At 34.9% G+C, this 71,468-nt stretch overlaps 7 protein-coding genes across 10 annotated transcripts in view; 5 read left to right on the top strand and 2 right to left on the bottom strand.

The window, feature by feature from the left end:
- LOC18435329 (protein CLAVATA3 INSENSITIVE RECEPTOR KINASE 5) overlaps window positions 1-5,234 on the top strand; it is a 7,624-nt gene extending 2,390 nt beyond the window's left edge. For both annotated transcript variants that reach the window (XM_006845375.4, XM_020668068.2), the window contains exons 9-11: window positions 161-505; window positions 3,569-3,948; window positions 4,666-5,234. In XM_006845375.4, coding sequence (XP_006845438.2) covers window positions 161-505; window positions 3,569-3,948; window positions 4,666-5,043 — 1,103 coding nt within the window. In that variant the 3' untranslated portion in view covers window positions 5,044-5,234. The remainder of the gene's footprint in view (window positions 1-160; window positions 506-3,568; window positions 3,949-4,665) is intronic.
- Window positions 5,235-13,279: 8,045 nt separating this feature from the next.
- LOC110007367 (uncharacterized) lies at window positions 13,280-16,163 on the bottom strand. Its single transcript, XM_088853851.1, has one exon. The coding sequence runs from the start codon at window positions 14,993-14,995 to the stop codon at window positions 13,925-13,927; it is 1,071 nt and encodes a 356-aa protein (XP_088709977.1). The 5' UTR covers window positions 14,996-16,163; the 3' UTR covers window positions 13,280-13,924.
- Window positions 16,164-20,747: 4,584 nt separating this feature from the next.
- Window positions 20,748-26,364, top strand: LOC18435327 (F-box protein At5g49610). The gene is made up of 2 exons (XM_006845373.4): window positions 20,748-20,852; window positions 24,389-26,364. Exon 2 carries the CDS (start codon window positions 24,394-24,396, stop codon window positions 25,486-25,488), a length of 1,095 nt encoding a protein of 364 aa, XP_006845436.2. The 5' UTR covers window positions 20,748-20,852; window positions 24,389-24,393; the 3' UTR covers window positions 25,489-26,364.
- Window positions 26,365-28,873: 2,509 nt separating this feature from the next.
- Window positions 28,874-33,922, top strand: LOC18448138 (F-box protein At5g49610). The gene is made up of 2 exons (XM_088853850.1): window positions 28,874-29,071; window positions 32,644-33,922. Exon 2 carries the CDS (start codon window positions 32,715-32,717, stop codon window positions 33,855-33,857), a length of 1,143 nt encoding a protein of 380 aa, XP_088709976.1. The 5' UTR covers window positions 28,874-29,071; window positions 32,644-32,714; the 3' UTR covers window positions 33,858-33,922.
- A 7,689-nt stretch (window positions 33,923-41,611) lies between these two features.
- On the top strand, window positions 41,612-44,981 carry LOC18435326 (UDP-glycosyltransferase 90A1). Its single transcript, XM_006845372.3, has 2 exons — window positions 41,612-42,496; window positions 44,296-44,981. The coding sequence occupies exons 1-2, from the start codon at window positions 41,671-41,673 to the stop codon at window positions 44,907-44,909; spliced, it is 1,440 nt and encodes a 479-aa protein (XP_006845435.3). The 5' UTR covers window positions 41,612-41,670; the 3' UTR covers window positions 44,910-44,981.
- Window positions 44,982-51,720: 6,739 nt separating this feature from the next.
- ATG18B (autophagy 18 B-like protein) lies at window positions 51,721-59,200 on the top strand. Of its 2 annotated transcripts, XM_006845370.4 has the most exons (11): window positions 51,721-52,059; window positions 52,349-52,422; window positions 53,140-53,213; window positions 53,401-53,510; window positions 55,164-55,255; window positions 56,120-56,232; window positions 56,472-56,591; window positions 56,737-56,882; window positions 57,001-57,114; window positions 58,293-58,343; window positions 58,792-59,200. In XM_006845370.4, exons 1-11 carry the CDS (start codon window positions 52,001-52,003, stop codon window positions 58,913-58,915), a joined length of 1,077 nt encoding a protein of 358 aa, XP_006845433.1. In that variant the 5' UTR covers window positions 51,721-52,000; the 3' UTR covers window positions 58,916-59,200. The 2 variants fall into 2 exon arrangements, with proteins under 2 accessions (XP_006845433.1, XP_020523738.1); XM_020668079.2 differs by lacking the exons at window positions 51,721-52,059; window positions 52,349-52,422 and adding an exon at window positions 52,608-52,877.
- A 1,885-nt stretch (window positions 59,201-61,085) lies between these two features.
- LOC18435323 (uncharacterized) lies at window positions 61,086-68,317 on the bottom strand. 2 transcript variants are annotated; one of them, XM_006845369.4, is made up of 5 exons: window positions 68,087-68,317; window positions 66,558-66,751; window positions 61,980-62,064; window positions 61,677-61,742; window positions 61,086-61,599 (listed from the first exon to the last, which is right to left on the bottom strand). In XM_006845369.4, the coding sequence occupies exons 1-5, from the start codon at window positions 68,168-68,170 to the stop codon at window positions 61,507-61,509; spliced, it is 522 nt and encodes a 173-aa protein (XP_006845432.2). In that variant the 5' UTR covers window positions 68,171-68,317; the 3' UTR covers window positions 61,086-61,506. The 2 variants fall into 2 exon arrangements, with proteins under 2 accessions (XP_006845432.2, XP_088709975.1); XM_088853849.1 differs by lacking the exon at window positions 61,980-62,064 and having other exon boundaries at window positions 68,087-68,294.
- Between the last annotated feature and the right edge of the window lie 3,151 nt (window positions 68,318-71,468).

The following is a 71,468-nucleotide window of genomic DNA, read 5'->3' as shown; positions in this document are numbered from 1 at the left end:
CTCTTCAATGAAAAACTACGAACCCACAACACACATTCTCTCTCTCTCATCAATGAAAACTCTTTCTCTCTCATCAATGAAAAGATCTCTACTCTCTTTGGAGAGAGAGCTTGCATTGCAAAACTAAGTGTATTGTGATTTTGCTTTTCTCTCTCTCTAGACCACTCCGAAGGCGAAGAAATATGTCTGGGAAACCTGAAAAGATTCAGTTTCAGAGAACTGCAAACTGCCACTGGTTACTTCAATCCAAATAACATCTTAGGCAAAGGAGGGTTCGGCAACGTCTACAAGGGGTACTTATCGGACGGCCGAGTCGTGGCCGTGAAACGCCTGAAAGACGGTAGCGCCGCCGGCGGGGAGGCGCAGTTCCAGACGGAGTTGGAAATGATCAGCCTCGCCGTGCACAGGAACCTGTTGCGGCTTTTGGGTTTCTGTGCCACTTCGAGTGAGAGGCTTCTTGTTTACCCTTTCATGGCTAATGGGAGCGTGGCTTCTCGTCTCAGAGGTAAGAATTACCAAAATGCCCTTTATTTTTTTTTATTATTTGTTTTTAAGGAGATTTATTGAAATATGCATGAGAGATTAACTATTTTAACATTTTACACGATTTGGAATAGCTAAAAAAAGGTTAAATTGTTAAATTATAGAAATTTATGTGTATTTGGTAATTTCCCTTTATATTTTTAAGAACTTGTTTTTTAGAAAGATATTTTTAAGAACTTGTTCATGTTTTGCTTTGATTACGGTCCTAAGTATTGCTCAATTTCAATCGAATTTCAATTTTGCCCCTTCCATTTGGCATAAATTGGTGAATTTGTTTCTTAAAACTTGGCGATCTGGATGGGAATCGATGATCTAGATTGAGAATTAGCCAGGACTGAATCGGCTGGTTCCCCACCTAAAATTCCACCTTTTAATTTTTTTTTTTCTTTTTAAGCTTATTTTATACTTTCTTATGTCCCCCTAAATCTCTACCCCATAATTTTTTTTAAAATTTTACTATTATTAATCTTTTAATTGTAAATTTTTTCCAGATCACTGATTTAGATGGATCATGATAGTCAATCTAGTGATCTGATACAGATATGTGGGATGTACGATCCAACCCACTGACCCGTGTTTGCATAATTGATCAAAATTGATCCAATTCAACTATAAAAACTTTTAGCCTGAAATGATTCGGCAAAAGTATCCTTGAGGTCAGAAATTTTTGTCATTTGTAAAGTTCAGGATATATGAAAGTTAACTGTTTCTCAAAAAATAAATAAAAAGGATATATGAATAAATTTAGAGAAACTTAAACTCAATTTCTTTTAAACAGAAAAATAAAATAAAATTTTGGAGAAAAATCCTGCCAGTTTATCTTGGCTGAGAGGGACATAACAAAGGTTGGTTGTGAAAGAGATTGGATGTCCTGGTCAAATAGTATCAGAGTGCTTTTGTCATCATCCTTTTAGACAGTCCTTGGAGTACACTGTGATGCTGACCCAACCATGAAAATGCCTTCTAAGAGAAACCTATTTTAGCCAAATGCCAAAGCACATCTTAGGATATATTTTATCTAAAATCTTAACTCTTCCAAATTTAGCTAGCAAATATCCAGCTTAAATAGTACTAAAGCCCACCTAGTTTCAAAAGAAAATAAATGGAATATCTATTGTATATCTATATATATAAAGATATGTTATGTTTATATTATACATGTTATTAATATATATTTATATTATATTACATTCTGTTATATTATATATAAAATATTGGAAAATAAAATCCTGAGATAATAAATAATTATTTTGAGTAAGAAATAAAAAGATATTAAGAAAGAAATCCCCAAGGTGACACCTGATGTAGATGTTTTAGATGAAGCCTCATTTATAGGTGCATGGGAGGTGCGTAAATCTTGAAAAAATTGAGCATATTAGGAAAATACTAACTATTTTTAAACTCTAGGATCAAGGATTGGCCCTCCCCTTCTAGATCGGTGATAATTGATCTGGATTGGTTGATTCTTTGGGTCAAAACCAAAAAATAGAATATTAAGAAATGAAAATACTAAATAAAAAAGAATCAAATTTAATGATTCACTGATTTGAGTCAGTGATTCCCAATTTGAGTCGCCTGGTTCATTGACACGGCCAGGCGATTATGTTCAAATTGAGATGATTTCTTATTCACAGAGATAATTGTCGTTGGTTCCTATCTATCATGATTGGTGATTCTTTATCTGGATCAATAATTTTTAAAACCCATCATCATCTATTATGGTGTTAAGCCGAGGGAAAATTGTAAGCAAGTTAAGTGGATTAGCTATGGTTTTCTTTTTGAGCCCTGCAAGGTGCGTAATACATGGACCCATTAGCTAATGCGAAGAATCATTAGAAAACCATGCGCATGAGTAAAATCATCCTATGGTCATGAGTGATCATCCCCTACTTGTGTTGACAATCGTTGACTATTGCAAAACCATGTCTGAATTATGGGAGAGTGAGGCTAACCAGCAAGATTTGCACAGTGATAAAATCAGAATTTTGAGAAAAAATTAGGAGTTTGTTATATCTTTTTTGGTCATTCGTTTCATCTATTATTTAAAAAATCTGCGAATTGCTAATGGGTTGCGAATCGCTAATCCAAATCAGGATTCAGTCCGGTTCTCTTGGAAATTCCTAGTTCTATTTGGAAATTGGGCAATTTCATCAGTGAACCGAGGGATCTGGATTGTCCTTATCGCCTAGTTCCTCCACATATATTTTTTATTTTATTTTTTTATTTGACTGTTTTTTGGGACCGATTCACAAATTAGACAATTTGTTCGATTTTCGGGGATTTGAAACGGATTTTGGGATGATCGGTTCTTGGGCTGACCTGGATTCATCACTCCCGTGAACCTAGCGATCATTGTGTCAGTCATTCTCGACCATCCGATTCTTCACCCAAAAGACATCAGGGAGATATGGGGCAAAGTGTAATCAAGGGACAAAATCAAATTGAAGGGCATGTGTATGGTATCATGACCAACAAATTGGTATTTTTCTGCTTTTTGTACGTGCACATGACCAGGCTTTGGAAAAGAGAACTGCCTCTAAAATGCCCTTTGTTTTCACAAAATTTCTATACTACCGCCATCTCTCTAAATACTAGCGTTTTAAAAACGGCGAACTGGAACCGGCAATTTGGATCGGGAAGTGGTGGGAATGGTCTGATTCCATTAAAATATCAGGAACCGGTTCCACTTTTTTATTTTTTTTCAATTTTATTTGTTCTCAAATTTTTTTTTTAATTTTTTTATTGGCCGAATCCAGATGGGTGATCCAGCTCACCAATTCCATGTTTTTAAACTCTGCTAAATACTACATAGCTTGATGTCGTGGTATTCTTCCTTAGATTATTATGCACAAGACACACATGGAAGGTATGGAGTTATATATCAAAAAAGAACAAAAAAACTGCATATTGCTTGAACACTATGACCCATATGACTGATACTAAAGAAATTAACACAATGACATACAATACCATTGATACGATTAATACAAAAGAATCAAGTGACATTGGTTGAATTTTGTTGTAGGGAAACCAGCATTAGACTGGAATACAAGGAAGAGGATAGCTCTTGGGGCAGCTAGAGGACTTCTATATTTGCATGAACAATGTGACCCTAAAATAATCCATAGAGATGTGAAGGCAGCAAACATTCTTTTGGATGAGTATTGTGAAGCAGTTGTTGGTGATTTTGGGCTTGCAAAGCTTCTAGATCACCAGGATTCTCATGTAACAACTGCAGTGAGAGGGACTGTCGGTCACATTGCACCCGAGTATTTATCGACTGGTCAATCTTCGGAAAAAACTGATGTTTTCGGGTTTGGGATCTTGCTCTTGGAGCTTATTACTGGACAGAGGGCACTGGATTTTGGGAAGGCGGCGAATCAGAAAGGCGCCATGCTTGATTGGGTATGCATGCATTGCTTTCATTTCGAATTATCTGAGAGAGAGGGAGATTTGTGCATAGAGAATGATTCCTCCTTTTACCTTGAGATAGAGAGAGGTAGAAAGGATATGTATGCCATTCATGAGTTTGAGTGTTGTGTGTGTGTGTGTGTGTGAGAGAGAGAGAGAGGGGGAGGGTGGATAGATTCATGAAGAATGATTCCTGCTGTGGCCATGTTGGGGGAAAGGCTTTGGTGGAGAAAGAATGATTCCTCCTATTTGCCAATTTGCGTAATAGCTTTTCCCATTCTTTAACAAAAAAAATAACTTTTCCTTTATGGAGTTATAACGTGGTTTTTTGGGGACCATTCTCCTTTTGGTGGCCTTCTCTTTCAGGGGAGAGAGAGATGTAAAATTAAAGTTGAATATTTTGGTTAGCTACATGATGGTAGTCCTCCTTATTGATGGGAAAGAAATTTTATATGCTAGTCCTCTTATCTTAAATAACCATGTAATATAGAGCTGCCATGTATTATGGAGTAGCTATTATAGAGCTACTCCATAGAGTACAACTTTATATAGTAAATTTTTATGCTAGTCCTCTTATCTCATATAACCATGTATTATGGAGAAGTTATTATAGTGCTACTCCATAGAGTACAATACAAGAAGTTTGTGCTCATAGTGCTCATGCTATTTTTATGTTGAGACCATAATGCCCCTGGACCATGGAATTTGCAGGTGAAGAAAGTACACCAAGAAAAGAAGCTTGATCTTTTAGTTGATAAGGAGCTTAGAGTTGGTGGCTATGACCATATAGAGGTGGGTGAGATGGTCAAAGTGGCCCTTTTATGTACTCAGTTTTTGCCCACACATCGCCCTAAAATGGCCGAAGTGGTCCGCATGCTACAAGGTGATGGCTTAGCTGATAAGTGGGAGCCTGGAAAACTCAACAGCAACAACCATGGCATGCATCATGACCATAATTCCATGCCTATAGTGGTGACAATTCACCATGGCTGTGACCATGATGATGATGATTATGGTGGTGGTGGTGATGGTGATGGCGATTCTTCATCACTCGATGTGGAGAACATGGAGCTCTCGGGTCCCAGATGAACTTGGTTTGGGACTGAGAGAGAGGAAGTGGTAGAATAATTCTTGCTAACCGGTGATTCTTTCTTTTTTGATGATTTTTGTTTACCTTTCTTCTCCTTCAATTGGGAGGTGTAGTGTATAAAAACTAATATCCGGTTTGTTATGTTCTAATCTGTATAGTTTTGATGAGAATTTTCTGAATTTTGATGTTATTTGAGAGGCTTTTTATCTAGTTTAAAACAGTGGCGAGCTGGTTGGGCATTGCCTGAGCCGGCTCAGAACATGGCCCCATCCAGGTCCCATTCTGGATGGCTCTAAACCAACGAGTCACTCAGGTTGCCCAAAACCACGTGTTTTTTTTTGGGTATTTCATAGGGATGGGATGGGATGACTGGCCCCCACTCATATTTAAATAAATTAGTGGTTTTTGAAGCTGTCAGTTAGGGTGGAAGCCACAAAAGCCTCCATGTTAGCTCCATCCCTGAATTTCAGGCCATTTTTCTTGTGATTTTTCTTTTCTTTCACCAGGTGACTCCTAAGGGCCGAAATTCGCAAGCCCACTCAAGAGTGGGCAATCTCAATCGGATCACCAGGTTCCGACATGGAACCTGATTCTTCTTTTTTTGTTTTTGGGAATTTCTTGATGGGATAGAAGGGAAAAGACCTAACGCCTAGTTGGTTTTAGCGGTGTGGAGATCCAATATGATGTTTTGGGTTCTATTCCTATCTTATTAGTTAGGGTAGTGGGCTGGGCCTCGGCCAAGTTAGCTTGAGCATGACCTTAAGAAACAAGATCAGGCTTAGCCCAAACCTGGCCAAGTCCTCAGGCCATAATTTGGGCCCAAGCTCTAATTTTATAGGCCCAACGGTACATTGCCTGCCCTCCTGATAACATTCATGGAGATCTAGTTTTATAAACAAATGGTTGATCTCTACCATCAATTGTTTGGATGGACAGTGGACATGATTGTTACCTTTGCACACTATACGCATTTTTTTTTGTATGGTTCCACTCCCATTTGGCAAGAGCGAATTTGAAGTCAACCTCAGCGAAGATCTCCACGATCAAACCTCCGATCCAGAACATCGCAGCCGTTCATTCCCAAGCTTCCAAAGCTGATATTCTATATTAAATGCGCAGATTTAATAATACCAAATTAAATACCCCTGAAGATGCAGAGGTTTACAAAAAATCAGTTAAAGACTTCCCAAAATGGATAATTTTTCCTGTATAAATAAGCAGCATTGATGAGGAGGTGAAGGTTCTTAATTTCTTATGAGGTTTGCTTTTTGCGCTGAAACATATACAGGTTTACTTCATGGAAGAGAAAGCTTCCATTAATGAGACACTTTTTCTTTAATGGATCACCTTCCATTTTTGGCAATCATAAGCTTTAATGGCACTTCTCATTTGAAGAAAGGTGCCTGGTCAAAGGCACAGCACGCTCCATCGTTTTCACTTGTTGCAGAGAAAGACGTGAGCCCTGCCTGCAAGCAGAGGGTTGCACTCTTGCCATCGCTTTCTCTCTCTATCTCTTTTCTCTCTCCTCTTTTTCTCTCTCTCCCCTTTTTCTCTCCTATCTCTCTCTTCTGTTTTCTCTCTCTCCTCTCCCTCTTTTTATGCGTGACCACGGTTAGTGCTACTCAATGGACAATGGTTTTCAGAAAGGGAAAGCCTTCTGGGTACTGCTGGATATAGGAAATTTGTATATACCACCCTTATGCTTTTTGTTGATTTAAGTGGACGGCTGAGATGACTTCACATATCTAAAAATTATTTTATTTATAATTTTTTTACAAATTATATTGACATCAAATTTGGGCGTCCAATCCTCTCAGAATCCCTCTACAATAAATATTAAAAAATACTTTTGAGAAAATAAAATGATAAAAATGCCTCCGTAAATTTTAAAGGCAGTTTTGTTATTTTATTTTCATGAAAACATTTTTTAAAGCTGCACCCTCATTGAGATGATCACGCTCACTAAATTTCATATTTATTTGATTTGTAGAAAAAATTAAAATTAAAATACTTTGAGCTGTCAGATCTAGATCAAAAGGTCAAGGCTCACTTGTGACATTACGGCTGAAGGTGTCCCAACCATTCATTCATATCCAACGATTTGGTATACAAATTTCCTATGCAAGAAAGGGATGATACAATAAAGCCCCCCTTTTTGAAGTAGTATACTCGCGAGCAGCTTTTTTTTTTTTAAGGCCCACCTCTAAAATTTGCTTAGAAATAGTAAATAAAAAAGTAATTGAAAATCTCGAAAATAGATGGTCCAAATGACTTGTTATGAGATGCACTATTTTTTAGACTTGAATTTTTTTTTTTTTTCTCTATATCCATATATCTCGAGATCGAGATAATCAAGAGATCTCCAATACCATAACCAGACATTCTCTTGCTTTTAGAAATAATGTGAGAATGCCCCAATCTTCACATTTTTATGTTGCAAGGTTAGAGTGCAAGCCATCAAATTAGTGAGGGTTTTCGTCTAGTCAGAACCGGTGTAATTATTTGTTGAAATATTAGATTAAATTTAAAATTTAAAAATATGAATAATAGTTTAAAAATATAAAAGATATTAGAAAAAAAATTACCCAATTTTATTTGGAAGTTAAATTGAGTAGTTGGACCAGCCAAAATTAGCTAAACATTTGTTTTGACTTGTGTTTTTTTTATCAAAATATGATTTCTACTTTGGATCAGTCTAACCATGACACCAATCGACAAAGTAACCAGACAATCCAATCCAATCTTGATAACATGCTTGTATGTGGACTAGTATAGAAATGCCACTTGGTTTTAGAGGTATAACATGAATGTACTCTTTTATCTTTGTACAAAGACAACACGATTACTGGTACTGATTAAATGTCAATTCTGACAGCTGGGTTGTGGCATCAATGGGCCGAAAGTCCTCATAAAATTTTATTGGACTTTATTTAACACTCTCATGCTATTGGATTTCAAATCTGATGGCTAAAAGTGATTGTATACAGTAAAATGGAATATGGTTTTGTTGAATGTGAGATCAGATCTAATTCCACATGTTTAAATTGGTTAGTGCGGACAACATTTATAGTGCGGACTCACAGGAGGAAGTTGAGGGCCTAACAGTACAAATAGATCCCTTAGGTAATGCTTGGGTGAAAGACCTATGAAAAAAAAAAAGCCAAAAATATGTGAAATAATGGCAATGTATATTTTGTTAAAAACATTTTCAATAGGTGAATATAATATCCTGCTTAATACTGTATAATCCTTGGGTGAGAGATGCACCGTCCAATAATTGGGGACATGGATGATCTTGCTTAATGAAGGAATGATATTTATTTATATTGTGTTCAAGGTGCCCTTGATCATAAGAGGAGCATAATACTTGGGAGGCTAATGTGAAATGTAAATTTCTTTGTGTATGAAGACTGTCTTCAATTCTATTGAGACTCTCGAGAGATCGGGACCAAAGAATTAGAATATAGACTTGTTGTTGAGCATATTGATGATTTGTAAATTGCCTTATAAGAGTAAAGTTAATGGTCATAAATGAGAAAAACAATGTCAAGTAAAAATTATATACACAGTTACGCACCAAGCAAGTCCAACAGCTAAAGATTACAAGCAAAACAAAAGATTGTTGATTCAGTTTCTCTTTTTATTTTAGTTTTATAATTTCCTATTTGAATTCTAATGTTCATATTTGCGAACGGGGAATCTGAATTGCAAGATTCACTTCATAGGTGAACAATTAAGTGAAGCGAACTAGCTGAACATATAATTGAAGGAATCTTTGTGTGGCTTAAAATGTCCTTTAGGCATATCTAAAATTTTACAGTTGACCAAATTTTGGACTACAAAGTGAATTGGATGCATTCTATGTGCATGTTTTGAACAGTTGACTGGGAATGTGTTTGACCCATGAAACAAAAGTGGATTCAATTATAGATTCATTAGGAAATGATTAGCTAGTTATTCTTGGAGACTAATTAGATTTGAATGCTCACTAAATTGTAATACCCATTTGACCAGAGTTGCAATAAGACTAATACGGAGTTGATTATAGACTTACCCATTTGACCAGAGTTGCAATAAGAAAGATTAATACAGAGTTGATTATAGACTACAGAGAGACTAATACCGAGTTGATTGTAGACAAATTCTCACTGCATGTGTGTGCGTGTGTGTGTGCACGCGCATGCTCGCACGAGTATGCACTTGCATGTGTGTGTTTTCAGGCTTTAAATTTACAAGCTGAATTTGGATCAGGTTAGGGCCAAAGGCATAAAAGCCCTTAGTTTCACGAAGATCTAATCATGAAGATACTAACCATGTTGCCTATTAAGTCCCTTCTCTGATTTGGGTGTGTATGCAAGTCTTGGCACAGTTTCACTTTGGAACATATTTCATATAAGAATACGATCATGGGCATTTCTCGAAATCTTGCTTTTTACCTAATAACCGTGCACTTCGAACATATATGCTGTCAAATTTCTGTCTTGGAAGAACATGTTTGAAAGCCTTTAATTTTCAACCACCTAGCTAATCATCCATGAATCCTTGGCTGGTCTCTTGTGCTTCTTAAGCTTGAAAGAAGGTGCACAATGCATTTTTTAACCCCTCATGGTTCAGCTCCCAATAGCCACCCCCTGCTACTTAATTTGTGAATTGTTGCTTGAACCATTGCTTTATGATTTCAAATCGAAGAGCCTCTCTGGCATGCTGCTTTGTCACTGGTATGGAAATGTGTGGTCCTCGACTCACACACCTTAGTGTGGTCATCTAGTGATGTTCCTCTAAGCTGTGATTTTGTGCTTCATGTGTGCAACTTATCTGTCAATGGATACTTTCACTGGACAGCTAGACTCATACATGAGTTGATCTCTACATCTTAGGCTTCCATGTTGATATCTATAGGTTTATAATGAGAAAAAAATGCATCACAATTATGAGATCTTTCTGTTGCATAGTGTGGATGCTATTTGTGTTCAGTCGCTGGCTTGAATGCTGCAGTTGAAGTACAGATTACTGGTGATTATGTCAGAAGAATGGCATAAGGAAAATAGATTTGTGAGTTTTGGAGTACTGATGGTTGATCCCAATATGGTCTGCAGAGTGGCTCTACTTGATGAAATCATGCTGATAACGAAATTGGTGAGATTTGTGTGTATTACGTAAAAGTGACAAGAATGTGAAGGTTGAGTAGAGCATGCTCCAATGGTGGGACAAACAGATGGTATTTTCCCTTATGATTATGCAGTGCTTCCTCCCAAGAGTATTGTTGGGGCGAGTTAGTTTTGCAATTTTAGCTCATGTTAGAGAAATGACAGGGCAAACTAACCTTACAATAATACCCAGTTTTCATGCCTCACATTTCTTGGATGAAGGAGATTGGTTGAGCCTAAGAGTTGAGGTGGGAGATGATATTCATCAGCATTTATTTGTTCTATTTCTTCTTTTATTTTTACTTGTGTTTTCTTTTCGCCAACTGACAATATTTATTAAAAAATAAAAAAAAAAAGTGGAAAGTTTTGAAAGGTATAAGTTTGCAGGTTAGTGTTTAATGGGTTTTGAGGTGGAGAATAAAGGACCCAAAGTAGGGGCACTGGAGTGGAAACTGAGGATTGCCAATAAGGCTTAACCATTTTCATGGCCCTTGGCAATTACCATTAGAACAATCTGTTTTCTGTTTTTAAAACCAGGCTTAGTCAAAAATAAAGATAACAGTGTTCTGTTATTATAACAACCCTGGCGGTGTCAGTCGCCATTAGATACATCCCATCTCTCTGAGAGGGGGGGAATTGCATAGCAAATGGATGAGGTATAGATTCTGAATAACTAAGTCCTGTTAATATGAACTTGAGATGTCTTTACTCTCTAGACTACCATGTAATACATTTTTTTTCAGCTAAGTTACTACATATTAATGTACTTTTTGAAGAGAAGAATTATCAACACAGAAGTATATATTGTGTAGTTTTTAACTAGTGCAATATTTATTATAGGTCCTTGCCTGTCTTCTTATCTGAACTTAATATTTACATGAGAAATTCTAAAATTGGGCATGCATCATTTCTCATGTTTGAGATTAGATGAGCGTAAAAATATATTTTCTTTAATTACTCATCAACCAGACTCTTTCCGTTGGTGAGTCTAAATATGTAAAGCCTTGCTGTTGTTCTTTCCAACACTAAGTTTGCTCCCCCCATCACAGCCCTGCTGAACCTGTTAAAACCACGACAATGGTTCCATTCAGGCTTCTACTAAACACTTTTTTGTATATTTACATGTACTTTGAACTGGTTTGGTACAAGGTTCCACAAATCACGTTCTTGGATTAAGAGCCTGGCAAACGCCTTTCTTATAAATTTTCAATTTAATAGTTGATGTAATGGTTGGGAACTTGGAAAATCATTGATTGATGGTTTGGTTAAATTGACCTGTTAAAAATAAATAAAGAAATCCAATTAAATTAAAGAGACCTCGGAACTAAAGGTTTCACCAGATAATTGATCTAACAGATGATGCTCGTTTCTACATCTTTGCCTGCTATGTTGAAGTTGATGAGTTTACAGAGATGATCAGTTTTCCATCGCATGGGTTAGCTCTTCTACAGTCGAGAGTGAAGTTCACTGATTTTTATGTTGGGTTTTCAAAGGAACCTGTTTTTGTAAGGTGTGAGAGAATTACATATACAAATCATTTGCAATCTCAATATACACAGGTCTTTAGATAATGGACGAACCCATTTTTCTATGGTCACGTGATGAGCCAACATCCACATGATTTTCGCCCTCCTTTCATAATGCAAAGCTGGTTTCCAAACTTACATATATATTCTGTCTTTTTAACATAGATGAGTTCCTAAACAATGAGTGCAAGTAAATGATTTGCAGAAAATTCACATTACAAGGGATGATAGACGTGTGTCGTACCACTACTCAAAGGCACTTTAATGTTTTTAATGGATATTGAGCAGGCGAACATAAATTTGGTGGATTCTGTATGGAGGAATGACGTGTCTCAGGCACTCAAAAAGTTGTCCATTGTTGCTATTTGAAGGCTGGCGCGTCGTGAATATTTCTACAGGTCATTTACTGCACTCATTTAACACATTTCCTTTGTAAATAGTATGGTCATGGCTTCAACCATATAGCCTTAGCCTCTTGAATCAAGCAACCACAGAATCACAAGAGCACTAAATTACATTATTAGAGCATCAACGGAAAAGTCATAGTTCAAAGAGACTGATTTGGATCAGGACTCAGCATAGCCCCATTATGAGTCAATTTTTAGATATGACTGAGTCTAATGATAATCGGCAGAACTCATTGAAACTTGTGGACTTGGTAGGAACATAAGGCAACTTGGATTGGGTGCGTCCCAAGTCAACTCGCTGCTATTTAAACTGTGGGAAAAATAAGTCCTACATTAATGTTAAATGGCCATTTTGGATGGAGCATTCAAAAACCACTAACGATTTGAAAAAACGGGTAGGGGCTCGTCATTCCATCTGAATTACCCACAAAAAAAATTCATGTACTCTTCCTCATCCATTATTGAGTGAAAAATGAACGTTGTGCAGCCACTTGTTATTCATGGGTTAGCGCCAATTCTTCACCCCTAAGTTGTGAAAATTCTGCAAATACTCCTCACAAATTAAAAAGTAAAACATAAGTGCCCTTAATCCCGAATAAACCCATTTGTTGGAAGAAATACAGGACTGTCCAAATGGGACCAAAGGTTGTGGGGATAAGAAAGAAATCTTCTTACCGACTGCTATGTCACAGGTCCTCCATTCCTGAAATGCAAGTCTGTAATTTTGGGTTTGATTTGCATCTTATATAAATGCCATTTACGACTTATCATTAATAAATCAGCACAAGAATACCACACCCTTCTCTTTTTCGACTGTAAATTGTGATGGATCAACAACTAAGATGATGCATAGTATATTTCAAATTGTGTGCCACAACATTTAATTCAAATTGTAAATAAAATGGAAAAAAAATAGTGTTCTTGAACTGGAAAAATGGATCCGAGGTAAATGTTCTTTTGTATCTAGTAGATATAGTAAGTAATCTATAACTCCACAGACTAGGTCATCACCATATACCATATGTGCAAAGAATCCAAGCTATAGTTCAATGGATGAATGAACTGTAGTTTTTACCATTGCCTCAGGAGTATAGTGTTGATTCCCTTGGCTACCATGGATAGGGTGAATACGAAAGGTCTAGATTTGTGAGGGTAGATGAATCAGAAGTCTAAATTAGTGAGTACAGATGAAATCAACAGGAACACATTCTTTCCATGAATTACAAAATGAGGGGTTTGGTTTCCAGCATTCAAGTAAAATAAGGCGAGATGCAGCTCAAATATCTTTTATCAATAAAAAGAGCTAAATTTTGGGTGAAATTTCCTCCCCTGTTGTATAGATGATTCCTGATTCCTATGCAAAAACACCCATAATCATAGTACACGATAAATGCAGATGCATTGTCTGCCTTCTTTTCCCTCTTCTTCTTCTCCTTATAGCTCAATTGTTATGCTTTTTGCCTTTCGAACTCTGAATAAACCCCCTCTTCAATATCCCTGCAGCAAAACCTTGCTTGCCGATTTTTTCCAATTCCATTCTCAATTCGAGAGGAGAACCTGTTTCTCCTCATGCATTAATGCCAAATTTGTTTCTAACTTCATCTCTTGTCTCACTTGCTCATCATGAATCTTCTTGAAATTTAGCCCAATTTCTTGGTTACCTTTCTCCTAGCCTGAACCAGCACTTTCCAGCGCTGAAGCTTCCACCTTTCTCATTTGACGTATATCCTGGTTAAACGCTTCTTCAACTCGGTTGAACCTGTTCCACATTTGAGAGTATTCCTCTTCAATATCCTCCAATTACTTTTGTATTTCAAATTTTGTGAACATGAGCCAAAGCATCTCTTCCTGCAGTTCTTCAATATTTGCCCTTTGGTATGTTTCTCTCTCCTTCATCTCTCTTAGCATTTGGTTGTGATTCTCAGTCATGTCTTTGATCTTCTGATTCATTTTCGCATTGCACATCTCCAGATTAGATACTTTTATCACATATTGAGCCGTAATCATCTCACTTTCTTCATTTTGTTTCTCAAGTTCTTGAATCTTGGAGTAGGATTGAGAGAGAGAAGATTCAAGTTGTTTCTGATGAGAGAGAGAAGATTGAAGCCGTTTCCGAAGAGAAGCCTTCACTCCTGATAGAAACTTGAAGTATCCCTCTCCGTGATATAAATGTTGTTCCAGTTCGTTGCGCGCCCAACATGTCGCATTAAGCGTCTGCTTCATGTCAGCATTGAGCCTCTCCTTCTCCTTAATAACTCCTTTTAGGTTTTCTTCTCTTCTCTTTTGCATATCAAATGATCTCTGATAGTCTTCATTCTCTGCAACAATTTTATCAGTAAAGTAAGCTTCCAGCTGGGAATTAGCTTCTTTGAGATCTTGGCAAGACTTTTGCAAATCAAACTCGGAGGCCCTGAGTTGAACCACCACTTTCTCCAACTTGCCAATCTTTGCCCTGTGCTTTGCCCTCGTGCTGTCCATGACTTTATTTTTTCTCTCGGGCTCTTTCAGCGAACTTTGTAACCCAGATTCAATGGCCTTAAGTTGAAGAACCTCTTTGTTGAACTCTCTCATCTTAGCCTCCTGGTTCACCCTTGTATGATTGATCGATTCATTTTCTTTCTTGAGTTCCTGAATCGAACTATGCAAATGAGACTCGGTCACCCTAAGTTTAACCACCTCTTTCTTCATTTCAGCAGTCATAGTCTCCTGCTTAGCCCTTATGTGATCAATGGCTTCATTTTTTCCTTGGAGTTCTTGCATCGTGTTATGTAAATGATACTCAGTAACCAAGAGTTGAGCCACCTGTTTCACGAAGGGTTGAGCCACCTGTTTCTTCAACTCTATGACCTTAGCCTCCGCATTTGCTCTCATATAATTGATGCCTTCATTTTTAGCCTTGAGTTCTTGGATCGATTTCTTTAAACGAGACTCAGTGGACCTGAGTTCAGCCACCTCTTTCTTCAACTCGAGGATCTTGGTTTTCTGGTCAGCTCACTTCTTTAAACTGGTTCTATAGTGTTCTCTGAGTTCATTCATATCTGCCTCCTAAAAGCATGATGCTGCTCAAGCAACCTTTCATGTTTCCTCTTCATTGCAGCATTACACATCTCAGCTTCTGAGTATGAGGTATCGTGCACCTTACTCTCTTCTTTAGCTTTAGAAGTGCTCGTCTATAGATTTCTCTCTCGAAGACAACTCGATTGTCAAATCGATTGCGCTCCTCTTTGTCCAGCATCAGTGGGTCTCTCTCTTTGTTGCATTTCTTCGAACTCTTCTCGTGCTCTGAGAGCTGGGAAGAGAGGACAAGAGTGACTATGCTTAAGGAGAGCTCAGATTCAAATTTGGTTCGATCGATATGCTCTTCCATGGATTGCTCAAAGGCGGCACTCATCCTCTCCATCTCTGCATCTACCTGTTCCATCTTGGAGAGAACAATGTGGTCCTTTGAGCACTGGAGAGAAGCTACCTGTTCTCTGAGCTCCATTATCTGTTTCATGAGGTAGCTGTTGAGAAACTGTAGACTCTCCATTTTTTGCCTGATAATGGTTTTCTTCAGGGTTGGGTTTTGGGGTTTAGAGAGAGAGACGGGAATAAGTAGTCGTTAAGGGGAGGGTGCACAATCCCGCCAAGGCCAAGGCCACGGCCACGGCCACGGCCACGGCCACGGCCACGGCCACTCTCATTTCAATTCAAATTTTGAAACTTTTTCCAGAGAGCTGCTTCTTCCCCCGATGTTTACGTCCGGGATTTAGGCTTAAGTGTGCTCCCTAAAAAATAATATGAAAATAATAATTTTAAATGAATAAAATGACTAAATAGATAAAATACCCCTAAAATTTGTATAGATATTTTGGTAATTTAATTTTTTAATTATTTTATATTTTTTTATGAAAAAAAAAGTTTATATAAGGTTCCAACTTTAAAATGTAAAAATAAAGATGCACCTCAAAAATCCACCGGAAAATGTTGTTTTAATGTTTAAAAGCCTCCTAATGAAGCATCTCACCATCGAGATATATGAAAATGAAAAAAAAAAAAAAAAAATTCTCATAAATAGTACATCTTGCAACACATTATCTAGACCGTCCATTTTCCAGAATTTCATATATAATTAGAGATGAAAATAGATTTTAAGATAATCGTAAGAATTTTTACACCAAAATTACATGTTATGATAAAATTATTTGTTGTTGATTAGAACTTTTGAAAAATTACATGTGGAGCTCCTTTCTACCCAATGATTTCATGCTCCTGCGAGCATAATGTCGATTTACTCCCTTGGAGAATCCCAATCAAAGTATGTATGCTCTTTGACCCATATGGGTTGAGAAAAATAATTTCTCAGCATGATGCGGCCCCTAAAGCACTATGCAGTTGCATTTCAAAATAGTAGGTTCGACACATCTTCCAACATAGTAATTTACGGAAAAAATTTATATAAAGTCGACACCTCATATATTTTAACACCATTTTAGTTGACATACTTTGTTACGATTGTGTCTGAGCAATTGACACATGTCTCTAGATTAGGTTTGCTGCTAAATTGTGAGTTATATTTTATTAGGGGTGTGATATCACGGCACCATGTAATATAATAAAACTGCACTTCTAGAAAATCAAGATTGTAGCATTTATATGACCATAAATTTTACACGTGCCTCTCTTCATCTCAATAATTAATCCTAAAGAACAAAGTTTAAATTGCACTTTAAATATGCTCAAAATGAGTCCCCTCCACCAATGAATCTAATCTATTCATTTGATGAATTTCAAGGTCTAAGCTTTTATGAATTCATATTCAATTTTTTTTCCTTTTTTTGTTCTTGTTTGTCTTTAACATAGATAAATTGATTATAATAATACCATCTAAAAATTTTTGAAAAGGGAAAAAAATTCTTTTAAGACTTAAATCTAAATATCTAACTAAAATGGATGACCCATATCAATTGAGCTAAAAAAACACTTTTTAAGATGTGTTTTTTAATTTTACCTTTCTGTGATTGATCGTTAGAATGAAATAATATATTTTTTAAAAAAATAAAATAAAACAAATGGCTTTAACATGGTTTTACGAAGATTGCTTCATTATATTAGTATAGAACCATAGCTTGAAATCACACCCTTTTATCTTATTTTCTTTTATGTCTTGATGGTTATAAAAAAGGGGACCTATGTGCAGCGAGGTAGTTTTGATTGCAATTTGCCAAGAAAGTTGAAAGCGGTTGGAGAGAAGCCTTGGCCATTTCGATTGCAAATAGCTCAAGTGTACGGACTTGTTCCTAGGACCTGTGAAGCTCGCCTCGAACAAGCCCTAATGGAGACGCGGTGCCCTTATATCCTTTCAATAAAACTTCATCTGTATTCGAGGGCATTTTTGCCTAAAAAAACCAGTAAGTTCTGAACTTTAATTTTAACAAATAAAGGCAAGAACTTACTGTTTCAAACCGGATCTTTAACAAAAACTGTCAGTAGGAACTCCAAGTTCCAAACCGTAATTTTAACCAATAAATGGATTGGAACTTCATGTGTCGAGAGAATAACCAGGCTAAAATGAAAAAAACTGGTTTGGGAGTTGTACTTTTTGAATTAAGGGATTTTGAGGAAAAATAAAAAATAGAAAAAAGGGAGCATATACTTAAAAATTGAGAGACATTTTTTAGTATCGCAAGAGCAACGAGATATTTATATTAGGAAAGCTCTATGCGATGCCTATAGGTGAAAATGAACAATATTTTTGCTTATAGGCTTGCTGTCATCCAATTTTTTTGGATGGCGGGGAAAAATCGACCCCCACATACATACTTGATCTATTGTTATCAATTTTTCACACTAAACCTCAATGACTCTACAATAGTTCTTGCAGGGTGAAAGTACTATTCACTTTGCTTATAGGCGTTGGAAAGAGTTTTTCCTTTATATTAATTTCACTTAAATAAATTTTAGATATTGCAAAAGAGGGGAGAGGTAGTTGAGATGGTGCATAAGCACATAGAAAAATGTAAAAATTAAGATTGGAAGGGAACAAAGCAGACGATCGATATTGTATTTGGTATTTTAATTATGTTTTGTTATATATTAGATTTACCTGAAAGTTTGTAGGCATATGCACCACACTTAGGCACACTTAAGAAAAATATAAAAACTAATTTGAGAAAAACAAATAGGTCAACATACGCTTGAATGTTTTAGGGCTATTGTGGCCAATACATTTTTTATAATTTATTTATTTATTTTTTAGGCATTTATGAGGGAAAAAAAATGTGATAATGAAATTTGGTGGTGGATTGATGAGGTTTAGAAGACTATTAAATGATATGTTATAAGCTTTGGTATTGTAATAGACATAATAAAAACTTAGAATAATATAAATGCTAAGAAAAGTGTTAAATAAATCGTAAATAAAGCTAAACTCAGGGCATGTGATAATCTATTCAATAAATTGGGAACAATAAATGGTGAAAAATATGTCTTCAAAATAGCAAAAATGAGAGAGAGAAAAGTGTAGAGATCCGGACCATGTTAAATGCATTAAGAGTGAGGATCAAAAGATCTTGGTGAAAGATGAAGTGGTTAACAGATGGTTGAGAGTTTATTTTAAAAAATTATTAAATGATGAATACATTGGGAATATAGCATTTGAAGAAACCGTTGGCATGAATGAGGGCATAGGTGATTGATACATTCGTAGGATTAATGTATCGGAAGTGAAAGAAGCTTTAAAGATGATGAAGATAAGAAAGGCTTTAGGACCATATAGTATCCTGATAGAAATTTGGAAGTGCATGGCGGAGATCGGCATTGAGTGGCTAACCAGGCTGCTCAACAAGGTATTAAGAACAAAGAAAATGATCAGCTGAATGGAAAAAATTTATTGTGGTATATACTTAAAAAAATAAAGGAGACAGAATTATTCGTACTATCGAGAGATCAAACTTATGAACCAAATTACGAAGCTGTGGGAGAGAGTGGTTGAACAACGAATAAGGCATGAAACAATTGTATTAAAAATCAATTTGGTTTTATGCCAAGAACCCTGACCCAGGGACACCAACTGAGGTTGTTTTTCTACTTAGGCAACTGATTGAAAAATTTAGGGTAAAGAAAAAGATTTCTATGTGGTTTAATTTGTACCTGAAGATTTAATTTAGTTGGTGTTGGAAAAGAAATGAGTATCTAGATACTACATTGACTTGGTGAGAGATATGAATGAAGGGAGCGCTAACTAGTATGCAAACAACTAGTGGAGAGGCAAGTAAGTTCTCATAGATAATAAGTCTATATCATGGGTCAACATTGAGCCCATACTATTTTGTCTTAGTTATGGATGACTTAGTTAGGCACCTACACGATGAGGTATTGTGGTGTATGTTATTCGTGGTAACATAGTTTTGATTGATAAGACCTGAAACAACAACATTAACCTAAAGTTCGAACTTTGGAGAGATGCTATAGAATCTAAATGTTTTAAAATTGGCTGAATTAAGACAGAGTATATGAAATGCAAGTTTAGTAAAAATAGGAGTAGAGATGATGTAGCAGTTAATATTGATGACCAAGAAATAAAAACAACAACGCATTTCGATATCTTGAGTCGATAATCTAATAAAATAGAGAGATTGAGAAAGATGTCACACATACAATTAGATCTGGATGGGCGAAATAGACATGTACAACTAGAATTCTATGTGACCGCAACATACCAATGAAGCTAAAAGGTGAACTATATAGCATAGTTGTGAGACCAACTTTATTTTTATGGGACGAAATGTTGAGTTGTCAAGAGGTAACATAACCATTGGACGAGTGTAGTCGAGATCATGATGTTGAGATGGGTGAGTGGAAAAACAAGAATGGATAAAATTCAAAACGAATACATACGGGAGAACTTAGGTGTGATACCAATGGATGATAAGATGAGAGAAAATTGATTGAGATGAGCTGACCATATACATCACATACCCAATACAACACCTGTTAGGCAGTACAAGTTAGTTTAAGAAGAAGGGGCAGGCTCGAAATGATACGGTTGGAGTTGGGACCAAATTTGTCTTAGTATATGTCGGTCCTTGTCGAGTTCCTGTCTAAATCTCCCTTTTTATATTCTTTTTGTTTTAAGCTTATTTAATATTTTTAGATCTTGCCTGGAGCCCCACTTTGCAAATCTATATTTTAATTTTAATTTTTTTAAGATCACCTATTCGATAAACTGGAAAATGGGCCAAGACCCGACCGGGGACCTGAGGGGTCGACCCATCTAGATTCGGGCATGGATCTAAAAATTGGAACCGACGGATCGAGTCCGGTTTCAAATCTTGGACCCAAACACTATTCGGATTCGAGTCTGACAATATTTTTGAGTCCCAATATCTTAAATATATAGATATTTTAATTTTAATTGAGTCCGGATCCAGGTCCGGATTCGATGCGGTCGGGATCCCATATCGTTTTTTAGGCACTGATAAGTTTGTAACATACTTTTCCCCACGCAGGGTGACATTGTAAAAGTCAATACTTCTCTCCTCGTGCTTAGTTTTTCAACTGCCTTCGACACTTTCCTGTCCCTAGGAAACGTCCCTGAGACTCTTTGATTCTTTACAAGAAGCGTCTTTGAGGCTCTTCGTCTCTCTTAAAAGGGGCCGTTCTCTCCCCTCTCTCTGTGAAAGCCCCATCGCCACTACTACTCCCTCTGCCTCGGTTAGCCCTCTGGTGTTGCGCGACCCAAAATCTGGTCAGTTTTCTCTTCACTTTAGAGAGAGATATATATATATTTTTCTTGTCAAAAGTGAAATTGGGAATTTTTTTGACATGCTTAATTCGATGGAATTGAAGAAATCCTGCTTCTATCAGTTGGGGTGAAAGATTCGATTGCACCCATACTGGAATGTTACTTTGTTTTGTTTAAAATCCCCTAGATTTTTAATTGATACTGGAATGTTACTTTGTTTTGTTTAAAATCCTCTAGATTTCTAATTGATTGCAAGGAATTACTGCTGTTTTTTTAAAGGAAAGTCTATTTTACTACATGAATTTAAATTGGCTTGACAGTTAGAATGGTTTTAAAACTCGGCCGAGTAACTTAGCATCGCTCTATTGGCGAGGCGAGTTTATGACTCGTTGGTTGTACAACAATTTTAATAACTATATTTATATTTATACATCACATTTAAATCACATAAGCCATCAAGTCTCGCTTGCTCCAAATTTCTAATGGTTAGGGTTCGAATCCTTCCATTTTGTCACTTTTTTAATAGAAGCTTTAAAAGTCAGTTAACCTGTAAGATTCTCCAAATTTCGAACCATTTTGTCACGTTTTTTATAGAAGCTTGAGAACAAAAACTAATATAAACTGAATAACATTGCTTTGGTTCCAAATGGGCCTGCGGTTTGTCGGATTTCATTCTCAGTAGCTCTCTCTATCTCACAATTTGTCTTTTGTTAATCTTTTTTTCTCTCTCTAGTATACCCTAGAATTTCCTTTTTATTTTTCTTTTTATTTTTTATTTTTTTTATTTTTTTTTTTATTTTTTTTATTTCTTTTATTACAGTGGTTTCTGGTTTCTCCATATTTTTGTGATTCTTGGGAGGTTGTTTCTCTCTCTAATCTCTATCCATGCTATATCCAATTGGCCAATGTTATATTATGTGGTTTTTTCCTCTCTCATCCTTCTTGTTCTGCTGTAACCACGTTAAAAGAAATTCATTTGACAATTTCATATGAGGTAGTTCTGGTAACTCCAGCATGGCTGGTCTGGACACGGTCATTCTGGTCCTTAACACGGATAACGGAGGAGGGTTGTATTAGGTAGGTCATTCCAGTTTCGAACATGGATAAAGGAGGAGGGTTGTGTTGGGTAGGGTAGCCGGTGTAAAACTTTGCCGTATCTTTTTATAGCTGACTGGGATAAGGCTCGCATGATGATGATATGAGGTAGTTTTGATGGAAATTTTTTATTTTTATGTTGTTGAAATTTTTCCTGGAAATTTTGTTTTTTTTTTTTTTTTTGACTTTTTGGCCCTTTTCCATGGCTCTGGCTTGGCATAGGGGAGTCCAAGTAGCTCGGCAGGGGCTAGAGGCCGAGCTGTGTTTTCAGACATTGACTTTTTGGCCCTTTTCCATGGCTCTGGCTTGACATAGGCGAGTCCAAGTAGCTCGGCAGGGGCTAGACTAGTACCTTGGCCGAGCTGTGTTTTCAGACATTGAATGCATATGTTAAGGTGGAGGGGATGTACTATGCGCACTTGTGAAGGGAACTTTTCGACTTTACGAAGTTAGTGGGGTTTCATGGCCAATTTTCCTTCTCATGAGGGTGAAATTGGGGTGTGATTCTGTGTGCGGAGAAAATCATTGTTGGGTTTGGTTTGTTGCAGTATGCAATTTTGGGCTAAAAAACCGGACGGTTTGGCCTTGAACCGGCGAAATTTTGACAAAACCGGCCGGTTCTGTGAAAACCGGTCCGGTCTGGCGTTATATCGAGCGATATAACGAAATAACGGTGCACAACAAATAACAGCCGTTATTTGTAACAGTGCCTGTTATTTGAGCAGAACCCGTGATCCGCGATTTTTTTCAACTTTTTGATGTTTTTTCTATCGTATTTTTGTTTTTTTTGGCCCAATAATTGAACTATACCTTCAAATCTTCTATAAATCTATCAATATTGAATCAAAAACTCCAAGATTAGATCGATTTTGGCGATTTTTGGTGCTTTTTTTTGGTGTTCTTAAGTTTTTTATGAAAAATCCGCCATTCTTTTGATTTTGGCCTGGTTTTTCAGTTTTTTTCAATAAAAAGTTGGGGATTTTAATGATCAGAGAGATACATATACTTCAAGACTCCTGATTTCATTGAAATGGAGAGATTTGTGGCTCGATTTTGAGATTGAAGCAGATAAGGTAAGCCCGAACCCAAATTTTTTTCTTAATTTTGCAGCTTTTTTAGGATTTTTCAGACAATATTTGACTAGTATTATTTATTGCAATAAATAAAAGAATGATTTTTGAACAACAAAAATTAAATTTGGAGCTCGATTTTAGGAATTTAGGGTTTTTTTGTTTTTAATGTTATATAATATATATTTATAAAAATATGTTTTTTGTGATGAATATGAAAATATATATACACAATATTTGTGTGGGATTATTGATTGCATAAAATAAATGAGCGAATTTTATAACAAAAACAAAAATTTGGAGGTCAATTTTGGGGATTTTTGGGTTTATTGAATGAAAAATAAAATTGATATTGTTTTTGTGAGGATTGTTTTTAATGTTATATAATAAATATATTTATAAAAATATGTTTTTGTGATGAATATGAGAATATATATAAACAATATTTGTGTGAGATTATTGATTGCATAAAATAAATGAACGAATTTTAGAACCAAAACAAAAATTTGGAGGTCGATTTTGGGGATTTTAGGGTTTATTGAATGAAAAAAAAAATTGATATTTTTTTGTGAGGATTGTTTTTAATGTTATATAATATATATATATATATATATATGTTTTTTGTGATGAATAAGAGAATATATTTATCTATATATATATATATATACAATAAAAAAAATTAAATATTCCAAGTATTCTTTAAATTTTAGGGAGACATTTTTTATGAATGATTTGATTTTGTGGAGTAATTTTGTTTCAAAAAACATTCAGTATTCTTTAAGTGTCGGACTACCTGTTGGCTATACTTCATTATGCAATTGTGTCATAAAGCCTTAAGATTTTATATCTTTATGTATGCAGCAATTAAGATTTTATGTCTTTATGTATGCAGCAATGTTATGAAAAATGGATATATTTAGTTGTTCAACTTTAATTGTGTTTAAAGCCCATTTTTATAGAGGTTTCAATTTTGGCAGCTTATCTTATCATATCTTCAGTTTTGGCAGCATATCTTAATTTATATGAAAAGTTGTTTCAATTTTTTTTGTAAGATAAATATATGTAATATAATAGTATACACTTAATCTAAGTTTTTCTATTTTTTTCAACTTTTTTTTTAATTTTTTTGGACTTTTTTTACTCTTTTTTTTTTAAAAAAAACTACTTGACCGGTTAAAACGGTTAACCGCCCCGGTTAGTCCGGTTCCGGTTCAAATCGCTCCCAGCCTCAAAACCGGTTAACCGTTCCGGTTAGATTTGGCGAACATTGGTTTAGCCTACATTAAAGATGGGTCTTCTTCCGTTATTATTCAGCTCCCATTTCTGTTTGTGTGTGGCATGGGCTTTAATTTCACTAGGGCCAATTTGGACCAGGTTTTATGACAAGAGGCATGGATCATAATAGCCGAGAAAAACTCATGAAAATGCCATTTTTAGCTCAAGATCTCATTGTGAAGATACTAGTCAGATTGCCTATCAACTCCCTTCTTCGATTCAGATGTGTATGCAAGTCTTGGCGCAACCTCACCTTCAACCCAAATTTCATCCAAGAATACCACCTTCTACATTTGTCAAAGTATAGCTTTTTCCTGCGAGATTATGACTTCTCACAGAATTGCTATCGAAATTTTTTCGCATGGGATGATCACCCTTCCCAAATGATGCTGGAAACCTTGGATTTTCCTCCGCGAGACCTGTCTATCAAAGCCGCCTCAGCTGGTCTTTTGTGCTGCGAACTTGAGGATGAAAATCCGCAATGGTTTGTTTGCAACCCCGCAACTCGAGAAATAGTCGAGCTTCCAAGTGCTGACACTGAGTATGAAACATATACCATGGTAATGTTTGCACAACTTTCTAAGCCTTGCAATTTCAAAGTCATGCGCTTGTGTCCACATGTCCCTACTTATCCAGACTGGAATTGCCAAGTATTTGACTCTCGCTGTTGGGCTTGGACAGCGCTTAAGGATATAATCCTCGACCCTGGCTTCGTTATAGAGGATAAGTGTAGTGCTTTTGTTAATGGGGCCTTTCACTGGACAGTTTGGCATGCTGTTGAGCCAAACTTTTTTATCTTGGCCATCCATATTAATGATGACAATTCTATCGAGTTAACCGAATTACCACAACCAGTTGCTGCTGCGGCTACCATTGCAGAGAGTGAAGGTTGTCTTTCTTTAGTCAACCACTCAGTTGATACAGTCGATGTATGGGTTTTGAATGATTATCATAGCAGGGTTTGGGCCAAGAAATATGTGGTGAACTTGGGAGAATTTATAGAGGCTCCTCTGGATCAGGTCCATATAATGGCTTTCCTTGGTGAGATCTTGGTAATCGAGAAATCAGGGGAACTTTTCATGTATTATGTCAAAAGTGGAAGATTGTCAAAGGTTGCAGTTGAGAATGCCGTGGAGCATACAGGAATCAAAGTTTTCCAATATGAGAGTACTTTACTCCCTTGTAAGAATATTGTTTGATCAAATTAGTTTGGCAATTATATTATGTTTTCATGTCTGGAAAACGTTGGATTAAGTCTTAACTGCCCCTGTTACTGGTACACTATATTGAATTGCTAACCAGGATTTCCTCTCCGGTTTCTGCTGATCCCTGGGCTGCTAATCAAGAGTGAAGTTGAAGAAGTCAACCCTAACGACTTTCTGAGACTGTGAACAGTGTGGGTATGTACAGATATCTACATTGTAATTCAACTGTTGACGGTGTTTCTGCGATGATGGGGGTTCCTTGATTGACACTGGGAGAACAAAATGTTGGTTCTGTTGTTGAGTTGGTTGAGCCTCGTGACTGATTGTGGTGTCTGTCTCTTTAAGAGTGCGAGATGTATCATTATAGGTATAAATGTGTTTGGCTTCACATGGATCTGTGGATGTAAAAGTTCTTCATGTTCCTTCATGGGTCAATAGTAATGTATTTGATGGGCATTAGTTGCTGTTAAAAATTGAAAATAACGGATGGGTCAAGTTTTACAAAAAAAAATATCAATCCTCACGGTTCACGGTTGTACTGATGGGTCTAACACAACAATGTGACTTAGCCCAATAAATAATAAATAAATAAATGAAAAGGCTAAAGCAATAGTGAGACTTAGCTGAAGCAAAGTAGGGCCATAGTGTGGTTTTCTGTTGAAGGAGGCCACTGTGAGCGCTTGCTTATTTGGGAGGGTTGACTCAGAATAGAGAGACTTGAAATCGAGTTGGAAGATAATTCTCCTCTCAGATTCTCGTCCCATCTCTTTGTATCTTATTTCTTTTATGCCCGTTGCTTTTGTTGCTTGTGGTATTTACAGTATTGTTAGAAGAATTTATTCTCTTTAATGATGTTCAGTTCTTGAAAAATAACTGGTGGGGTTTTGTTGGCAACTATCATTGAGAAAACCAACTTCATTCTCTTTCTATTTTATCTATCATTCTGAATTCGTTTCAAGGAACAGAGGTATATTTGTGATATTTAGGAAGCTTCATTAAGCAGTGAGTTCTAAGAGAAACCTCAACTTGTTCACCGAATCTTGGCTTGGATGGAACTACAGACGAGTAAGGTTGATTCATTCTTTGCAGAGATCAGGCGACTAATGAATAAGTTGACTGCTTGAATTTTTGAATCATATATAAATGACGTCCAAACACCACAAAATTCGGACATTGGGTTTCCAGGTACCATTGAAGCAAGATTCCAAGTTCAGATCACTTGGTTGAATTAGGTTTTTTCAGATTTGCTTGGGTCAAGCAGTTGAGCCAACAGATCACTTGGTTGAAATAGGATTTTTCAGATTTGCTTGGGTCAAGCAGTTGAGCCATGTTCAACTGCAGCGAGCGAGCTTTACCAAATGGTATAAAATTTGTAAATTAACTTATTGTGCCTTCATTATTCATCCCTCCAAGTTTCATCTTAGACAAAAGAACATCGGTCTTTAAGATCTACACTGGAAAACTCATCTAAACGTCTTCAGTTGAGTCCTCTACTCAATTCGTGGTGACGTAAATTCATATGGCTTAGAATCAGGACATTTTGACTCGTGAGAAACATCTAGCTTGCCATTTTTCGGCTATACTTTCCTGTGAGCTTCTTCAATGCCGAAAGGGCAGCATGTCTCTGTTCTTGAACATGCTCTGACAAAAGCTTGTTTTGTCCTGCATTTGTTTTTCCTTTGAAGCTCTTCGGAATGCTTTATCGCCTTTCAGAATGCTTTGTCGTCTTTCTCACAATTCCCAAATCCAATTTCAGAGAAAGAAGGGAGCAAAATCAATCGAAAATATAAAAGATCAAACGGTCTCTATCATCTTTCTCTCTCTAAAATCTGGTCTTTGCAAATTGTCGTCTCTCAAAAAGAAAGAACTCTATTGCCATGTATTGTCCAGTTATGATTTTAAGAAGGTTTGATGAGCATGGGTCAGGGTCAGGGTCAGGGTTAGGGTTAGGGTTAGGGTTGGGAAAGATGTGACGGTGAGACTTGGTTTAGATAAGTCGTTTAGAGAGAGAAATCCCAAAGGGTTTGCGGGGAGGTAATGGGGAGCACTTGAAAATCGGAGAACCAAATCCCGCAAAATTTAAGTCGGCCCGGTCTTATCTTAAGTAGGTAGAATTGAGATAAGTATGTGTCTTATCTATTTAAAGGATACTATTTTGGTAAATCAAACAAGTCAAGACTTTTATCACATCCTTTAATTTCAAGTAAGTATGTTTTATCTAAAGGACAAGCTTTCTATGCTTATATAAGCATAGAACTTATATAGTTTGCCTTATCCAACCCTCCATTCTGAATGGAGGAGGGTTAAGATTGCTCCAATCACTATTTTATTTTAAATTTTTTTTCTATAAACTATTTTGACACTAAATTTTGGACATCCAATCCTCTATTAAACTCGCACTAGCGACAAATATAAAAAAAATATTTTCAATAAAATAAAATGACCAAAATACCCTTAAAAGCTTCAAGAGGTATTTTGCTCAGTCTAGTTTTTTTTAAAATTATTGTTAATATTTTTTATAAGTGCGCCCCAATGAGAAGATGACACGTACTAAATTTTATATTCATATAATTTGTATAAAAAAAAACTAAAAATAAAATTCTTTGAGACGTCAGATCTAAGATCAAACGGTGAGTGGCTTTCTTGATCAAAATTGAACGGCTGGATGATTGGGGAAGCATAGAACTTCTATACTATAGGGGTAGTACAGAAACCTTTCTCTTATCTAAATATTAGAGGATACTATTTTGGTAAATCAAACTAGTCAAAGACTCTTATCACATCCTTTAATATTAGGTTACAATTGAAAATTATACGATAGTTATAATTTTGAAAATTATACCATTGAAAAATTTGAAAATTATTCGAGAATCTTAATATTATACGATTGAAAATTATACGATTCAAAATTGTATAGTTGTAATTGTACAATTGAAAGATAGTTATAATTTTGAAAATTATAGGATAGTTGTAATTTTGAAAATAAAATTATTAAGTTATATTGCAATTTATTTTCAGTTATTACATCTATTTTCAATATTGAAATTACAATTAATTGTGAATATATCATAATTTATCAAATATATTTAAATAATTATAAACATATAATTATACATAATAAATTACTATAATAAAAATTATAAATTTATTTATAATATAAATTATATTCTTTATATCAACTACAAATAGAATTATAATTAATTACACTTAGATTTGGTAAAGGCTACAAAATCAATGGTGGTAAGTTTATCATCTAAAACTACACTTATCACATGCTTTCCTCTTTGGCAAAGTTTAAGTGGTCGATAACGTGACTCCTCATTCTCTTTGGGTCCTCCTCTTTCTCTTATGTTTCTTTGGGTCCTCTTTCTCACTTTAGGTGAAGAAAACGACTTTAGGTGAGAAAACGGAATCACAATAAACTCATATTGCTGTATCTCATCAAAGAATACTACCTCTCTTATCCTCTCCTCATGTGACTCCTCTTTCTCTTATGTTTCCTACGGGGGTGAAGAAAACGAAATTACAGTGAACTGCTCTTTCTCATCTTGCCTTGGAAAGGCAAAGCAATACTACCGTATGTTTGTTTTACCCTTTTTTTCCTTTTTTTGGGTTTTTAGATACATTATGTTGAATCACTTCCATCAGAGATTATTGAATTGTGCTTCTTTGCTATTTTTTATATCGTGTATGCTGCAATATTGCGTAGAGGAATTTTTGGCTACTTTCACAAAAATCATCTCTTGAATCTCAAAATTTCCATGAATTCAAAACTTATTTGTGTTGATGTTTAGTTTGATGAATTTTTATTATTTAGATTACTGAAATATGCATATTTTATTTTTTACATATTTTTCTTTTCGGTTTTGCTTTACTTAGCCTTGCTGCATCACCCCAATTATTATTATTATTTTTTAAATTTTGGAACTTACTCTAGAACTTAAATACCTTGCAAATTTACAAATATGTATTAATTCTTTTCAAGGGATGTGATATATACTATTTAAAAGATCGCTTATTTCATTTGTGCATGCAACACATATAATCCAACTGGCATCTTTTGCATAAGGGAGAGAGCAATTCATTTATACTACTAAATTTGATAAGAAAATTAAAAAAAGAAAGACATAATCTATAATTTTATTGAAAATGGAAATAATGAAAATCAATATTAATAAGATAACTTACCTTACTTATTTTGTTGTGTAATAATAAGTTTTTTTTTATATTTCTTAAAAGGAAAATAATCTAGAATCTCCAATTTTGATGTTTATAGTTGGTTAAAAGCATTACATTGGTCTAATTTATGAGTTTACTAAGATAAATAATTTTCTAAAAGATTCCTTAATGTCAAACGTAGGTATCTTCAAATTAAAAATACCATACAGATGAGTCATGTTCTCATTTTAATCTTTAAAGATGACACACCATAATACCCTTTACCACAGTTAATCATTCAAACCCATGGACGCTCAGGCACACAACTGAGAGAAAGACATTTGAAAGTGAAATAGTTATTGTGATAATAATTCCATGTTTTAGAAGCAAATTTGATTAGAAAGTCCATGTATTTATCTCTATGATTGATGTGCTTATCGTGAAAAGCTAAATTGCAATAAATTGTATTATATATTTAACCTTCAAAACTTATCTAGAAAGGAATTTCTTTTAAGGAAAATGTTTAGATAGGCTGCAGCCCTATCAAAGTAAATAAATCCTCACTTGTAACTCATCGAAAATTGCAATTCAAGTATTGAAAAACCTGTTATATCGATCATCTTGGCTTGAGTATTATGGTTGTAACAAAATTAGGATCGAAAAAGAGTTACATCGATCATCTCGCCTTGAATATTATGATTGTGAAAAATTAGCATTGGAAAAGAGTTACATCGATCATCTTGGCTTGAATATTATGGTCCTGAAAAATTGGGATTGAAAAAGACTTACATTGACCATCTTGGCTTAAATATTATGGTTGTTAAAGAATTTGGATTTCAAGCTCTAAAAATATTGTATATTATACTAAATTATTTATACTGTCCATTTTGCCCTACAAATAAATGTTGATACATTTTTTTGAGTTTCAAAATTTATTGTTGGTGTTGCAAATTGAGTTTATAGCCATCATGTTGCCGAAAGTGCTATTCGGACAAGAATTTGACGTGAGGCATTTTGTTTTCATAAAACCTAGGCTTTATAGAAACTTCATTTTTCATTTAAACTAGGAAAAATTACCTAAATATCCCTTATATTTTTTGTTATTACAAAAATATTTGTTATTATGTCGATGTTTGTTTCTTCAACTTCATAACACTTTTTTTAAAAAAAAGATAAAATTGCCCATATTTGGTTTTTGAAAAACCAAAATTTTTTAATTCTTCAGTTTTAAAAACCAAATCATATATATAACCCATATATATATAGAAAAAGCTAATAATAGCTGGCCAACTATAATGAATAGCAATATAGGTGGAATGAGAGCCGTCAGATTTTCATCATGCGGTTTAGAATGCATATTATTATTTTAATTTTAATTATTTTTTTATAAATCGGATAATAATGAAATTTTAGACATGTGTACTAAAAATAGGGCGCACCAATATATAAAAAATATTTTCCAAAATATAAAATGATCGAAATACCCCTGAAAAATGATGGGGGTATTTTGGTCGTTTTAAATTATTGAAAATATTGTTTTTAGATTTTAATATGGTGTGCAATAGTGTTAGGTATATACACCCAAAATTTCATATTAATCAGATTTATATTAAAAAAAATTAAAATTAAAATAGTGATGTGCATTTTGAACCGCATGATAAAGAGATAACGGTTTCTATTCCATTTATATACTATTCATTATAGCTGGCCAGCTTTGTAAGATTTTCCCATATATATATATATATATATATATAACCGTTGTATAGTAATATGATGCAACAACATTTAAAAAACCATCTTTTGACTATTTGTTTGATCCAAATTTTGAAGTGCATTGATTTCATGACACCGTTGTATAGTAGTATGATGCAACAATCTTAAAAACCATCTTATGGCCATTTGTTTGATCCAAATTTTGATTTATACACTCTTTTCATTCTAATGAATAATCACAAAAAATAAAAAAATTGAAAACACAACCTAGAAAGTGTTTTTTAGCCCAATTAACATAGGCCGTTCATTTTGGTAAGATACTTAGAAATGGGCTTTAGAATGATTTTTTCATTTCCAATTTATTTGGAGGGGACACATTTTGACTATATCTAGGGTTCAAATTGAACTTTTTATTGGGGGGATTGATTATTGAGATGAAGAGAGTGTGTGTACAAAATATGAGGTCACACAAATACCACAAAGATGGTTTTATAGAAGTATTGTTGCATTGAATCATTGCTTATATATATATATATATATATATAGGAAAAGTCTTCCCAACACCTATAGGTGAAAATGAACAGTGATTTTGCCTACTCTCATCATCGTCCAAAGTTCATCGTACGGTCACGATTGTCCGGTAGTATTTTTCTTTTCATTTTTTTTTTTCTAAAAATCGAAATGACTTGAAATTTGAAGTATGTGTACATCTTAGTGAGGCGCACCTAATAAAAATATAAAAGCAATGCCAAAATGTCTCCAAAATATTTTAGGGGTATTTTGGTCAATATTTTTCATGTAAAATATTTTTTTGATATTTTTCATAGATTCGTCTATTTTTTAGGAACACACGCTCTAAATTTATGGTCATTCCGATTTGTAAATAAAAAATAGAAAATAAAATATTATCCGACAATTGTGACCATGCGATGAACTTTGAACGGTGATGAGAGTAAGCGAAATCACTGTTCATTTTTGCCTATAGACGTTTTGTAGTATCTTCCATATATATATATATATATATATATATATATATATATATATATATATATATATATATATATATATATATATATATATATGGAGAAGCCTAAAAAATACCTATAGACGAAGTGCTACAGTGTTTCGCCATCGCTACGGACTTGCTAGGTCTAAATGCAATGGTCTGTATATTTGTATAGTCTTACAAAGTACAATCTCATTCTAGTTGTGACTCGTGATGTTACTTCTTCACGAAACTATGTTCTAACCCTATTTCTTTCATTCTTATCCTTTAAGAATTGTTGCCGGCTCTTTTCCGTCTTATTGTCACATTTTTCTCCCTAAAACTCCATGCAAGTTCGGCAAACATGTCGCCCATCAATGGCATAGATCATGATATTGAAGAGAGCGACATTGTGCATTATCTACCAGATCACATCATTGGTAAGATATTGATCAACTTGCCAGTTAAGTCTCTTCTGCGAGTTAGGTGTGTATGCAAGTCTTGGCGCAACATCACCGTGCACTCGAATTTCATTCAACAATACAATGTCAGAGGCAGAGTCAGACACAGATTGAAGAATTCCTTTTTGCTGCAACAACTCATAAACCCTTCATGTCATCGTTGTTTAGTTGCTCGCGAAGATCAATTCTTTCAAGTATTTATACAACACTGGGACATCCAATTAGGCGAGACGATAGTCCATTCCGCCTCCGCTGGCCTCCTGTGTTGCGAAAGCTGGGCACAAGTGGGACTGTTCTTCGTTTGCAATCCCACAACGAGAGAGTTCATTGAGCTCCCAAGAGCCAACTCGGACATTGGAACTTGTTGCATAGCGATGGTTGCTCAAACTTCTGAGCCTTACGATTACCCAGTAGTGCGCCTCTCCAATTATGAGCATTCGGATTCGATTTTGAAATGTGAGGTCTTCAATTCACATTCTTGGATGTGGAGATTAATTAGAATTGTACATCTACATCATGGTTACGAATTGGACACGAGTTCTAGTGTATTAGTTAATGGAGTATTCCATTGGATAGTTCATATTAACATTGAGGATGAGGATGAAGATGAAGATGAAGATGAGGATGAGAATGGCAGTCCCTACATATTGGCACTACATATAGATGGCACTGGCTTCGGCGAGATAATCGGCCCACGACTAGAGTGGGCCTCTCGTATTGCAGAGAGTGAAGGAAATCTATGCGTAGTTTATGACTTGGATATTCAGTTTGAGGTGTGGGTTTTAAGAGATTTTGTCAAAAGGGATTGGTTTAGAAAATATGTAGTAAACTTGGAAACAATTGCAGTGGCATCCAATTGGCACTGCTTGGGTTTACTAGAAGAAATCATGTTTATAGAGAAAGATAAAAAGGACCTATATTTTTATTATGTCAAAAGTGGAAGGTTTATGGAGGTTGAGCCTGGTTGCCCAGTGACAGAAATTGATGAATTTTTGCCTATTGAGTATAGTCTCTTGCCATGTAAGAGGATTGTTAGGTCCAGTTAATCAAGATATGATGTTAGATAATTGATGGGTTAAATTCTGATAAATATAATTAACTTCTTTTGGTATATCTTGCTTATAGTTTTTTAATGGATGGAATAATTTGAAGATTCATGGACAAGTTATTTTTTGTGTCTTCTGCTCCCAATGCTTGACATGGTAGGGCCAATTAATTCGTCTTTTTTAATATAAGAGACTCCATGTCTAGATTTACCTAACATAAAAGAACTGAGAAGTAAGCTATTTAATTTTTTTACTAGAATATTTGGAAATGGTCTATGAAGGGTGAGGAACTTAAACTTTCCCTTAACCCGTCTCATGCCTAGGTAAAAGGGTTGGGTTGCATTTAGGTAGACAACCAATATAAAATTTTGTCAAAACTCATCATGAATCTTGAGCTGATCCCAATTAATTGAGAAAAAACTATCATGATGATGATTAGAGGATTTGGTAATGGGCATCATCCTACTCTCTCAAATAATTAAATTATTTTGATTTTTTTATTTGAAGATTTGGATAAATGGATATCATTCAGCTTTCTAAGATACCATTAGCCAAATCTCTCTCTCTCTCTCCCTCTCCTTGGTTTGGTCTTCTATAATCCATTCTTCCTCTTATGGCCTTGTGGATTGGGAAAACTTTTAACTCCTAGCCTTTAGATGTTAAATTTGATGGCATGGGGTATGTTACGCCTTTTGATGTTAAATTGGATGGCTTGAGGTATGTCATGTCCTTAGATGTTAAATTGGATAGCTTGAGGTATGTCTCACTCTTAAATGTTAAATTCGACGACTTGGGGTATGTCACAGAGCATGAGACATTTTTTTTTAACTTTGTTTCTAGATTTGTTTCTAGTCAATGATAATACGAACAACAATCCGATTCAAAACTTGACGGACAATATTGATCATTACCTCATTTAAAACTTGACGGACAATCTTGATAATTACCACCTTATTCTAAAAATAAATAGTCACTTTATATACTTTTCTAAAGTAATATTTGGATTTTTCCTTTGTATTTGTTGCTTTGTTTTCTTGCCTTCCCTTCTGATGACGGGATGGGTGTGCCTCCTCTCGTAGGATGAAGAAGGCTCTACTTCTAAGTTTATTAGGCCAACGACACGAGCTCAAATTTCACTCCTTCCTTTACAGAAATGAAGACATGTGTTGGATCATTGGATCTACGATTTAGGTTGGGTCTAGATCGGTTTGAATCTGTGATCCAAAAAATATTTAAAACTAAATGAAATAAAATAAATATTAAAATAGGGATTTATGAGGTGTGGATTTAGATAAGATTAAAAAAAAAATATGAGAAAAATATATACATGAGGGTTTTATGCAAAAATTGGGTTGGGACCCGTATTATCCTGGAACTAGTTAAGTCCCGACTGATTCCTATCTATATAAAAAATACTAGGTTTTAAGCATGGACCCGGTTTCTATTCGGCCAAGCCTGCATATGTAGAAATGCAAACCTCTTAATAAATCTATTTTTTAGATAGATTTTAAGACTTAATTTTTAATATAATCTCGAACTTAGAAATAATAATTCTAGTAAGAAAACATTTGGACCGCCATTGTTTTTAGATGGAACACCTACCTGCATTTATCTTTAAAATAGATGTTTTATACTTTCTGGACCGCATATATAGAAATGCGGTCTAGCTCGCATGAAACAATTTTCCTTTAAGCATTGATACACACTTTTGAGGAGTTTTCTATACTCTAGCTACAAGGTTCAAACCCATGTTTGAGGAGTTTTCTATACTCTAGCTACAAGGTTCAAACCAATGTTTGAGGAGTTTTTTATACTCTAGCTACAAGGTTCAAACCAATGTTTTAAAAATCTGTGACTCGATCCGGAATTGGGTGATCTGGATCGAGTATCGGCTAGACTGTTCCGGATCCAATAATAAAACGGGATCAGGCCATTTTCTCGTTTGATGACATCACAAGATCAGTACATGATGTCACAGATCGGACGCGTCACCGGTTATGATGTCATGAAACGGTTATATCGCCATGTGAATTTCCAAATTTGTTTAATATCGCCACGTGAATTTTCAAATTTGTTTAATAATAATCGAGGCTGACCCACTTGCTGCCAGAAAGGAAAATTTTCAAATTTGAGTCACCAATTTTTAAATTTATTTAATAACAACAACGGCTCACCCACCGCCACCAGCTCAACAATTTTCAAATTTTTTTAGTAAAAACAACGACTCACCCACAAGCTATTGTGCAATTTAAAAGTGCACGACCCCCCACCTCCTGCACATACTTCCAATGATGTATCGATGGCTTTTATATGTACTTGTTCACGTCCTAAATCTTCGATGTATTGTTTTGCTTCTTTAAATAGGGGCACTAACATACTTAACATATTAAAGTGTATAACTCAAGAATGGCATGACACAAGTAGTAAGTTCGTAAGGACATAACAAAGAGTGCATGCACCATGGTTCTGCAAGATCACAATGTACATTTAATCCCTAAGGTGAAAAAGCTTACTTATGAAGTATTTTTTGATCTAAAATATTTTCTTTTTGAACAATAAAAAATGATCTAAAATATTATGCTCCACTTTACAATCTATCAATATTTATAAAAATTAAAAATGATTTTGAGTTTCTAAGTGCTTGTACTTAGTGAATTTTTTTTTTCTTATAGTTGTCAATAAGAATTTTTAAATTAGATGATATTTTAGATTTGTTATTATTTGTATAATAAAAAATTATAAAACATTAACTAACAATTTCAATATAAGTATGTAATATTATAGTTAGTTAAGTTGTGATAATTTTGGATGAGTAGAGCAAATTAATAAATGTTTGATACTTTGATACAATGTTTTAAAAATCTGTGACCCGATCCAAAATTGGGCGATTTAGATCGAGTATCTCCCAGCCCATCCCAAATTCGAAAAGAAATGGGATTCAGATGATTATCTAACTAGCCCTGATGAGACCATGAGTCACATGAGTCGCTTGCCGATGTCATCATCTACTTAAAAATCCATGCCCACCTGGCCCGAAGTCAACCCCACAATTGCTAATACCAGCATGCACAACTATCATTCACGCGTAGCCTTGCACCACAAAAAATTGTCACAGTTTTACATTGATTCAATTTTTTTTATATGATTTTTTCCTTTTTCATCTCTTTGATATGAGACAATTCTCTTGTACAATTTTTTCATTGAATAAACTTCATACCTAATAAACTAATACTATTAGGTGTACCAATAGGTGGGGATGGGCGTATTATGAATAAGAGGGGTGTATGTCCAATGGTGGCATTCAATTATAACGACAAAAAAACGAGGAAAATTACTAAAAATAATAACTAGTTGATAGGGGCCACCACCCCTATCAATTTCCAATTTTTCATTTATAGATAGATTGAAGACAGAGATTCTATATTCTTTAGTTAGTTGCCATTTTAGGGGATGAGATATAGAGAGATTGATGCGGGGCAGAGAGAGGGAGAGATTATTTTTTATTTATGGCTCCTTTGGCTTCTTGGATTCAGATTTTTAGGAGTCACTTTTTTTGGAAAAGCTGGGTCAATTGCGTTTGGTTCGCTTAGAATTGACATTTTTGTTGGAATTGAGATTTCCTAAGTCAATTGTGTTTGGTTCGCTTAGAATTGACATTTTCATTGGAATTGAGATTTCCTAGGTCATTGTGTTTGGTTCGCTTAGAATTGATATTTTCGTTGGAATTGAAGTTTCTATGGGATTCCTAAATGCTCATTTTAAGCCTAAATATTGGAAATCTCAATTTCAAAATGACTCATTTTGTTGTTGAAGAATAAAAAAATATCAAAATTTTAGAGAGGGAAACTGTATCAAATTTTAGAGAGAAAAAGCATATGAAAATTTTAGAGTTAGAGAGATAAAATATACAAAAAAAAAATTAGAGAGAGAAAATATATGAATTTTTTTAGAGAGAGAAAATATCTCAAGTTTAAAGCTTTCGAGAGACCATATTAAACTTTTAGAAAGAGAAACTATCTCAAATACTAAGTTTTAGAGAGATAAAGCATCTTAAAATTTTAGAGAGAGAAACACCTTTAAATTTTAGAGAGATGAACTACTTAAAAACTTGTAGAGAGAAATATCTCAAAACATTTAGAGAGAAATTATTTCAAATTTTAAGTTTGAGAGAGAGAGCATATTAAAATTTTAGAGATTAGAAACTACATCAAATTTTAGAAAAGGAAACTACTTGAAAAATTTTAGAGAGAAAAACTATCTCAAATTTTAAGTTTTAGAGAGAGAAAATATCTTACGGGTGCATTTTGCATACGGACGCATCCGTAGGTGTAGAGGTAAGGTGCGCCTTCAAATTTTATCATGGTATATAATTTTGATATAAAATGTTCTTAGGATTATCTCAAAATCTATTTTTATATGTAATTATAAAATTTTAAATTTAAAAAATGGTTAAAATCAAGTTGATCTATAAACATATGAAAATCTTGAAAATCTCGAATTGGCTCCAGTCAGGTCCGGGTCCTATAGTTTTTTCTCGCCACCCATTGCCACCCCTACCAGGCCTATCCTATATAATTTTGGGTTGAGTTTGGGGAAATGCTGGTTGAGTTAACAAAAGTTAGGAAAAATATATCCAGAGAAATGATCTTATAGGATCCTCCTCCACTCATGTGTGTAGGATTTCAAAAGATCACCATTAAATTTATCACGGATCTATAAAAAAGTCAAGTCTCACACCTATTTGATAACTTTTTTAAAAATTCATGTTAACTGTAATGGTGATTCTTTGGGGTCTTACACACATAGATGGGGAATGGTCTCATACGATCATTACTCATACATTTATATCTTTTATTTTTAAGTTTCATTTATTGATATACTCAATATTCAAAAGATATCTTTTTTTTCTCCGTCTAATTTAAACCTATTTTTTAACCTAAACAATTGTGAGAAAGACTTGTTCTTTCCTAACTCTTCCCTTGGGCTGCTGCCCTTTTGTTTTCTCTATCCCTCATCCGTCACCTTCTGTCTCCCGCTAATCTCTCTCTCCCCGGCTCCAAGTACCCTGGCGAGGTCTATATTGATCTGCCACGTTTTGTAAACAGCGGTCGAGTCTGACAGGGCAGGTAACTGGACCGAGTTCCTCAGGTGGCTCATTGTTCATGCTTCAAGCTGTCGTCGTCTTTTTCCCTTGCTGTGCGTCCTTTTTTTTTTTAATCATGTTGATTCATATGCTAAACTTCTCAATTTATACATTGAGATTGCTCGTTTCTCCATTCTTATCCCCAATCCAAATTTTGGGATCAAAAGGTGTAGGCGTAGCTTTTTCATTCAAAAATCTCTCCTCTGTTTAGATCTCTCATTCAACGATCTACCAAAGCTTTGATACCTTCCCTTGATCAACAAAACTACTCCAAATTTGTTCCAAAAATGGCCATCATTTAGTCCGCTGCTAGATTTATACATCAGCTACTCCAAAAAATCGAGCCTCAAAAGTTTTAGCTTAGTTATGAAATTGGAACTTGGATCTATCGACTTTTGAGTTTTTATCCACAATCGGAGCTTGAAATATGGTAAGAGAGAGAGGGAAGGATCTGAAATTCCAAATGCACATAGGAAAGAGGGAGAGGTAGTAGCATAGATACATAAGTAGATATTTCGATAGATTGAAAGGACGGGGGAGAGCCTGAAATCCAAAAAATACAATGAGAAAAGGAGGAATAGAGAGAGAAAGAGAGAGATGATCAGATCAAACCCCAAAGCTAAAGAGAGGTAAGGAGAGACGCTGAAACCTAAATACTTACTTGGCGCAAGGAAGAAGGGAATTCGGTTTATTGGTTTTGTGATGCTCGTAAAAATGAGGGGAGAGAGATGGGAAACGTGAACAGAGAATGAGGGGAGAATGTGATGGGAGAGGAGGTGAGAGAGTGAAGGGAGTGAGAGAGTGAAGGAAAAGAGATGGGAAAGATAAAGAGAGAAAGAAAGGGTTCGAGGAGATAGAGAAAACGAGAAGTTCGAGAGAATGACTTTTGGAAAAAATATATCTTTTCAGATTGTGTTAGCTTAAAAAAAATAATTAAATTATTTCAACCGGTTAAAAGAAATAAAATCTATAATTTTTGTGTTTAGAAATATCTTTTAAGACCTTCGATCTATCGTGAAATAAAACCTTAAAATAAAAAATATGAAGATATTTTTTCAAAAAATTAACCTCATCACACATGTACAATACTAGGCTGATATAAGAAATGAAACCTAAAAATAAAAAATATAAAGATATTTTTCCAAAAAATTAACCTCATCACACATCTACAATACCCTGCTGAGATAAGAAACAAAAGGAAACATGGTATCTTGTACTTTCTAGAATAACACTTCCCAAACGGCATTGAGAATATTGCAACGCCGCATGACAAAAACTTGTCCGTGTTTACCTGATGCTTATTTGTTCTTTTTATGGTAGTTGCATAATGCACATAAAATCCGATAGCATGACTTTCTTTAAGAAAATTTGTCAAATATACACTGCCGAGAATAACCATTTAACACTTAACCTTATCAACAACCTTACAATAGCTGCTATTCTAAATCATGGTTGTGTGTTATTTGATGAGATTTCTGAAATTTAATCACTAGATATCACTAAGATTTTAAATGGTTCATCTCGTGATAATGAAGGTTTGAGGAACTGTTGTATTTGAATTTTCAAATTCTTTTTACAAATTCAAATCAGTTGAAATTTTAAGCGTATATTCTACTCATCAAGGCACATCTACTAAAAATATAAAAAAATAATTATCAAAATATAAATTGACCAAAATACCCCAAAATGTTTTGTGGGTATTTTGATCAATTTATTTTTTACGAAATATTATTTTAATATGTTTATTAAATTCTCCTATTTTTTAAGAATAGATGTTTAAAATTTCAAGTGATTTGGATTTTTAGAAAAAAGAAATAAAAATTCAAATACGAAATAGGTTGTGACCGTCTAATCGGCCAATATTCAATCTGAACTATTGGAAAATACTGTAGCAGTCAGCCTGTGGTATATATATATATATATATATATATATATATATATATATATATATATGGGTGCGGTTTGTAAAGAGCCTAGGCTCTAAACAATCAAATTCGAGCCAACTTTCAAATAGTGTCGACAAATGTGGTTTCAATACTGAAAGTTATTGTGATAGCCTTGAAATATAATTATAATTTTGTCTCTATTTATAAAGTTTAAAGCTTCAAAAATAGTGTAGATCGATAGATCTATGAAAACTTGAAAATCTTGAAAATAGACGGCCAAAAAATGCGTTACAAAATACACTATTTCTAAAACTTGAAATCTTTTTTTTTCTCATGTACATGCAACTTGATGTCGAGATGATCAATTTGAGGATATTTATGTATCAAAACAATCTCTTGTAGTAAAATTTTTGAGGTAGGCTCTAATTTGATGGTTTAAAGCCTTAGCTATATATATATATATATACATACTTCAATGTATTACAGCCTCTTTGCATCACTGAACCAACTTCTTGATTGTGGTTAGAATGTTAAAAACCAGTCAATGTCGTGTGTGCGTTTGTTTTTTATTTAAATAATACGGTTGGTAATGGGAGCTTTTTCCCTAATCCAAATAGAAGAGACAAAAAAACAATATCGTTGGTAATGGGATTTTATCCCCATTCCAAACACAAGAGATATAAACTTGGTCATTAATAAGAGCAGTACCAGGGGATGCAGTTCCTTCCATAAGCAAAGGCCCATACTCAACTGAACTGAAGAAACAGTTTCCACAGTTCCAGTCATGGCAATGGCCACCGCCGGGGCTGAGCTAATCCACGAGCTCAAGACCACTAACCCGACCGAGCCACACTCCACGCCCACCTCTGCTCCTCATGTTGCCGTTTTCCCCTTCCCGTCTCGAGGCCACGCCATCCCCCTCCTCCACCTATGCGCCGCTCTCTCACACCGAGGACTTAGCCTCACCCTCTTCTCGACCACTGGTAACTCACCTTTCTACCAGAAGATGCTCCCCAAAAACCATAATATCAACCTTGTCAATCTCCGCTTCCCTTCTTGGCCAGGCCTGCCAGAAGGATGCGAAAGCACCGACCAGCTCACGTCCATGGACATGTTCTATCCCTTTCTGCGTGCAACTCAAGAGCTCTGTGCCCACTTCGAGAAAGCTCTAACTGAAATCCTAGCCATCAACCCTCCCATGGCGCTCATCTCTGATGCATTCCTATATTGGACTCTGCCTATTGCTACAAAACTAGGTATACCACGCATTTCCTTCATGGGCGTAGATGCCTGCAGCACATGGCTCTTCCGAGTCATCGCTGCTCGTGGCGCACCCTTGCCTCAAGGCCCTGAGATTCTGTCCCTTCCGAGCATGCCACGAGGGAAGACGATTAAGTATGCCGACGTCCCAGATGGTTTCCGGGGCCAGGACCCCGAAGACCCTGATTGTGTCTTTATCTTGGAGGTGGGCACGGCCACACCGCACAGCTTCGGGGAAATTGTTAACTCTTTCGATGAGCTTGAGCCTGAATTTATCAGCGTCTTGGATGCAGGGAGGCCACGCTCCTGGTGCCTCGGACCCATGTTTCTGTGGAATGATCCACCACCAGGTGAGGTCTAGCATAAACATGAATTCTACACTTTATTGAAGGAATACTACAGGTATTCATATCCATACAAGATATAAGCAGGTTCCTCAGCCGTCTGATACCAACAATCAATGGTTAGGAGGCGAGGTACTTGTTAATAACCTACAATATACAAGTAAGGGTGCCGTTTCCATAAGGTACGGTGCACCTTCAAATTTTATCATAATATATATTTTTGATGTAAAATGTTCATAGCATTATCTCAAAATCTATTTTTATCTCTAATTATAAAATTTTAAATTTCAAAATTGGTTAAAATCAAATAGATCTATAAACATATGAAAATCTTGAAACTGAACGGTGTAGATAATATGATGTACTATTTTTTAGACTCAAAATCTTTTTATTTTTCATAATCATACATCTCGATGTCGAGATGATCAATCACATAGTTTTTCAATATAAACTTTTTCCTACAAGTAATATACTTACAAAACTAAGAATCCACTTGTATAGACGCTAGAAACGTATATATCTATGCATTTCACTTCACTCCATTTGTATCAATTGTACTACACTGACATTAGGGGTGGCCACTGGTCAGGTACGGGTCAGGTCTGGCTGGACCTAGACCACGACCCCGACCCAAATAGTTTTCGGGTCTAAAATTTGGATCCATACCTTGAGGCGTCCGCTCTTGGGTCTACCAGTCGAATCCTGGGTTTGACCCGGAGGATCCTGGGTATCCATTGTCACCCTATGACTATGAGCTTATTATTATTAGGACCCGGTTTCCATGCAGCCAAGCCCGCATATGTAGAAATGCGGGCTTTTTAATAAATCTATTTTTGAGATTTATTTCAAGATTTAATTTTTAAGAACATGTAATCTCTAACATGGAGCTCATGAATATGATAAATAAATAAATTTTTAAAACTAAAAAAAATAATTCTAGTAAGAATACACTTGGACCGTTAGTTTCCATTGTTTTTATATAGAACACCTACTTGCATCCATCTTTAAGATTGGTGCTTTACACTTTCAAGACTGCATATGTAGATATGCGGTCCAACCCACATGAAATAATTTTCCTTATTATTATTATTATTATTCCCTTTTTTGTACCATTATATACCCTATGATTATGAGCTGCGTTTTTTTTTTGGGGAAAGTTTATATAGACCCTAGGCTCTAAACAATGAAATTAAAACCTATCTCAAAACTTTCCATAGAAGAGGTTGTTTTGATGCCCAAATATCATCAAATTGATCTTCTCGACATCAATATATATGGACATGAGAAAAAAAATAGATTTCAAGATTTAGAAATAGTGCATCTTGTAATTTTCAAGATTTCATAGATCTACACTATTTTTTAAGCTTTAAATTTTATAACTATAGATGAAAACATAATTTAAGGCTATCACAAAACTTTCCTATATTAAAACCATATTTCTCGATACTATTTGAAGGTGGGCTCGAATTTGATTGTTTAGAAACTCAGTTCTATACAAGCCGCACCTTTTTTTTTTTTTGCCCATAATAATGTAAATGTTGCCAATATTGTGATAATATAAACACATAGCGTTCGCCTAAAGTAGCATGATTACCATTACATACCCTATGACTACGGGTACTGGTCGGGTATGGATTAGGTCCAGTTGGAACCAAACCCGGACCCAAATAGTACTCGGGTCCAAAATTTAGACCTATACCCATACCCGAAATTGGGTCTACCCGTCAGGTCCATTGCCACCCCTGACAGGCATATATATGCTATGTTTCACACATTGTTTTCATGGAATTTCTACATGTTTGCAGGGGAGAGCCCGGTGATTAAGGATGCATCGTGCTTGAATTGGCTCAACACCATGGAGAAGGGCTCTGTGCTATACGTGGCCTTCGGGACCCAAGCTCGTTTAGGGGAGTCCCAAATGAGAGAAGTAGGCTTAGCGCTGGAGGGCTCGGGGGCAAGCTTCTTGTGGGTAGTGAGAGGCGAGACAGGGTTCGATGATGGGTTTGAGGAGAGGGTCAAGGGGCGTGGACTGGTGGTTCGAGGCTGGGTCCCGCAAGTTGAAGTGCTTGGCCACTGTGCTATAGGTGGTTTCATGAGCCATTGTGGATGGAACTCTGTTTTAGAGAGTTTAGCACATGGGGTGCCCATACTAGGTTGGCCTATGATGGCTGAGCAACGTTTGAATGCAAGCTTTGTAGAGGAGGAGTTGGGGGCTGGGATAAGGCTGGTTCACAGTGAAGGGGTGTCTGTAGAGAGAGTTGTAGAGAGAGGAGTGGTGGAGTTGATGAGGGGGGAGAAGGGGAGAAAGGCGAGGGAGAGAGCAGGAGACATAAAGGAGAAGGCTAAGAGGGCAGTGGGTGAGGGTGGTTCATCTTATAATGGTTTGAATAAGCTTACTGAAGACATTTCTAAAACATAGGAATGAGCTTCACTTCCTTTTTTAATGCTCCAATCTTCTCCTTTAGACCCTCTCCCTCTCTGTCTCTCTCTCTCTGCCCAGTTTTAAAGGTCCTTTGGCTTCAATCTCTCTTTTACTCACTACTCCCACTGCTCCTGCTGTACTTTTCCGATTTTTTATGGGCAGTTCGGAATCGAAATTGAGAAATATAACATGATTTTTGAGAACCACAGTTTCTTGCCACTTCCAAAATATTTTTTAAAGAGAAAATTAGATGGCTTTTGTACCCATTTATAATTGGGTGCGATTTGTATAGAGCGGACGCTCTAAACAATCAAATTATAGCCTATTCAATAGTGAAAATCTTTGTGATAGCCTCAAAATATATTTTCATATCTATTTATAAAGTTTAAAGGTTAGATCGACGTATCTATGAATATTTGAAATTTTTGAAAATTGAAGGTCCAAAAATACATTACAAAATACACTATTTTCAAAATTTGCAATCCATTTTTTTCTCATGTCCATACATCTTGATTTCGAGATGATCAATTTGAAGATATTTGAGCATCAAAACAACATCTTCCAGTGAAATTTTTGAGGTAGGCTCAAATTTGATTGTTTAGAGCCTTGGCTCTATATAAAATTTTTCCTAAAATATATCTTCATTTCTAGTTATAAAATTTAAAGCTTCAATCAAGAGATCTATGAGAACTTGAAAAGCTTGAAAATTGACGGTCCAAAAATGGAACTCAAATTTTAGGAATATAATGTCTTCAACCCATTGATTAACTTCAACAAAAACAATTTCCTGATTGCATCTTCTACACACTTGGACAAAAAAAAAAAAAGTCTCAAGATTGAATGGAGACCATCAGATTTTTAAGGGTGATATCTAAGCGATAAAAAACTTAAATGTCAAATTTTAACTTTTGAAAATAATCATCTAAGGATTATTAGGTAGTTCCTAAATATTTAAATTGAAAAACCCTCCCAAGTAGGTCGTTTTACCGATGGAGTAAAGTTAAACTATAATCCTAAAGGAGTACATCTCCTCATAAATTTTGGCAAAAAAGAACCCATATAGTAATAAACGGGCAACAAAAGAGCCATACAAAACTCATTTTTTAAAAGAGAGAAGTGATGTCTTCTATGGCCCCATGGAAGGGGTTATTTTCCTTCTTTAGGAAGATGCGGCTCCTAAGGCAGCACCTTCCCAAAATCAAACACGGCCTATATGAACTTGTCTACCACATCCCTCTCACATGATGAATCTGCCTATGGCCTGTTTGAGTGTCCTTTCTTTTAGGGAAAATATCGGGTTGAAACCCTTAACAATATACTAAAAGGATGGGTCAAATTTTTATTATCACAACCAAAATATAGGTGCTCTAGTCGCTTACTTAGCCATGAATGTATTATATATGGATTTTCTAGGGTTCCTTTCCAGTGTTCATCGATTTTTTGAAGTAACTTATTCAAAGATGCACTTGTATAGCTTAGATTGCTTATTTAGATGAGCTCTAACTTTTTTAAATAAAAGAGGTAAGAAAGATAAACTACCTCATAAGAGGTCACATGAAAAAGAATCTTACAAAGGGCCTACAAAGGGGGCTGACCTTTGGAGCTAAGCAGGTCTGACCATAATGAATGGAATCTATGTGATGGGACTTGGCCGAGTCTACTCGGACTCGACCGAGTGACTCATCTCAGTTAAGGGCAAGTATCTTGACTGAGGCGGGACTTGGTAGAGTCTACTCAGACTCAACCAAGCGACTCGCCTCAATTAAGGGACAAGTATTTTGGCTGAGGGGAGTCCCGCCCCTTGGGTGGAACACATGAAGAAGCCTCAGCTCTAACTGTGAAAGTAATGGCAATGGCAGTATGAGCAGGCCAATGCCTGGCCGTCAAAGTACGCATTGGTAACGTTTACAGACCAGGGGGCTCAATGGCTCAAGTGCTTTAAGTATTCAATTGTGGAAATGTTTTGTGAGGTCCCACCTGATGCGTCTAAGTGTTTAATGGAAGAATCGCCAAGGCCTGATGATCAAATTGCCTCAGCACAGAGATAGAATGAATCACATATAACAATGCACAAAATGTCTCTTTAGTTCATTATTAGTACCTCAAATGATCATAGGGCCAATGCAACTACTAATGTACAATATGGCTCCAAGATGCACAAAATGACTTCCCTGTTGAATACTCTGTAACATAAACATGATCAAAGTCACAATGTGAGAAGGGTTCATATTATCTCATCCCTTGGAAAATCTCTCAAATACCTAATGGTAGCTTAGGCTGCTGCATAGTCGAGACCTGCAAGAGCCGGAGTCAGGGGCAGACCAGTCATGGTAGCCCAAATCATGACGTTTGGTAATGACCGATGATAATTGAACCGCCTACCTATGTCGATTGGCAGGCCCCCAAAAACACAATGAAAATACGTGAAAGATTTCTTGAAATATTTCCACAAACTGATTGAGTGTTTTTTTTTTTTTATGAAAGGTGGCCTATAATTGAAGGACCTTTTAAAGGATTGGTTATGGACCTGGAGAGAATTAAAGAAGGGATTGTGGCTATACTGATTACTTGGGATAAATTTCAAAGGGAATTATGGGGAATTTAAGCAATGAAATCATTAACAAATTTGACGAAGCGATTAAATTGGGTAAAGAAGTCCAAATGTTCAGATTCATGGAAGATGGACTGCACCTCCAAATGATACAATCAAACTAAATATTTATGGCAATAACCATGCAATTCTGAAGAAGCTGGTGCAGGAGGTATACTGTATAATTACAATGGATCCATATTCCTAACTTAGTCATGAACTAATGGTGTAGGAACAGCAATTGAGCCAGAAAATTATAACATCACTACAACAGAGACTAAGGCTGATTGAGGGAGAGCAAGGAAATTTGATTGCAATCAAATGGTGTAGAAAGGAGCTGAAACATATCGCGGTCTCTTAGATCCATGTCGAACGAGATTCAAGACATTCACTCGAGGATAAACATCACCTTTGTCTATTAATATCGAGCAATGTTCCTCTTAAGTGGAGTGTACACCAAAGTTTTATGGATGAGGTTTATATAAGGGCTAGGCTTTATGAAAACAAAATAAGGCGTCACCTCAAATCGTCGTCTAGAAAGTACTTGCAGCGACAGAAACATCTACGATGGCTCTAAAATCAATTTCTAATACCGACAATAAAATTTGAAACCCAAAAAATATTATAGATCTTGCAGATCTGTGAACACTTATTTTTAAAGCAAAATAGAAGGTTTAGATAATTTGTTACACTATACACTATTTTTAAAGCTTGAAATCCTATTTTTTTTGCACAACCACAATGTTCAAGTCGAGATGATCAATGTAAAGGTTTTCCAATGCTTCACATGCAATTTTCAATGAGTTATTAAGTGAGGATTTACGTATTTTGATACGGCTGCAGCCCAATCAAACAATTTTCTAAGTTTTATAGTTTATATAAACTACTATGTCAATTTTAAGGTGTGTACTATTTTTTGAGCTTCAAATTTTACAGTAAGTGTTCCAATAGGGCTCTTATAATTTGGAAAATTGTTTCATGCAGGCTGAACTGTGTTCATATGCAGTCCAGAAAGTGTAAAGCATTCATCTTAAAAATAGATGCAAGTAGGTGTTCTACCGAAAAACAATAGAAACCAATAGTCCAAATGTTTTCTTACTAGAATTATAATTTCTATTTTTAAAATTTATTTATTTCTTCATATTCATGATCTCCAGGTTAGAGATTAAATATCCTTAAAAATTAAGTCTTAAAATCCATCTCAAAAATAGATTTATTAATAGGCCCATATTTCTACAGATGCGGGCTTGCCCGCATAAAACCCAGGTCCTTTTGATTTTAGTACTCTTATCAGTGTTCGCAAATCCGGCCTGTCCGAACAGGAATTGGCCGGTTAGATCGGTACGGACAAGGTACCGACTCCGGCTAAGGCCGGTTTTGCATTCATAATGACTAGAAGCCGTTCTCCAAAAAAAAATCGACTCCAAAACCGGCTTGTTCGAGATCGAACCAACGGTATTTACTCTAAACAAGCCAGTTTTCCCTAATCGGTCCGGTTTACCATTTTAACGCCCGAGATAACGTCATTTTCAACGCATCAAATAACGGCCGTTATTTGATACGGACCCCTTTATTTTTCACAGAACCCGTGAAGAGATAACATCATTTTCAACGCATCAAATAACGGCCGTTATTTGACACAGACCCCTTTATTTTTCGTAGAACCCGTGAATAAAGCTTTTGCAGTTTTTCTTTATTCCATTTTCTGGTTTTTTTGTTTTCTTCGGTCAATTATTTATATTATACACCGGAAATTTTCTATAAATCATCGATTATTGAATCAAAATTTGAAAAACAAAGAATTCTTGGCAGATTGAAATGGGGATCTTTTAAAATTAGAAATTTCCGTCATTCTATCAAATGCAACTTCAATACCTCATAGATTTGCATCACAATGGAGGGCTTTGATTCATTGTTGAAGGATTCAAAGTTTACATATTTCAAATTTTCCAACGATGAAGAGTTGAGGTTATTTTTTGCCCGAAGTACTGCTGCTCGAAGAACTGTTTTTTATCCAAACAAATTGATTTCTGGTCGATCAATTAATCAATTTTTATCAAATTGATCAGTGAAGTTTGATCATCAAGGCCTCATCTATTAAATAAACTTGTTATTTTGATTTACTATTGATTAAATATTTTTATATCGATTTTGTTTTGCTGCGTTTTTTCCTGAAATTTTCATGAAGTGAAAATTTCGCAATTTTTTGAAGAAAGATCCCAATCGTGAATAGATCTTCATGAAATTTGGGGCATTTGAATCTTAATTGAAGTATCTATTATATTCTCATGTCAATTTGTTCAAAAAATGAAAGATTTGGGGTTGATTTTGACTCTAAAGTTTATGTGTTCTTTAGCTCAATTTTAGGGTTCTTAAAAAAAACTGTTTTTTAATAAAATTACGTTTTGTTTTTATAAAAATATGTTATTTGTGATGATTATGAGAAAAAATATATATATATTTTTAAATTTTATATATTTTTGGTGAGGTTGTTGGATTGTTTTTAATGTTATATATTTTTTTTACAAAAATATGTTGTTTTGTGATGAACATGAGAAAAAAATATATTTCTTTCTTTTTAACGTTATATATTTTTGGTGAGCTTGTTGGATTGTTTTTAATGCTATATTTTTTTTATAAAAATATGTTTTTTTTTGTGATGGATATGAGAAAAAAATTTATTTCTTTTTAATGTTATTTTTGGTGTACAGTCAACTTCTTGTTTGGTTGTGACACTTTCTTCTAATTTGTTTTTTTATTTGTTACAAGCTATCTATCATTTGTTGCAACTTCATACTCCTGAAATCTATGTATTAGCCTCTATGAAGAAAAGAGGTAGAAACTAAAAAGTGTTTTGCTCATCTCTCATGTGTCCCCATGCTGAAATGGATAAAAAATTAACCTGTTTTTTTTTTAAATAGGTATCTTAATTCTACAATTTAAAGTTTATATATTTTTGGTGAGGTTGTTGGATTGTTTTTAATGTTATATATATTTTTTACAAAAATATGTTGTTTTGTGATGAACATGAGAAAAAACAATTTTCTTTTTAACGTTATATATTTTTGGTGAGCTTGTTGGATTGTTTTTAATGCTATATTTTTTTTATAAAAATATGTTTTTTTTTGTGATGGATATGAGAAAAAAATTTATTTCTTTTTAATGTTATTTTTGGTGTACAGTCAACTTCTTGTTTGGTTGTGACATCTTCTTCTAATTTGTTTTTTTCTTTGTTACAAGCTATCTATCATTTGTTGCAACTTCATACTCCTGAAATCTATGTATTAGCCTCTATGAAGAAAAGAGGTAGAAACTAAAAAGTGTTTTACTCATCTTTCATGTTTCTCCATGCTGAAATGGATAAAAAATTAACCTGTTTTTTTTTTAAATAGGTATCTTAATTCTATAGTTTAAAGTTGCCATCTTTGAGAGGAAAAACTTTTCATGTTAAAACCCAGCTCAAAAAAGGTTGTTGAATAAATGAGGTTTGGCTATTTCAAAATCGATTTGGCCATTTGAAAACCAACTTGGCCATATTTTTTTAAAATATGTGATTTAGCCATTTGAAGCAACACTTCACACCTTGACCCACACCCAGCAACTTATTGAGTAAATGAGGTTCTCTCTCTTACAGCCTTGACTCACAACCGTTCGGGAACATCATGGGATAAAAAAATACGTTCTCAAACACAATTCTAAACCGTATTAAAGGGTTTTTCAACATTAAAACAATTTTTTTCAATATCAACATTAAAACAATATAGAAGCATATATTGTTGCATCATTTATTATTAGTTGGACTTTGTAACTTCATCAATTGAATTTATCAGAAATTATAAATTGTCTTGCATATCCCTATAGTATTCAAATATTAAATTCTATAAAAAGTTGTTTCAAATTTTTTTTATAACATAAATGTATGTAATATGATAGTATATAGTTAATCTAAGTTTTTCTATTTTTTTTAAAAAAAATTGAGAGGTTTTGACTTTTTTTTAAAAAAAATTTATTTGATCGGTTAGTCTGGTTAACCAGTCCAGTTCCGGGTCGAACCGCTCCAAGCCTGATTACCGGTTAACCGTTCCCATTCGATACGTGAAAACTGGCTATTATGGAAAGCTTATGGGGCGAGAATTCCGCGTGAGGCTCTATTTTGTTTTCATAAAGCCGAGGCCTTATAGAAACTGCATATTTCCTCTCAAAAAGTTTTTGAAACAATGAAACGTATCAAAGAAAATTCAAAATTCGCAAACCCAAATTCGTTTGCAGTAAGATAAACGCAGATTAAAAAGCACACGCCTTTTCCTTTTCTCCCTGTGTCTGCGCATTAAATTTTTGTTCCTTCAATTTATCTTTCTGATTACGCCAACTGCTCCTACGTTAATAAGAAGAATAATATCGTTCCTGCAACTGCATTATGAATCCACTGGAATCGCTAAATTAGGGTTTTTATTTGTTCTTGTTTTTCTTGATTTGGTTGTTGAGAAGAGCTGCAATTATGGCGAACCAATCCAAGCCTCCTCACATCCTGTGCGCGTCTTTCAATCAAGACAGCAGGTGAATTTCCTCTCTCTCTCTCTAACTTGCTTTTCTTCGTTGCATTCTTATGGTTCTCTGGTTTAATGATATACGCCATATTAATATTCAATTGGATCATATGAAGTCTTTCAATGGAATTGTTTGTTTTGCTTTTTGCAATTAGGGGTGGTTTCATGTTGTATGTATTATTTGTAAAATTGGTTTGTTTATGTAGCAGAGTTTGATTTATGTTGTACTCATAGTGATTTTTCCAGTACTTGGTTTCAATTGTTATTTGATTGTTTGGTTTATGGCATGATCATTGCAGTTGCTTTTCAATAGGTACAAGAAATGGACTCAAGTTATTTAATTCTGAGAGTGGAAGATTGTGCTATGAAACAGGTAAATTTCAATGAATTTTAATATAGGATTTTAGAGCAGCACTTCAGCTGAATTGCTTAAATAGTTGCTAAGGGGAAAAATAAATAAATAAAGTTTCTAGAACCTCTATTTTGTCCTTCAGATATTTCTACAATTCTTTACAAAATACTTACTGGCTAGGATTTAATTGTGTATGGTATTTGCAGCATCCCTTTAATGTAAAGACTGACAGAATTGAAACCTGATACTATTGTTTCGACGTTCGCTTTGGTTTGGACCCAGCCTAGTTACCAATAAAAGGGAGAGAAAGCGTTTCAATTTTTCGTTTCAATTTTTCTTTTCTGTTTTTTGGTGGTATTGTATTGATCTGCTTAAAATAGACTAGAACCGAGAAATTTATGGAATCATTGCAAAGATTGAATCAAATGAGCATTAGCTGTATGAGGATTTTGGATATTGCATGACTACTATTTATGGTAATTGATTTTGCCTCTTAGCTTTTTGTACATTGCATACGTGCAAGCAGATTTAGATGAAGTTTTAATCTGTATAATTTATTGTTTGAGAGTTTGGATCATATGATGCACATATCATAGTCTTTCTCTTGTAGATGTTACTCAAAGCCTCATTTGATAGCATACATTATGTCATTATTTTTTCTATTTTTGAGAGGGAGGGTGAGAGAAAGGGAGAATTAAAGAGTCAATTCTGATATAATTTTTTTTCTTAAACGAACAGTAAATGGGGCATACGGTATTGTTGAGATGTTGTACAGTACAAACTTTCTTGCCATAGTTGGAGCAGGGGAGCAGGTAAGATATCACATAATGGTACTCTTATGCAACAGATTAAACCATTGTGTATTATGTGATTCGTTTTCATTGCAAAGTGGAAATTTCCATTCTGCTGAATCCATTTATTTAATTTTCTGAAATTTCAATAAAGTGATTTGCTTAATATTGTACTTTCCTTTGTTTTTCTTCTTGTGAACTGTTACAGCCATCATTGTCACCCCGTCGCCTTTGTCTATTCAACACTGTAACTGAATGTGCACTCAAAGAGCTGAACTTTTTGACTACAATTCTTGCTGTTCGAGTAAATAGGAAAAGGTGGGGTATCATGCCTGTCATGGTCAAAATTGTTATTGTTAAGTTTCTCAAACTTGGTTCTCTAGCTGCAGACCTCAGCAGCAGGTGATACCTTTGTTTATTGGAATCTTGCTAACTATATAAAGGATTGCATAATCCAATTTGAGGTTCAGCGTCTTGCCATAATAGTTAAGGTGTGAGGCTCATAACACTTTGGTCTTGGCCTTGATTGTGAGATTAGCAAAAGAAGGACGTATCTTCTATGTTTGAGATGTCCTTGGTATTGTGTTCCATGAATAGCATGAGATTACCTGATTATTTCTATGGATACTTCCTTCACTTTACATTCAAATGTCTTTGTTCTCAGTTGATGTAACCTAAGACTAGCCAGACACTAATCTTTGACTACAAGACCAGGAAACATGTTTGTAGAATACTAAATGTCTGAACCATGCTAAAAATCTGTAGTTTCAGCAGTTAGTCTTGAAACGAAACCAAATAAGCAACCGCAAGTCAAACATGCAATCTAGGAACGTCCTTCCTAAATACCTAGGATTTGAGGCTTCATATCTGAAAGCTCTGTTCTTCTGCAAAATCAGGTCAATTAAACTGGTTTCCTATCAAATCTAAAGCTAATCTATAGTCAGAAATGAAGAAGAGACCGTAGAATAGTTTTAAATTAAGATTGCAATGACACAGACAATTAGATCAAGGGTTTTGGGGATATTAGGGACTATGATATCAAGGCTTTCGTGCATAGAGAGAGAATTGGGGTTTAGGACTATGAAAGATTTTCTTTTGGACAGTATTAAGGAAGGCAGATGGGATATTTTAGAGTTTCAATGGATTAGAGGTTGGGTGTGTGATGCTTGGAGAGTTCGGGAAAGTTTTAGGTAGGAAATATTGAAAAAATAAACAATTTCCATCAGGACATAAAAATAAACAATTTCCATCAGGACATGTGGGCTATGAAAGATCAAGTGAAATATAGGAATAAGGGAAAACTATGACAATAGAAAGGTGTAATCTCAAAATTAGTATGGAGTGGGGAAGAAGAAAGAGAAGGGAAGAATAGAAATGAGAAGGGAGAAGGCGAGAGAGAGAATTGGGAAAGAAAGGGGGAAAGAGGAAAATGCTAAAGTTTCTCTCACTCACTCTCTCCCTCTCTCTCTCTCTCTCTGTCTCTCTTTCTCTCTGTGTCTCTCTCTCTCTCTCTCTCTCATAATTCTAACTCGAATTCCCTACACCCTGTTATCCCCAAAATTCAGGATGTAATTTGCAAGTCCTGTATTTACTTTGAAACTAATCTGTGCCCTCTTCTTCATTCTGAGCTGTAGGGTAACCTTTGTTTTGATTGGGAACCAATCTAATTGGCTGATTGTGCTGAAGGACATATTTCATTGCTTTCCAAATTCAAAGATACACCTCCTGGATATTAAGGACAAGCTCCTAAATTGCATGTTTAACTTATTAAGGGCTGTTTGTCTAGTTCTTTTGGAAGATTACGTGCTAAAACTATAGATTTTTGGCCTCATTCGGACATGTAGTGTTCCTGAAACATGTTTCCAGCTCTTGTAATTGAAGACTAGGGTGTGGCTGATCTTAAATGGCGTCATCTTTGTTCTCAAAAAGTTTTGCCTATCTTGAAGTATTCCCTGCTTATGTCATGTGCAGGCTTATTATTGTATTGCAGGATAGAACATACATATATGATTCAAATTCTCTTGCACTTTTGGATACAATTGAAACTGTTGCAAATACCAAAGGTCAGAGACAAAACTTTTACTTTATTGTGGAATTTCCTTTTAAGGCATATTTTCCACTCTTTGGCCGAGATGATATGTCGCGCTTGGTCTCATCAAGTGGATCACTTTGGTTATGAATTTCCAACTGCAGAAAAAAAGATATTCTTATGGGGAATTTATCAAAATGCACCTTAAAATTTGTCTATTCAAGATTTTACCCTAGGTGTAATTTGATAAATTTCAGCACCCATTTTGATGTACCATTTGATGAGCTCTTTGAAATTAGAAAGATAGCCTGTTTGAAATTAGATCAAATACTATGCACAAGATGTTAAATAGTTTAAGTCTTAGTTGGTATAGTTTGATAAATTTCCCAACTCTTTTATGTGTATTGCTCGCCTATAATGGTGTTTTTACATTTTCTCTAGGTGTATCACTTTTCACAACATATGAACAAATGTTTGTGCCATAGGTTCACTATAATGGATATATCCTGTACTTCAATGCAAAATATTTCTATATTGGATTTTATAGACTCTGATTGGTTTTTTAAAGCTGCCACATATTATGAAATGGATAAGACAAATATGCAAGTTTTGCTAAATTATTTTGAATTTAGTAAATTCAATTTGCACATTGAACTTTATTCAGGATTTCTTAGACTATAGTTGGTCCTTAAAACTTGAAGTGTGTGAGATGTAATGAAATACAGGAGGCAAATATTTAGTTTGTACTAAATATTTTGAATTAGTGCATATTTAGTACATTTAAATTGCATTGTCATCATCATCATCTAAGCCTACATTTAAGTTGCATATTGAACTTAATTCCGGACGAAGTATTTCACTTCATGACTGATTTTTTTGCTGCCGGTGTTGATTCTAGGGCTTTGTGCTTTCTCCCCTAGCTTGGATGGTTGCTATATAGCTCTTCCAGCAAATACGACTAAAGGATCTGCATTGGTATACAATGCAATGAATCTCCATTCCCATTGCCAGGTTAATATGCATTTTTTTGTTCAACTTTTTATCTACTCCGCAACCATCCACCTTACTATATTCTAATCATTTCATTTAATAATCGGAATCTTGTAACTTCACTTCTCGAAATCTTGTAGCTTCACTTCTCTGACATTTCTCTCTTTGACATTTCATTGGTTTAGCTCATCTAAAGCTTGTGATCCTGCATGCCCCAGCTGAATTATGAAATTCTTCTTGTTCTTATCCTTTTAATGCAGATAGAGGCTCATCGCTCTCCATTGGCTGCAATGGCTCTTTCTTCTGATGGTGTATACATAGCTACAGCTTCTGAGCAAGGGACCATAATCAGAGTTCATCTTATTTCACAAGCAAAAAAGGTGAAATTACATCCTATGGGTTTACAGCTTTTTACATAGTTTTGTAGTGATGCTTATTTCTTGTGTATGTGAGAGGCTCAATCAGTAATTAGGACTATAATATCTTTCTGTAGTACTCAATGAATAAATATGGTATAATGAGCAGTCATATAGTTTTCGAAGAGGGACATATCCATCCACTATCTACTCCCTTGCATTTGGACCACCAAAGGGATTCCCGCATCTACTTGTGGCTACAAGCTCCTCAGGCTCTCTGCATGTTTTTCATCTTGACTCAGTTACAAATCAAAGGTGCATTATCCCCATGCTGTAATCTTGTCTTTTTTAGTGAGATATGTGGTTGATTAGATTTCCATGGAACTTGCTTGAAGTGCGGCTCATATTAACTTCATCAATGTTTCCTTCTCAGGAATAAAAAATCAGTTGGTCTGCTTGCTTCAGTGTTACCTAATACTATTAATGGTGCACTTGAACCCAGTCATCATTATGTATTTCCAAATGTTCTCCCTACAGGAGTCAAGAGGTATTGTTATATTAAATTTTCTTTTAGTGTTTTTCTTATTACCAGCCTGTATTTTGTTTGCTAGAAATGGAATGAACCCTGCATCCTAGGGAATGAGCAAGAAGGTCCCTGACCATATCTGGACGAGGAAATGCCTCTACCAAAACGATGTTCCCCGGTTACCATTGTTTGTCTGGATATGAAAACGCAATCACCATTATGTTGTATTTTTCTTCATTTGTCTTTCGTGTTCTTTTGGCCGGTATTGTGTGGGGGATGTGAGGATATTGGTTATAATATGCAATTCTCATATCAAATTTTGCTGGTACTGTTGCTTCTTATAAAAGAAAATAAAATAATAGGTGTTTGTTGTTATAAATTGTGGTGTATTTCAAGAAAGCTGTTACTACTCCAGAGGAATCTTGATATTGCTGAAGTATTTTATTGCCCTAAGACCTGCTCAACATATTCATATGTGTCTGGCAAGGTATTGTGTCAGCAAGAAAGAAAAACCAATGTCCCACCTATAGAAGCTCAATATACCTTGCGAGGTTTATATGTTAAATTGCTGAGGATTACTGAATTTTTCAAGTCACTTTGTTTGCTATATGGTTTTCTCATTTTTATCCTCCCTATATTTTGGGATTCTCTTCTCCTAAGTCTTCCTCAGTTTTTGCCTTTCCCGTTTATGAGTTTTACCACAATTTTAAAGGTTGTTTTGATAAATCTTTCAAAATTTCCTTTTTTTCCCAGTAAAATTTTCAGTTATCCAACTGCCCTTTGTGTCACAGAATTTGCATTTCTCTTATGTATCATTCAACATTCTGCTGTTGCAATCTGCAAATACTGAATTAGTATTGACCAAGAAAGGCTACACATGAGCACTTGGGAAATGCTATGTTTGTTATCTGGAAGTGGCTGGTTTGTATTCCTAAACTGGAGGATATTTTGGTGATCTGTTGAACTCTTATTAAATCTTACATAAAATAGCCCAGTAGTACTACCATCAACTTAATAAAATAAGTTCTATTGTTAGACTATATTGATTTGAAAAGGACATTATTATTGTATACTGTTTAATTTGTATGGTGCAACCAAAACCTTGTTTTCAAAGATCAAGATTTTTTGTGATGTTCCCTGGCGATTATCTGCTGCTGTTGTCTCTATTTAATTTGATGTGGTCTCTAATTGTGTTGCAGCTGTGCCACCATACATACGATAGAAAGAATTGCCAGTGCCTCTCTGTCCAGGTATAGTTTCAGATATTGGCAAGGAATATTCACATAGCAAGGCTAGTTTTAATCCATATTCTCACCATGCCCAGTTAGAACCTCTCTCTCTCTCTCTCTCTCTCTCTCTCTCTCTCTCTCTTGCTCTCTCTAATAATACACATACACACATGGTCTGGTATGTATGTGGGACTTTTTATATAGGGGTTCAGGCTTTTAATATGGTACATACATTTTATATGGTGAGTATATGCACACTTTTTTTTTAATTTTTTTTGTTTTTTAAGGATAAAAAGTAGGAAAAATTATGCTTCTAATCTTGGAAGCGGAGAATGTCGTAGCAAGGTCTAATATTTTTTTTTTTGTAGATTGGAAAATTCCTTTCTTGTGTCTGGATGCTTTGGGTAATCTAACTTAGTTTTTAATTTCTTAAGAGATGGTATACTAAGATCCATATGATTTTTTGCAGGGCGTCAATACATGTAATCACATATGATGGCTATTTCAGGGAGTATAGATTGATCATCGATGATTCACATGATTCTTCATGGGTCCTGGAGCATGAATTCAACATGTTAACCAGACCCTCATGATTCTTCACGAAACTTGGAACAGGAAACCAAAGTGTTTCCGAGACCCATATCATTCTTCATGGATTTGGAGCGCGAATGCCATGTGTTGACAAGGCTCGATAATATTTTTATGACCTAGACATACTGGAAATAGGTTCTCTCAAGGTTACATTGTAATTTGTAGAAGAGGGACGTGATATCTATGCTTCTGCCTGAGCTGTTTGATTCCTTGTAAATATGATCTCAGTGAGTCCCTTCGTGTAAAGCATGCTTGAATTATTGAAATTGAGAAAATATACAACACGATATCATGATTTGTGTGGTTTAGGACTTTTTACATTTACCTATCCCATAAGTTTATTTGTAAATGCATTATTTAAGTTTTTGGCTTTCGTGTCATTTGGTATTTAGGAAAGCTTTGTCTAATTTCCAGCAGCGGGATGAAGATCAACTAGATGGAAATGGACAGAGTTAATAAAGGATAACAAGGGCTATCCAGTCGTGTTTTGAATAATGAGGGCTACTTGCCGAGAAGGGTTAAGGGATTTGATATATATATATATATATATATATATATATATATATATATATATATATATATATAAAAGGGAAATGTTTTTTAGAGCCGGGGCTCTCAACAATCAAATTTGAGCCTAACTCAAAATTTTCCTTAGAAGAGGTTGTTTTGATGCCCAAATATCTTCAAATTGATCATCTCGACATCAAGATGCACGGATATGAGAAAAAAATAGATTGCAAGTTTTGGAAATAGTGCATCTTGCAATGTATTTTTAGACCGTTAATTTTTAAGATTTTTAATTTTTCATAGATATGTCGATTTACACTATTTTTGAAGCTTTTAGCTTTATAAATAAATATGAAAGTATATTTTAAGGCTATTACAAAGATTTCCAATGTTGAAATCACATTGCTTGACACTATTTGAAGGTAGGCTCTAATTTGATTGTTTAGAGCTTGGGCTCTTTACAAATCGCACCCATATATATATATGAGAAAGCTTTTTATGTTCCCCTTACAAAATAGAAGTTCTATTTTACTTTTACTATCTAGCCATCCATTTTTTATCAAGAGAGCCACTCACCGTTTGATCTTAGATCTGACGTCTCAAAGTATTTTATTTTTAATACAAATTTTCTGAATATGACATTTGGTACGTGCCATCTTCTCATTGGGGCACACCTATAAAAAATAGTAATAATAATTTTTTGATAAAACATAATGACCAAAATACCCTTTAAACCTTTCAGGGGTATTTTGATCATTTTATTTTATTGAAAATATTTTTTTTATATTTTTTGCTAGTGCGCATTTAATAGAGGAATGGACGTCCAAACTTTGATGTCAAAACAGTTTATAAAAAAAATTAAAAATAAAATAGTGTAAAGACGTGACATTGTTATTGGGGCAATCTTAACCCTCCATTAAAAAATAGAGGGTTAGATAAAAAAGAGGATAAAACTTCTATATTGTAGAGGAAACATATAAATCTTTTATATAGAGCCGAGATTCTAAACAATCAAAATAGAACGCACCTTCAAATAGTATCGAAAAATATGATTTTAATACTAAAAATCTTTGTGATAGCTTTCAAATATATTTTCATTTTTAATTATAAAATTGAAAGTTTAAAAAATAATATAGACTAAGTATATCCATGAAAATCTTGAAAATTTACGGTAAAAAAAGAGATTACATGAAGCACAATTTTCAAAATTTAAAATCCATTTTTATCTCATGTCCACGTATGGTGAGGTCGAGAGGATCAATTTGAGGACATTTGGACATCAAAACCACCTCTTCTAATGAAATTTCTGAGGTGGGCTCTAATTCGATTATACATATAGAGAGAGAAAAGCTGATTGGAACATTTGTGGTTATCTGATACAAAGCTTGCCATTGACCTGCAAAGCTTTGCATTCAAGGCCATCATTGGCTATTGAATTCGTGAAAACAGTTTGTTATTTCGTGCTATATGATGAGACTAATTATTTTTATACGAGGTCACAATCATTGTTAACCACTGAATGTGAAACAATTTGATGGTGGTGATATGTCACTAATTGGCACAAATTCCAAAACAATTTTATTCGAAAGTTGTGATACTTTAAAATATGTTAGATTTCATATCATACCCTCCCCTAACTAATCAAACAAAAAGTTACAACCCAAATTGCTGAATGGCACTGCAATACCTCTTCTATTGAATGTTGAAGGAATCTCCTCTTAAGAGAGGAAGGACGCCATTTTTCTGTCCTGTGAGAACAACTTTTCTTGAATCATGGTTTATGTACAATGAGTAAGTGCCCCCCTTGACATATGGTCAAAAGCTCTCTCTCTCCCCAATACTGACATTCACGCACCAGAACACAGCTTACGAGTTTGTAAACTTTTCAAGCACCAAAATACAGCCTTGAAGTTTGTAAACTTTCAACATGGGAAAATAACATTAGGTGAATAATGACCAGAAAATGGAACTGCTTCCTATAGTTAACTGAAGATTCATCAGCTCAAGCTTGGTCATTCCTATGATACTATTGGCCTTTTGAGCCCCTCACTCCATTCAAGCTATCATTGCACAGGTGCATTCCATTTCATCTATTTCTCGTCTTAACAAATTTTTGTCTTGAGGCCTTCTTTTCCAACTTTTCCCTTTTCTTGCGGCTCTTGTCATCTTCCACCCCTCCCTATACAGTGCGAATAAGGTTAGTCCGTTACGATGAACAGCCTATAAATTGAAGGTAACTGAATAAATTCATCTCACCTCTGAACCCTGAGACATGAATCCCTTGGCGACATCATAAAGCTTGTATGCACCAAATGCTGGTATCTGATTCATTTGCATGTAAAGCGTATTTGCATGTAAAATGCGATCAGTCGAGAGACATTTCAGTTCAGATAGTCATCATATGTGCTGGTTTGGTTTTTATATTCTGTAAATGGTACTCTCTATCTCTCTCTTTCTCTCTCTCTCTCTCTCTCTCTCTCTCTCTCTCACACACACACACACACAGAGGAAAAAAAGAAAGAAAATATAATGGCTTTGATAGGATACATAATCGCTTACCACCAAATAAGTGTACCAAAATTTTCCAGAAATGATAGAAGTTAACTGTACAAAGCTTGTTATATAGATCACATCATGGAGATAGCTGCATCAAAGCAGATGCTCATGTATCAGTCCAAAGTTTAGAATAGGTTGGTAGAGGGATCTATGTAGAACAGAGTATACAGATAACACAGAGTAGAAGATAAATATCACATGCATCCTTTAGCTGTGAAACAATATGCTTATACCAGAATAGTTCCTAATATCTTCTTTTTTCTTTTCTTTCTCGCTATGCAATTTTGATGGGATCTGGTGCATTGGTGCTGGTATTGATGCAACCTATATTCTCTAGTATCCCCATCAAAGAACTCAGTATATTGTTCATAAGCATCCCAAATAAAGCTTTAGTATCTCCCTACTTAAATGATAATTACATTGGAATTTCTTGACTATATGTCACCTACAATGGTTGCCTCAAATATCAACGTCTTTTCTCTAAATTAATACCATGATTGATTCCCATTCACCCACCACTTAATTTTGGTTTCACCTCTTCGGTCAGTGGTTAAGGCACACACTACTTTACAAGATTCAAAACCTAGTGCAGCCACATTAAAGAAAATGATAATTGTCAAATGTCTAAGAATGAGGAGTATCCTAAATACGTGAAAGGATATAAAGGTGAAAGGATATAAAGGTGATTTTGTTTCACATATGTCATTCAATTCAAGGTGCAACATCACAAAGAAAAGGGTGCGGTTTCTATAAGGTTGCAACCTTAAACAATCCAATTAAGGCGCACCTCCAAATTTTATCATAACATGTAATTTTGTTGTAAAAAATTCTTAGGATTATCTTAAAATCTATTTCATATCTTAGAAAATTTAAATTCCAAAAATGGTTAAAATCAAGTAGATCTATAAATATATGAAAATCTTGAAAATGGACAGTCTAGATAATGTGTTGCAAGATGCACTATTTCTAAGATTCAAAGACTTTTTTTTTCATATTCATACATCTCGATGTCGAGATGATCAATTAGAGGGTTTTTCAAAATTAAAACAACATTGCAGATAGATTTTTGAGGTGCACCTGTGATTCTACATTTTAAGGTTGCAACCTTATATAAACTTTTCCCAAAAGAAAATTTCATGTTTCCTCAAACCAAGCAAAGCAAAGAGAGTTACATATCCAAGGCAGAAAGCAAGAAAAGAAACATCCTTCTTCCTTCATACACATGAATATGGATCTTCTAGCCACATATCAGTATGTCCAAGCAAATTTGGAAAAAGATTGCACTAAACAGCCTAGAACAAACAAGGACCACAAAACTTTGAAGCCAGAACTGTAGGGCAATGGCACCCAGACCAAGGGTCGGAAACTCGACTAAGGCTCGAGACTCGGACCCTGCCCAAGTGTTACTCGAGCAAGTAGAACTCGCCCAAATTATGCCCAAGTCCACCATGGACTCAGGAAAAAAAAAAAAAAATCTGAGGAAATTCCCAAAAAACGACAAAAGTTGTAATCAAATGAAATTTCTATATAATCAAACCAAATTAATACTAAAACTAGAAAACTTGTACAAAATAATGTGTACACAATGTGTCTGAAAAGTACACAATGTCTATGAAATACACATTGATCTCACGTATAGCAGTTCAATACAACAAAAAAAAATAAGAACATCTATAGATAATAGGAGTATTGGTGGAGATCAAGGTACTCTTGGGTCTCACTGTCAGGTTGAGAGTCCTGACCAAATATCTGTGAGATAGAAGGGAAGAGGTTGCATATGAGCCTGATGACCTACGAGTGGGAGGGGGGTGGGGGGAGGGGACCAACCAGGAGGATGTGCAAGAGGTATAACCAGCCAGGGTGCTAAGGAGCATTGCCAGTTGTTGATGGAGACAGGCTGAGGTGGGGATGAGCATGAAGGCTGAAGGAGTCTTGGCAACTATGGCTTAGGGGCCAATTTGCATAAGGTTCTAGACTAGCAGAGTCTGGTCCCTCTATTTCACAAATATTTGGCAGGGACCCTCACCCGATTTTGAGACCCAAGAGTACATTGATCCCCGATGCCAATCCTATTATCTATAAATGTCTTCATATTTTGTTGTATTGGACTGATATATGTGGGATGATCTTGTATCTCATGCACATTGTGTACTCTATGACCTTGTATTTCACTGCTCCAATTTCACAGATATTGTGTACACTTTTTTTTGCACACTTTTCTATTTTTAAGATTAATTTGGTTTGATTATATAGAAATTTCATTTAATTACAATTTTGATTTTTTGAGATTTTTCCCAAGTCCGAAGTGGAGTTGGGATTAACTCGAGCAAGCTCGATAGGACCTGAGTCCCAAGCTCGAGCTGAGTTTTCAAACCTCAGTAGCAAGAAATGATACAACCACCTTTATCATTTACATAGAAAAAGAATTTGACTGAATAAGTAACATCAGGATAAATGAAACATTGAAAGAAACCAACTAGTACTAATCTTGATACCGCCCATAAGCTCTGTGGCAGAAAGTTGCATCAAAAGCTTGGATAGCAAACTTGGTAAGGTAAGTACTTTTCTCCCAAATGAAATTAATTATGTTCAATGTGCTTTGTGTAAGCAAAGACCTTTTGTAATGTAAATGACACTTCGGTTTTTTAAATAATAAATATAATGAAGCGTTATAATTCACAGAAGATAAGAGGGTCAATTAAGTCGAATGAGGTCCTTGTCATGGCTTAATATACAGCATCAACACTTGACAGGAAACTATGGTTTGATATTTTTTTCAATGAGAAAATTGATGATACTGTGGAATTTTTTTTATGGAACAGCAGATGAGGGTAGAACTTACAAAATTGAGTAAATTAGAAGTAGAACATGGGGCTAGTGCACTGTTTCAAAAAGCGTACCGCCCAGTGCCTGGGCGGCAGCCTAGGTGGATATCCCTGGGCGTCCATCTGAACCTGCCTAGGCAACCACCCAGGGCCTGCGAGCCACCCAAGGGCGGAAATGCGGCTCCTTGAGGGTATTTTTGGATAATTTTTTTAATACTAAATAGGAAAAATTATGGGTTTCTTAAAACCTAAAACCCATTAGAGGCTATTTTTGAGAGAGAAAACCCAAAAAAAATAAAATTTCTACTGGGCTGCCCAGGTTTTGGGCGCCTAGCGCTTTTTGAAACACTGGGCTAGTGTAAAGATATCCCAAACTGCATTGGTGAAAGAACATTTGTTAAGTGTAGGATGACCACTAAAGTCAATTATAGTGTTACTTGGCTAGAAGATCAAGACCTGCTTGCTTTACGCCACCAATGCCAAGAAAATACACAATGGAACCAAATATCTCATTGTTCAGGTATTGCTCAATAATATTTACATTAATAATTGAAGGGCTAGAAAGTAGTCCTTAGCATCAGCACGAGGGAGAACCTTAAGGCATCTTTCCAATTGATTTTTTAACGTTTTTAGTTTCAATGAAGCCTTTGAATGGTTTTCAGAAAAAATTTAAACTTCTGTTTCATAAGAAATCAAAAGTGTACCCACTAAAACCATCAACTGGCATTAGTCTCATACATGAGAATGCAACAGTTCTAGAAAGTAGAAGTGCAATAATTATTATTCGAAGTCAGTAATTTATGATGCTTCTCCTATTGGCAATTATTAACATGGAATAGCACTTTCTTACATAATTTTATAGAAACTTTCAAGTGGCAATATAATTTGCAATGGGAACTTTGGCATCGCCCTAATCAATAGGGCCAAGAAGCCATCGAAATTCATTAAAACCATGGGTGCTATGAGCATAAACAAGCTTCCATTCAAGTATTTCTGCAGCCCATGAAGAGACACGTCATGCCCCACTTGGCTATTATTGCAAACATAAAGGTGCAACAAAAAATTAAATAAATTAACTAGCAAATAGTAAGTCATATTCGAGGAACAATGGAAACACTTGGAATTGAAAAGAGGCCATCATTAGATTGTAGCAGTATCATGCACAAATAAGATATACACTGACTAGTGCATAACAGTGAAAAGTTGCAAAAAATCTCAAGGAAACTTAGCTTTTCAGTCCTTCAGATCTTTGGCAGTTAGTCCAAAATTTAATAGGAATTGATCACACGAAACAAGACTATGAAGGAGATCCAAGTAGGAAGAAGTTACTATAACAAACAACATGACTACCACTACTTGTGCGAGCATGATCCAGTTTCATTCTGAATCAACTATTTAGATTAATTATCAATATAGCATATTACCTGGATTTGAATACGGTTGGTTTATTTTAGCCCGAGATTTAATTTAATTCACTTCAATGCTAAAGTTGGACGAAAGCATGATCCACAAAGGAATTACCTCAACTATTCCAAACACTAGAAGCATGCAACTTTGAGGGAAAGATGCCTATAATTCAAAGAATAATAGGTCTGCATTATTGGTAAGGAGTGCTGATCCCTAATCATTAAGTACATGCAGATCTTGCATATATCTAGGAGGACTGACAATTCGAAAAAAGAACCCAAATAACCACTCTACCAAATTTCACTAGGACTCTATTTCATATGCTTAGAGATAAAATCACATGACATACCCACAAAATCCACCAGTGGTCATATCAAAGCCCCCATCAATGAGCTCCCCCTTGTCATCATACGCTGGTTTTGCCATCTTTGAAAGCTCAAAATAGGGAAATGCATACACTGCAGAAGTTATGAGGAGTCCAAGCCAATGCTTCCAGGTGAAGGTAGAATGGAAAAAAAGCATCCTAATCAACACATATATAACCTGTATAGACATCAAAGAGGGTTAGTTTAAACTTTTCGTTACTACAACAAAAGGCTAATTCATTTATTTATCAAACAAAAGTTGCTTTTTGGAATCATGAAGTAAAATGCAATGCATTAGGGTAAAGCAATAGGAAAACTAATATGAGGACTTCTAGATCACGGAAAACATATAAGGCAAACAATAGGCTCACATATGTCATATGGTCTCTGTTTGGAGCAAAATGACATGAGTATAGCACAAATTTTATTATATTTTTCTAAAGGAAATTACTGCACAAAGAATTGAGGGAACCAGAATTATCAATGTTATTGAAGCTTCAATGCACCAAGAATAGTAGTAGCAACCACAATAAGTTGCAGCTAGTAAAGTTCCACATATTCCACAGTTCACTTGGAGAACTACTACGTACACAGCCAACACAAAAGGAATAATTCAAAACACCCAGCTTAAAAAAATAACCATTTTCCTTTTTGTTATTATTATTAGTAAATACTCAATTCTCCTTTTAAAAGCAACATATAGGCTTGCAAACAAGATAGAAATACAAGTTGTTTTCGGTATCTTCTAAATCATTTCACAAGAAAGCACCTTGCAGCATCATCGAAATCTAGAGTAGTTCTAATAGAGAAGATAGTTTTAAAAAATGCAACAATAATAACATTATAGGTGAATAAATGTTACAAATCCATTCAACTGAAACTTAAGCATGAACAAAACTAGGAATAGGTCTTGGGCTTAGAGTGGTTAGCAGTCTCAAGTTCAATTCCTACCACTGAACTACCCAGAAAAATAAAAAAAGATTTTGAAGCAACAGTAATTACCCCATTGTTTATCAAATTAATGTTAACTTTCCTCATACAAACTTCAATTAATCAAAGCATCACCCAAAATTGAGAACCTCCAGCGATCATTATCAGAAATCCTTAACGTGGATAATGAATAAGTCCAATTAATCGTCAAAAAAACAATCTAGTCTTCACTAAATCTCTAAAACAAAAAAATACCAGAAATAAATTTTGATAACAAAAAGGAATTTTACAACAACTATACCCATTAAAAAAATAATAATAATAATAAAGTGATCGACTTTCAAAGCTAAATGCTTGATTTCTGCAAGAAATCCAAATCGTTCCATTTTTCAAATGGAAAAATACTAAAATCATATAGTAATTCTTGAACCATCAACCTACTAATACAAGAGGTCCCATGGGGGCTGATAATTTCAAAGTCAAAAATTAGAAAACCGGACAAACCATGAAATTAATTAGAGAGAAAGGAAAGGATTGGAGTATATGAAAGAGTGAGAAAAGGACTAGAGAGATCTGAACATACGTTGCACGCTATGATGAGACGAAGCAGCTTGGCCATGTGCTTCTGATTCTCTTCCCTGCGCTTCTTCGCCCCTTGGTTCGCCATTGATAACCTGCCCCTCTCTCTCTCTCTACTTCAGTGCCCTCGTTCTCTCTCTCTCTCTCTCTCTCCCCTGTAGAAAGTTAAAACATATGCACCATAGTGTTTTTTGGGGTCACAATATTTATCGTGGTCAACAATCAAAAGGAAGAGGTCTTCTACACGAGGCTGCAACCTTAAACAATCAAATTACGGTGCACTTTTTAACTTTGTCACAAAATGCAATTTAAGTGTGAAATTTACGAGATGGTACAAGAATTTATTTTTATCTCTAATACAAAATTTTATGTTTTAAAAATTATTCAAATCAAACGGATCTTTAAACAAATGAAAATCTTGCAAATGAACGTCCACATAATGTGTTGTAAGATGTATTATTTTCAAAAGGGAAAAGTTTATATAGAGTCGAGGCTCTAAACAATCAAATTTGAGCTTATATCATAAATTTCATTAGAAGAAGTTGTTTTGATACCTAAATATCTTCAAATTGATTATCTCGACATCAAGGTTGGATATGAGAAAAAAAATGGATTGCAAATTTTGAAAATAATGTGTTTTGTAATGCATTTTTGGACAGTCAATTTTCAAGATTTTTAAGATATCATACATATGTCGATCTACACTATTTTTTAAGCTTTGAACTTCATAAATAGATATGAAAATATATTTTAAAGCTATCACAAATATTTTCAATATTGAAACCACATTTCTTTGCGCAATTTGGAGATAGGCTCTAATTTGATTGTTTAGAGCTTATGCTCTATACAAACCGCACCCTTTTCAAAAAAATTATATACAATGAGACCATTTACCTTAAGTACTCACAATTACTTGCACCCATTCGATGTGAAATCTGAGAGAACAAATGCAGCCACCCATGTGAACATTTCTTTTAAACTTTGAGTTTTGTCTATAGAATAAATGCAGCCACCCAACTTCACATTTAATGATCAAGATTAATAGTGATCAACTTATACTAAAGATAAATGGTCTCATTGTATATCTTTCCATTTTTTAAATTTAAAATATCTTTTTGTCTTCATATCTATGCATCTCGATGTCAAGATGATCAATTAGATATTATTAACATCAAAACAATGTTTTTCGATAGATTATAGAGCTAGTCAACCTTATATAAACGTGCCTACATAATCTACAGCCAAAGAAATCTATCGTCTGCTCTCTGCTCAAACATGGACGGCGCAGATGAACTTGTATATGAGAAATGTATGCGACACATTGCTTGTTTGCGAGGTGGTATTTTGAGAGGGAAAGTCTATTACAGGGAAAAATGTCAAACAATGCTTCATAATCATTGAACCGATACATCGTCATTTTCATTCCCACTGAAACCACCCCACTAACACCTTCAAAAAACTAATTTTTGAAAAACTGGAAAAGCGTCCCTTCCTCACTGAATTACTCAAAAAGAAAATTTATTGAATCGGCCAAATATCTCATTTATATGATTAAGTCTAAGTTGTATTTTACTAAGGTACTCCTCCCAAAGGATCACACGCGTTAGTTTTCGGTTTCGTTCAAGTAACAGTTTACTTAAGGCTTAGACATGTCTAACCTGCGTAAGCGCACTCCAAAAATTCATCTCAAAATGTTGTTGCGATGCTAAAAAAAAAAAAACCCTCCAATTGATAATGTTGACTTCAAACTTTGTCTATATCAAATAAAAAAGGATTCAAGTCTTAAAATCAGAAATCCAGTGATATATTATTTAGTCAATCTATTTTAAAGATTTTCGAGTTTTATGGATTTGCTTGATCTACGCTATTTTTGGAGTTCTACCTTTTTTCAAGGATATCACGAGAGTTACAGCATGTTTGGAAGTTCTCAAAAGATTTCCTATTCCCTTGGGAGTATACTATCAATTTACTCCCTCAGGCAAAATACATATTAGGGATACTTTCCGGATCTCTAATTTTGGGGATGTAATCTCTACAACCCATAGAATAATCTAACACAAAAAAATTGAAATAAACTCTCTATGTATTAGAAAAAATAATGTTTTAAAATTGGATAGAGGCCAACTAATTTTTTATGGGTTAAATATCTCAAAACTCAAAATTCAAATTTTATTTTAAAAATAAACATTTAGTAATTTTTATATGGTTTCTAAAAATTTAGACTAAAAAAAATCAACACAACTAGGTACATTGACCGAGGGAGTAAATGCACATTATGCTCCTACCAGAGCACAATATATGTACTCAGTTGACCTTTCTTTGATTGTTTAATGTACCGGTTTTCAAGACCGAAGTTATGTTGATGACATTGTTATTTCAGATAATGATCAAGAAGGAACCAAACAACAATAATAGCTCAATTCTTCATGTTTAGCAATAATATTCATATTTTTCCATATATATTTATTGGTTTATTTTAATTTGAGATATTTATCAAAAATGCCTGGTCAACTATTTAATACTTTTACGATTTTCAAGTATTCCAAGCATTTTGATGGTTTTTTAATTTTATATCAAAGAATTTTTCAAAATGTTCAATAGTTCATTATTAAGTGCATTTTGATCAACTTCTCTTTTGTTTTTTTAAATGTTAAATTACTGAATTTATTTTATTTATTTGGATATTAGATTATTGATATTTTATTTCTTTGAATGTAAAATTATTGAGTTTATATTACTGTTATTATTTAACATAGGAAATGTGGTATTGATTATTGCTTCAGTTTAATTTACAAATACATGAGAACACAATTTGCATCCTTGAAAACTCGTTCCAAGTCAACAAGCCTTTGGTTCGGTTGTCCCGTGACCAGTGTAGGAAATCAGACGGTTCAAATTCTAGCTTCCCGGTTAAACCTGGTTAGATCGGACCAATCACTGTTTCGATCGATTTTAGTGAACTGGCTAGGTATTTAAAAAAATTCAAAAAAATTATATAAAATTTCAAAAAATAAGAGATTTTGTTTGTAATGTACTTTTTAATATTTTTATCATTTCGACAAAGATGTTTCAGCCATTAATACTTATTTTTACATTTTTCCATCTTTTTTAAAAAAATTCAAAAATACCCCTTAGTACAAATCAATTATTTAAAATTTATTTTTTTCATTAATTTTCAACTTCATTTGGATGTGCTTTCTTTAATCATGCTTTAAATATATCGTTCGTATTTTATTTTATTTTATTTTTGAAACAATTTTTTAACCACCCGGACCATGTCCGATTAGGCCGGTTGAACCAGCCGATTTACCTGTTAGGCCGTTTGAACCGCTTCTGGCCCCATATCCGGTTAACTGTTTGAGTTCAATTTTTCCTACACTACATGT

Source organism: Amborella trichopoda, chromosome 12, assembly GCF_054954075.1.
Source record: "Amborella trichopoda isolate Santa Cruz 75 chromosome 12, AtrichopodaSantaCruz75HAP2 v2.0, whole genome shotgun sequence".
Taxonomy (NCBI): Eukaryota; Viridiplantae; Streptophyta; class Magnoliopsida; order Amborellales; family Amborellaceae; genus Amborella; species Amborella trichopoda.
The sequence above is the reverse complement of the archived record's forward strand: the minus strand, read 5'-3'. Positions and strand labels throughout refer to the sequence as shown.

Coding starts and splice junctions, on each gene's coding strand:
- LOC18435327 (XM_006845373.4), top strand. CDS start 24,394: ATGACAAGAGGCATGGATCATAATAGCCGAGAAAAACTCATGAAAATG.
- LOC110007367 (XM_088853851.1), bottom strand. CDS start 14,995: ATGAGAGCAAATGCGGAGGCTAAGGTCATAGAGTTGAAGAAACAGGTG.
- LOC18435323 (XM_006845369.4), bottom strand. CDS start 68,170: ATGGCGAACCAAGGGGCGAAGAAGCGCAGGGAAGAGAATCAGAAGCAC. Junction 66,752..68,086: donor GTCTCATCATAGCGTGCAAC/GTATGTTCAGAT, acceptor ATGTCTATACAG/GTTATATATGTGTTGATTAG. Junction 61,600..61,676: donor TCATGTCTCAGGGTTCAGAG/GTGAGATGAATT, acceptor CGCACTGTATAG/GGAGGGGTGGAAGATGACAA.
- LOC18435326 (XM_006845372.3), top strand. CDS start 41,671: ATGGCAATGGCCACCGCCGGGGCTGAGCTAATCCACGAGCTCAAGACC. Junction 42,497..44,295: donor GTGGAATGATCCACCACCAG/GTGAGGTCTAGC, acceptor ACATGTTTGCAG/GGGAGAGCCCGGTGATTAAG.
- LOC18448138 (XM_088853850.1), top strand. CDS start 32,715: ATGTCGCCCATCAATGGCATAGATCATGATATTGAAGAGAGCGACATT.
- ATG18B (XM_006845370.4), top strand. CDS start 52,001: ATGGCGAACCAATCCAAGCCTCCTCACATCCTGTGCGCGTCTTTCAAT. Junction 52,423..53,139: donor AAGATTGTGCTATGAAACAG/GTAAATTTCAAT, acceptor TTAAACGAACAG/TAAATGGGGCATACGGTATT. Junction 57,115..58,292: donor CTCCCTACAGGAGTCAAGAG/GTATTGTTATAT, acceptor ATTGTGTTGCAG/CTGTGCCACCATACATACGA.